Below are 72089 nucleotides of genomic sequence, written 5' to 3'. Positions count from 1 at the left end.
TTTATCTCTATAAGTTATTAAAAAATCATAAAAAGATTGAAATTTAACGACTATTCTATAGAGTTTGTCCATAAGATTAAAAAAATTAACTAAACCTCGAAATAAAAGTCACAATTCTCACAAGTCTAGAAAAAAAAATAGTACAATAATAATGCGTACATAACATAATGTTCAATACCAAATGAAATTACAAAATAATCTAAAGTCAAACAATTACTGTATTCCATGAAAAAAGTAGCCTTAATAAATATAGTGAGCTTCTCGTCAAAAAATATATAAATATATACTACCTCCGTTTTATATTATTTGCAACGATTAGACATTTTTCCTTTTTACTTTATTTTAAATCGTTGCAAATAATATGAAACGGAGGTAGTATATAGAGTTGAATTTAACCCAATGCATTGACCCAAATATGACCCGACCCGAAGTTGACCCGAAGATTGACCCGACCCGAAGCGACTTGACCCGAAAATTGACCCGACCCAAACTTGACCCAACCCGAAATGACCCGACCCGACCCGATTATCAGTTGACCCGAAATCAACCCGAAACCCGAAATGACCCGACCCGAACTTGACCCGATAACTTTTTGACCCGAACTTGACCCGACCCATAACCGACCCGAATGATCCATTTGCCATTTTACCCTGGTTTAAATCTTTACAATTGACAAAAAGGTCACATCACACAGCTACCAAACTAGACGCCACCAACTTTCTTGTTTTGTTATTCGTATGAAGGTCAAAAGATAATTGATACAACTATCAAACCGGCATGAGACTATCCCATTCACCCTGCTCTTTGGAAAACAGCATTGCCCCCTTCAATCTTAGACATTTAGCAATGTGATGGTTGACATTCAACAAAGCTGAATGAGCATCAGTAAACAAAACCTTACAATATACAGTTATCCTTCTTGTTTGTTCTAGATGTAATAGAATTAATTTTATCAGTTTTCATTCACATTAAATCTGCACTGGAAACAGTGTACAGCTAAAAGATCTTCACAATTATACGATTAATGCTCCATTGCTACATACACACCTAAGGTATTGCCCCTTAGGTGAGGCCTAATTAGAGGTATTGGATAGTAGTTTTGTATCACAAAGTATTTTAGGAGTTTAGTAATGCCAAAAATTTGCAGCTTATTGCAATGAAATGAAGACTTGAGTAAGGTGTAGGGTGCCTTGCATTTTTGCAAACACAGGTATAGATACAATAACTAAATCACACAGATAGTCCAGTCATTGTGTACATCACAAGATAACATACCTCATTATTTCACATAACCCAAGGAACCATTTTCTATGTTAACATCCAAGTTCCAGCCTCTGAACACATAGCAACCATTATATAAAAAATTTAGACATAGCTAACCCTTAGAATTTGTAAAAAATGACAAAAATTGCAGTCACTCAATACACAACCTCTCAGCAGCTTCTTTCCTTAATTCTTCAAGATGACTTTCAATTTTCACACAAGCTTCTTGAATTTCAATGTTTTTCAAACAAAGCTCCCTCCATTGTGCAGATAAAACATTTAGCTCATTGCCAGCATTTTGCTGATAAATTATATCATTAGTTAGATTACAACTTTTCACCAAACAAACTGACAAAATTCAAATTTACAAGTACCTAAAAAGAAAAGCAAAATAATCAAAACCAAGTCACCTGTTGAAACTTTCTTTCCCTGTTCACAGTTTCAATCTTCTCACCGTGCTCAGCAGCTAATGCTTGCAATCTATGTCACTCAAAAGGCAAATCCATTAAACACACATATAAAATTGAATGAAAAAGAAGCTTCAAAAGTAGTTGAGTCAGATCAATACACCACCAAAGCAAAGGTCAAAATTTACACCTCATGGCACTCTACAGAGGCAAAGAGTAATTCTATTATATTCTAGGAATCTAGTCATTTAAGAAATAAATTACTTATGAACACCGACAGGATAAGCATTGCCTGATTCTACCCATTCTCCAAATGAAAAGAAAGTTATGAATTGTTTACACATGAACCAATACAAAGGAATAATTTTGGACTATCTAACAAAATTCGGCATTTATTGTTAAATGCCTAGAAGACAAAATTATACGTTAAAGTAAAAGTTTTGAAGTAACACGATCTTAAATCTACCATAATCATATTATGGACAAGGAATAATATACTATGTAGAAAAATAATAAATTCATAGTAAATATATGTCTCTACATACATAAATCATTCTTGTGCTTCTTTCATATTTCACTACCAATAGAGATTACTCCCTCCGTCCCATAATACTTGAGACGTTGGGGTGAACACATAGTTTAAGAAAACTACAAGTGGGTCCATTTAAAACATTTGTTTATTATATAAAGGATTCTCTTTTGTATTTTTATATGGTAAGAAAAAAAAAAGTGGGGAAGGTTGGGTAGTTAGGACTTAGGAGAGAGAAAATGTAGGATTTAATTGGGTTTTGGGGTTTGTGGTCCCAAACAGAGTATAGAAAAATACTCCGTATTTTTTTATTAGGGGTCACGATCAATAATATCAGAATCGGATAAATCGGTCCACACCGACTTACTAACGGGATGCCTCCATATTTAGTAACGTGTGAAGTATTTTGGGACGGATGAAATTAGTAACTCTATCAAGTATTATTATTATGGGACAGAGGGAGTATTATTAAAATATGTATTTGTTTCAATCAAAGCATAGTATTTCTTTTTCTTGTAATTCAAGGTCCAAATAAGAAGAGATAAAAGACAGGCAACATCCATCAACAAGTAAAATTGAGTTTAGGCTCTTTCAAAAGGCCATGAAGCATTGTGTTCAACATACAAAAACATAAAAAATCAAGCAAAGAGACACACACCCTCAATATATAGCAAACCATCCACTTAAGCTCCCATCATTACATTACATGTAGAACAAGCCAAACTGAACCAACATAACAGCCTTTTCAAATCTCTTAACCCAAATGACAGCCTTTTGTAATACGTAACAAATTCAATGGTTAAAATTTTAAAACATTGGCAGGGAATAGAGGCAGTATCATTGCTCAGAGGAACATGCACGACAATAGCAAAACAAGAAGCATTTTTGCTACTGTTTAGAGTAAATGGGCCAATATAAATCAAAGGCTATGCACACAATCAATAAGCATAGAGCCAACACATAACACTAACAAAAATTAATGTCATGAACTAAAGGTCAACTAGCATGAATAATGGTGCAGAACTCTTCCAAGTCGACTTAGTCTTTTGAGGTATTATCAAGCACTCATGCCAATTTTATTAGAACTAAGCATCCTCTACCAATTATGATGCCTGGACTTGGATAAAAGTTCTCATATCTATAAAATCCAAAACTTATCTATGACATTATCCAAACTAGGGGGTGAAAGTTATTCAGATTTAATCCAAAGTTCAATCCATCCCAAATAAAAATACTAATTCGGATTCATTCAATAACCCATGCTGACTTGCTCCATTGGATTGCCGGGAAATGACTAAGGTGAGGGAGGAAAGATCAAAGTGCCGTAAATGGGATGGTTTACTCAACCAACACATCTACAAAAATATGTACAAGCACAGAAAATGATATGGCATCTTCATACACAAATAAATAAATAAAAATAAAATCATCATACGTACTCTTCAAATAAAAAAGTAAATCATATTACATGTAAAAGTTCTTAAGAGCACACCAAAACCATGTCAACAAAGTTATTTTTTTTTTCCCTGGTAATTTACCAAACAAATTTTGTTCTCAAGAGAATGTGAAACCCAAGAAATAAACATATCCGGAGGAGCCATTTAAGAGTTAAGGAGCCACTAAAAGCAAATCAGTCTCCTTCCTTAATTAATGCTTCCTAAATTTCTTTACAAGCAACATTTCGGTTTTTCACATTTGCCAATGCATAACATCAACAATTAAAATTATAAAATTAGATTTTAATGAAATTAAGACGAATCTAACAAGATCCCATACGACTGTTTTTCTTCAAAGTATAAACCAAAATACTTCCTCCGTACTTTTAAAATGCAATGTTGGAGATTTTGCACTATTCACGGAACCTCCTTTAATTGTCTTTTATAATTTATTTGTTAGAAAAATTATATTCATGTGGGATGATCTTGTTAGATTCGTTTGGATACACACTTTCAGAATATGTAATTTTTATAATTTTTAATAAAGTACAATTAAAGATATTAATGGTATAAAAAGTGTGTTGGCAAGTGTGTAGACCCTAACGTTAAAATTAAAAAGGGTATGTAAATAGTGTACACTATTAAAACGCTGCAAATAAAAAATAAACAAAGGAAGTATATTGTTATAAATTTAAACATTAATGTTCCAAGAGTTCTCCTTTCCAAAGTTCTCCAAAATGAGGAACATATGTTTCCATTATGATGTTTACATATGACCCAAAATCCCTAACTATATAGTACTCGCTCCGTCCCTGAATACAAAGCCTTATTTCGTTTTTGGATAAAACAAAATATAATGCCTCTTTCTATTTAAAGGTTGTATTTTTTGACATTATTACCCTCTTTTTGATGAGTTGTCATCTTTATTCCTTTACTTTTTTGTACTTTTAACATCAATTCCCAACACTCTCTCTCTCTCTCTATCTCTTCAATTATTCCCAACTACTTTTTCTTTCTCTCTATCTCTCTAACCCCACATACATATATGTACTTTTAATCATTAGTATTATCGAATTTACAACTTTCTTAATTCCCGCGCAAAAACCAAAAGAGGTTTTGTATTAAGGGACGGAGGGAGTATCATATAATCCGCTAATCTATCAGCCACATAAAGAAATCAATTTTGCATCAGATATTTGATCCGAAAAAGTTGGACATTGATATTATTTTGGATTATTATTATCTGATTTTTGAATTGGATATCACATATTAAACCTGCAATATGAAACTTTGGGGTCATTTGGACCTTTAACAATTATATTTACTTAGATATAAAATCAAAATGAAAGAAAACTCACTTTAAGTTCTCTAATCCACCCATTTCCCCAATTTAATCGTCTTCTACCTCCCCCTCTACTCTCCTTCCTATTCGTACATTTCCTCTCACCAGCCACCACAAATCCTTGGTTACACTATCCATTTCTGATGTGAGTTTTTTCTTGTTCTCCTCCCTTAGTGGTGTTTTTAATGAGCAATGGTAGATCTAGGCAGATTCCAACGCAACCTAAGTAGTGGTAGATGTGGAACATACCTTATCAATGGGAGAGGTGTTGAAGCGGTGGGGTCAAATGGGGGAGAGGTGTTAAAGCGATGGGGTTAAATGGGCTGGGGGAGAGGTGCTGAAGCATTGGGGTCAAATGGGGAATTTAATGAGTCTTAATTGTGACTTAAGGGTCATGGAGGGATTACATAAGACGTGTTGTGTGATGACGGGGCTATAGTGGTGGCTTTGGATGGTGGTGGGGCTCTTATTTGCCAACAAAGAGTAGAAACTGAGAAGAAAGACATTTTGCTTTGTAAAAATTCTATATAAACCCGGTGCACAATAAACAAACCATCTAGTATATCATTTGAAAGGTGATTATATCATACGAAATTTGATTATAATATTCTAAAGGTATAAGTATGTCATCCAAAAACTGATTATATTATTCGCAATGTAAATGTATCATTCAAAAAATGAATGTATCAATAAAAAAAAAGTATCAAACAGTAATTATATCATTCGAAAGACAATTATATCATCGGAAAGATAATTATATCATCTGAATAAATTATTTACAATCTCATACAACTATATCATTCAAAATATGACTCACTAACAACATAATTATATCATCTAAAAAAGTAATTATATCATCTGAAATGTGACTATTATTTGAGAGTGTCAAAGATTGGGTCTACAATAATTTAGTGTAGATCGGGTCCATACAACACCTTCTACTTGCTATGTGTAGACACCTAAAAATGTCTCATCGCCAAAACCCTACCTTTCACGCCATGGACCGTAAAGAGAGCTTCGAGTATATTACAAATGCATAGGAACACTTAATGAAGGAATTGTGATTAATTAAGAATAACTAAAGTTTAGAAGAAGGTGTACGAAAAGGCTCCGATATTAATAACGTGAAGAGATAAAGAAGAGGAAGAATTGTTGAGAAAGCCGCATGACGCGCTGAGAGCAGCGGCAATGCACTAGCTGCAAAACACTGTGGAGGGCTAGGACACTCCCGCGGCTACGATTTAGGAGGAGGTGCAGGCTCCTCAAGAAGGGCATGGGCTCCGCCAACTTGGGAGCTTCACCACATTTCCTACCGTGGTGTCATAATTGACTTGCGAGGACGATGAGAAATGTAATGGTGAGAACATGACAAGGCTCCTAAGTCGGCGGAGCCCATGTCCTTCTTATTAAACTACGAGGAACCTACTCCTCGTCCTCTTCTTCCGGAATAGAAGCTTACATCGTGTCGCGCCGCCGATGCATCGTGGCGCGTCAACTACTTTCCTAACTTTTCTATCTCTTCTTTAGCATTCCACACTATAATTACAGGTTCCAAACACCATTTTCTAATTCTCATACACCCTATTCTAAACTTTACACATTCCTAATTAATCACAATTGTTCCTACGCATTCGTACTATACTCAAAGCTCTTTTTACGTTCCACGACGTGAAAGGTAAAAACAAGAGGGTTTAAACAAGAGATATTTTTAAGTGTCTACACATTTAAGTCGTTTTGACATTGAGGTTTATTCCTCATCTTGCTATATTTCTACAGCTATGCCCTTAATAGGTAAGGATGATTGACAAACTATTACTTCATCGACGATAAGAATAAAATACTGAAGTTAGACCTTGTTTGTTTACCTCAATTTCACTTAAAACCGGATTAAATAAATTTTTAACAAAATGTTAACAAGTTTAAATAATATTTGATAAGATTCATAAGTTCAAATAAGATAAAATAAGTTTTAGAATTCTTTGATAAGTTCTAATAAGGGTTAACAAGGGCTACCTAAGTAAAATTTACAAATAAATTAACTTTCAGTAAAATCAGAAAGTATGGTAATAGATTGCATCCTTAGATCAAGTACTCATGGAATGATTAGTAAAAAAAAGATTTCATGAAAGCCATTGGAATTATTTTATTTATTTTTGTTTTATAAATAAATACTTTCAAAACAGCTTCATTAGAATTTGATTATGGTCCAAAATTTTAGGCTACTTAAGATCTCACAAGATTAATGGAGATTTAATAGGATATTGGATATCAGTCTATCAAAAATACTTTTTATGAGAAATTTTAGATATTCGGGTTTGTATATAATGTTTTCAAATCGGATTAATATCTTATATACTCCTCCTGCCCTAGAAAAGTTCATTCAATTCATATAATCATGTAGCACATTTGTTGTGGGCCATTCTAGAATTTGTTGTGTGAAAAAGTAAATGTGATTAGATATCATTTGTCCATTTTTATTGAGAGAGAAAACATTAGATGTGATTGGGGACAATGGGTATTTTTAGATTGAAATGGGAGAATGTATAATTGTGGTCCCATTCCTTAATTAAAAGTGTTTAAACTAATCGTGACAAAAGATCAAGAACAATGTGTAAACTATACCAAGATAGAAATTATGGAAATTATAGCAAAATTCAATGCTAAGACTTATGTCGGCCTTGAAAAGAAAACTCCCAATTTTATATCATGTACGCTTGGGGTACCAAACAATTGTCACACTTTCGATTGTATGTTCTTTTATGTAAAGAAAGGTTACCTCTTCAACAAAAGAAAAACATAGCTAATCAAGTTTTCTTGTGGTTAAAGGTGTTCCTTCATAAAAGAACGTATTGTTTTGATAGAGGACTTCTTTTGCTCACTTGATTTAGTATTAAAAAAGGATGACAAATTTTTTAACATTCAAGACCCAAGTGATATAGTTTGAGCCAAAAGTGGTTTATAAATCAGTAAATCACATCCTTAGTAAGGTCGGGCATGATTGTAAATTTTTGATACTTAGGTGGATGCACAAAGATTAGCAAGAAGCCGAGAAGGTCAAATCTCACAAAATAAAGAAGTGGTCAAGCAATGGGTGTCAAAGAAAAATGCTAGTTCTAGTTCATAACTTCTCTATTTGCTTCAATTGTCTTCATTTAGAAAGTTATAGTCACAAAGAAAGCAAAGGTCACATTAAACCTTAATTCTTCTCCATCTTCATAGCACTTAGTACACAACACTAGAAATATACAATACCCAATAACAAATAGAAACATTAAATTAAGGAAATAAATGGCCATTTATGTGACCCTATCATCAGAAAAGTAGGTAATACAAGATGACATCAAGACAACCAATAGGAATAGTTTAGTCTCACCAAGCTTGTAATAAATCCAAACCAAATTGAAAGAAAAAGAAACAAGATAATGATATTAATCCAAAAACTCTCCTATCTTTCCCAAGAGGATGTCTTTTATGAAACACCGAATAATGGTAAGTAAATCATAAGGTATGGCTTTAAAAACAATGTTCAATTGAAATTTTTGCTAGTCAAAAGGTCTATACTTCCCACCTAATCCCATGAGATTATAGAATGCATGAAAAGGACGACTCAACCCCATAATTAAGTATAGTAATGTAAGTTGCATAGTATTTTACTGTAAATCACCTTTATAGAAAGCTTTCCTCTATTTATTCACTAAAGTTGGACCCACTTTATTTCTCTCCTTAATTCTATAAAAAATTTAAACATATGCTTAAGTTAAGGACAAGAGGAATACTTTGGCATTCAACACATACACTTACCAGCACAAGAAAAATGTTTCCCGTCTACAATGAATAAAAGAAGCACATTATACCATTATACATAATAGACCACAAATCATGACAACCCCTACCACAATACCTTGTAATATGTAAATCAAAATGAATTTAACAAATTATCAGCATGAAAAGGTTTTATAGCTACAACCAATATGGGAAATGGTAGAAAACTCCCACCCACTCTTCCCTATCCCCATCCCACCCCTATAAAGAGAAAAATGGGATAGAATCTAAAGGAGCACTGCAGCTGTGTAAGAGAAACTAACCGGGTTAAAGACGCCTCAAGCCGTTGGTTGTAGTGCTTCCAGACATCAGGACCACACTTAGACATTAGCTCCAAATTTTCAAGCCTAGGGAGAGCATTCATCATTAAAAAGGAGCTTGTGACAAGAGATAAGAAATAAGCAAGTCTACACAAATTGAAGTTGATTAAATAAGGGCAAAAGGACTTAAATAAGAGAGTACGCCTCTCATAGAACCAAAGGAGGATGTAATTAATGCTGGTGAATTTTGTGACTGCCCTTCAATACAAACCAGCAACCAGACAAGCTATCAATCAGGACATACTAAATTTATTTCCAACAGCACGTATATTCGATCTACTTGATGTACAGCACATAATTTTCATATAAAATTGAAATAATACAATATAGATATCACATCACCTTATCTCCTGATGTTGTAGCAAGCGCTGAGCTTTTTGAAGAGCCTGCTTCCAAGCTGTTTCATCATTCTGTTTATTTAACGGTGGAGCATCTGGTATATACCGAGATGTATCAAGTGGCATTGGAGGCTTCCCAGCCCTGACTCGCTCATATTCTCTAGCAAGCATTGGATGATCCTAAGATAAACAAATGGATTTATAATAATCACACATGAAATTCAACCACATATTGCATGCATAATATTTGGCCCTCATTATCGTTGATAATATTACAGGCCAACAATGTTGGAGTGAATTTTAAGCCCATCTGGACTTATATTGTATCCCTGACCCAAGTACTCCAGCTCTAGACACCGAATTTTTACGTGCAGAGTAGTCTCAATTAATCTCAGACCATGTTCAAAGAGTCATAAGACCCCGAAAATGATCAGCATTCAGCCATCTTCTTATCTATGATCATCTTTTCTATACCTGCTCGACCATTCTTAGTTATAACAACAGTAAAAAGCCACTTTCAACTTCTCAAGCCTTTCCTATATTCATCATCAGCACTACAAATCAACGATAAAGTTCCACACAAAGTAAAAAACGTGTTACGAGAAGCATCCAAAAGGTCTAAAACAACCCAAAAAAACATAAAACAGAACTAGCACATACAATAATCAAAGTCTAAAGCAAGGGTCTACTTTGTTAATTTTCCTAAATTCACAATAGTTTCACCAGCATAATCAATTACGGGGTTCTATGAATGGAAAACAGCAATAGAACAGATTAATTTCACAAAATAGCATCAATTAAAAACAACCCAATTCACAAACATGGTTTAAGCGCATTCCAAAAACCCTAATAGCAAAAAAGTTGGGAAATTTGTAGAGAAAAACCTCAAAATTGAACTTGGGAAGAGGAGGAAGATCCTTAAGAAAATCAGAGGGCTTTTTGGAACTTCGGCGCATCTCTTCCTCGACTAAGCGGTCGACTTCTTGTTTGACGGCAGGGTTACCATAGTCGTCGTCGATGTAAGGCAAGGCATCGATGGTTTCTGCATTGGAAGCGCTTGCCCATGGTCGTGCTGCATCGGGTGAAGCTTCGAGCATCAATACGTCGCCATTTGCAGTTTCAGTCGCCATTTTTGTTCCTACTAGCTATGTCTCTGCGATGCCTCGATTTTGTGAGTGTTCACAGCACTGCAGACTTTTTTTTTTTACTGTGGCATGGGAAGTGAGAACAAATATTAGGAGATTGGCATTTTTGCTATGTAAGGTAGAGTAAATTTGTTAAGGTGAGGGTAAATTTGTCATGTTTTGTTCTCTTCCGCTTATTTTCAGTTCAATTCAGCTCTAATCACTTCATTTCAGCTCATCTCAATTCAGTAGGTTAAGAAAACGATGTTAACATGGGGTAAATGTTGCCACAATCTGAGTTGCGCGAAATGTTAAGATTTGCTCCCAGTGGAATAGGGTAGCAAATTTGAAACTGTCTTTTGAAATCACTGAGAACTAGAGATGGATTTCAACTCGACAATTGAAATCAAATGCAGTTAGCGTTTGACCGTGAATGAACGGCGACAGATTTCAACTCCATTGTCGAAATCAATTGAAGATAGCAAGCGGAGAGGGATTCAAAGTCCATTGAAGAAGCGGCGATACTTGGTTGCAAGAGATACATACAGATAGTTAAGAAATCGTTGTTACAAAAGCGGAGAACCATAGTTTATGTAAGCAACTGCCACCATTGATTTCATGTCAAAGTTGCTAAACTGCGCATTTCAATTCATTTTGAACACTTGTGTTAGTTGTTTAGAAATGTTTTATTGATCCTACGAATGCTATAAAATTTAGTTATTGGGTTTATTGATAGGGGGTTTGCCAAAATTAGGGGTGTTGTTTTGGGTAAAAAAAATACCCATACCAAGTGGCCCAATAAGAGGGTGACACGTGTCACCTTAGGAGAGGTCCAAAATGAACCAATCTCCGTTCGACACATGTCCCTCCAAGAATGTTGGGAAAAAGGCTGTCTTTACGGCCTAAATCTCGAGAAAGCCGTAAACGGCGCAGCCCATTAATCCTGGGTTTCCTGTAACCTAGGCAGGGGCACAATTCTCGATGACCCTATAAATAAGGAGATTTCCCCCTTTTTAGGGGCACATTCAATTATTACAGCATACACACATCTCTTACATTAGAGAATTTACCTGATCTCGGAATCCGAGAGGATCTCACTTTTCACCTTTTTTTGCATATCTTACTCTCTTCAACCGATACTAACTTGATCGTCGGAGGCGGAGTTCCTACAATCCGGAGTCTCCGTGTTTTGTAGGTACAAGCCGCGCGCGGACCAGTCTTGGTGTCGTAACTCTCCCAAGGGACCAGAAAACACCCAAAACATTTGGCGCTGTCTGTGGAGAGAGTATCTCTAAGATACTTCAAGATTATGTACCGCCGCCTGAACCCAACCAGCCTAGAGCCGATGGGGAGGTCTATACAGACCATGATACCGACAACGACTGTGAAGTCGAAACCCATGTGACCCCTGATGGGTCACTTATCTCTACACTACTACATAATTGAGTTTATGTAACATGTCTTGGTAACACTTTTTGAAATGCAAAATTATTGGATTTATAAGTAATACTTTAGTAACATTTATTTAAAATGAAACACTCAATATAACACTGTTAACATAAGTAATATTACATAGTAACACTTTTAAAATAGGTAACATTTTATGGTAACACTAGAAGGTCGGTGTTACCTTATTCTTTGGGGGATTTTAAATTAAAATAAACTTGCAATTAAAAATTCCCAATTTCATTTAATTCATTTATCTAGGTTTATTATTGCTGCCTGCTGCCAAAGGAATATAAAAGTAAAAATTGGGCCAAAATTAATTTTGAAACTGCAAAGAGAAAAAAAAAAAAAAAAAAAAAAAAATCAATCATCCCTGAATTTCCTTCTCCCAGCAGCTACGAAAATCTCTTAGCTAGGTTTATACCACCTCTAATCTTGTTTCTTCTCTCTATCCTCACCCTCTTTCTCTCTACCTTTACAAGGCTAGGGTTTCTTCAAATTGGGCATAAATTGATGAGAATCCAACGCCGACAAGTATACCAGCTACACCGAACTCAGCGGTGGAGTAGGCGGTGAACGTGTAAGATGTCTAGAAATAGAGCTCCACTAAATTCCCTTGATTATCTGATCCAATGTTTCGTATGAATTCACCAAGATTAATCTATACAAGGTTTGATCTCTCTTTCAAGTGTTGTTTTCATGACGGCAAATCGTCGAACACCTAGCGATCAATTATTATTTTGTGTTGCTTTTGTATTGATGTTTGTTGATTTGATTGTTGGGGTTTCTGGGTTTTGATTCTGCAGGATGGTAGGCACGGGAAAGCTTGGGGGCTTGCTTATAGAGATGGTTAGTCTCAAATATTTGCCCAAATTGATTGATTTAAGTTGATTAAATTCATTATATTTGAGTGCTTCAAATTAAATTTTAGGCGTTAGTTGTAAATTGTGTCCATGCTAAGTACTCTATATCTATGTCTCTTTGCATAATCCCAAATTTTAAAGATATTGTTTCAACTCTACAGTACTAAAACTGGCTGTGTCAATTTTGAATGCTCACACACCTACTTCTTGTATGTGTTGCCATTTACTACGTATGGCTTTTCCGTCTTGGACTTGGTGGTTGGAACTTTAACCAAACCGTATCAAATTCTAAGAAAATGGCTGCATAAAATGAAATACTACATCAAAAACTAAACCAAAACAAATGCAGGGGATATGAGCTTTGTACATAGAGTTTTAACTTCAACTAGAAAAGGTTTATTTTAACTCTCAAATATAAATCAATGACCCTAAATCTCAAGGCAACTACCCTTTTGCAATTACCACTCAATTCCCAACAATTTGCTGAAAAAAACTGATAATAGAACTAAAGTCACGCATCAAAATCATTCTTGAAACTGAAGAAAATTCAACTCTCAAAAGCATTGGTTTTTCTTTGGATGCTCTTTTTTCTGCTATCAATTCTTCTTCTACATCCAAGGCAAACCTGGTAAATTCATCAAACCTGATATATATTTTTAGAATTAATATTGATTGGATGCTTTGATATGTTTGATACCCATTTGCAATAACTTTAATATATTTTTTATAACTTGTTTTATGGAAATCAACCCTTGTGAATTTGGATATTATGAAATAGATATGAAATCACTAGTTTTCTTCTGTTTGGGTTTTAATCGATTTATGTTGTATATGGTTTCACACTTTTACCAGTTAGTCACTATACTATGAAATGATATTATTTTACAGATATAGACTTGTGCTAGTATTCTTATATTTATGAAAAAACTGTGAATAACTTCGATGTTTAATAATTGATGTTTTTCAATTGATTTGCTTTTGGTTGATGGCAGATAATAGAAGAAATTGGGTCAGTTTGTGGTACTTTGATTATACTTATAGCAGCAGGTATAAAAACCATTGCAAATGATTAATTCAGCCATTTAGGGAACCGTTTGGAGGATTTAGCATATATAAGAAACTATACTGTACCATGTGGTAAAGTGGTATAGCATTTATGTGTGCTCTGGCAGAAATAATAGCTGCAGGCCTTCCATCAAATATATTAGTAATTAATTCTTGATCTGATAATCTACAACTTTGGAATTAAGATAGTGTGATTAACAAAATGTGAAACACAAGGCTCATAACTTGCTAATTTCAAAAGTGAAATAATTAGTGCAAAGAATTTTAATTTCTAACATTTGCAAGTCAGATATCAAGTTGATGGGTGTAGGCCTGGTAGCTTTTTCAGCGTTTATCTGCATTATTTCTTCAGGGAATGCAAGCATAACATTATCAGGTCAGAAATGTGGGGCCTTGGTGTTGGATCTACACTGCAATCTGTTTGGGCAACTGCTTTATTACAGGTAACCTTCAACTAAAAGAGTGTTCTTATATAATGGATTTCTTTTTATTTTAATTAGAAATGAGGTATAATTGTGTAATTTGCAACGGAAGGCAGAAGGAAGTTTCTATGCTGTCAACTGTGAAGTGCCAATTTTGTTGTGACCTGTGAAGATTGGAGGAGCCTGCTGGGCAATTTTTTTGCATCACTTTGCGTGGTGCTCTTTTCTTTTTAGTTTACATTTGATTTTTTATACATCATTCTCTCTGGTATTCTCATATTTTGTGACTGCCCCATACTTTTTAGTCGATTAGAAGCTAGAAGCTCTAAGCATATTAGACTGATGCTTGTGGAACTTACCAGTCCACCATATTGTATAGCTGCAAAGGTGAAAATTTTTCATTTTTTTACATGTTCTGATTTTGTTTCAGTAATTTGATGAATCAATAATACTCAAATCATAATACTCAAATCAACTCTCTTGGTCTTACAATGAAGGATTTTGGTTCTGTACTATCTCATCTCTCTTAATACTGAGGATAAATGTAGGTTTTCAGAACTGAGATTGTGGTGAATAATCAATGAACTTTCTGTTTAAGTGTGCTTAGCATCTCTATTTTATTTGACGAACCTTGTACTGATGAACTTGTGTCTGCATTTCAGAAGATTTAACTCCAATCCACTTGCAGAAAAAGAGGCGATCATGTTTCAGCAGTACTGCTACTTATGTTATGCTTTACTGCTAGCAAGCCTTAAGCATTGTAATTTTTTTTTTATTGAAATTGTAATATTACAAGCATTTATTAATAAAAATATCTAAGTCTATATATATAATATGGTTTGTTTATTTAAGCGAAAAAAGTAATTTTTTTTGGCATAAAAAGGGCACCGGGTTAAGGGAAAAACCGGTGCCCTTAACTGATGTTAAGGGCACCAGTTTGGCCCTTGAACCGATGCCCATAAAAATAAAAGGGCACCGGTTCATAACTAATGCCCATAACGACATTTACCTCTGTCATGATAATAATAATAATAATAATAATAATAATAATAATAATAATAATAATAATAATAATAAATGTTACCAATTAATTAATAAGGTGTTAAGTTAGTTTGTAAAAAGCCAAAAAGTGATACATAACATCAAATATAGTGATACTATTAGTTAAAAGATGATTGAAAAATGTTACGTAATAATTAACAAGGTGCTACTTCAGTTCACAAAAGTGATATACAATGTTGGATAAAGTGTTATTATATGATTGAAAAGTGTTATTAAAGATAGTTAAGTGTTACATAAGAAATAAAAAGTAACACTTTAAAAATAATATTAATAATATAAAAAGTGTTACATAAGAGGATTTATAGTAGCACTTTTAAAAGGGTTATCATACATTACCCAAAGTGTTACATAGGACCTTAGGGAACATGGGCGGAAGTATCACCCACTAAAGTGTTACATGGCCTATTGTCTATTATAACACCTTTATTACTTATGTAACACTTTTTGGGTGTTACTTAAGGTTAATTATGTACTAGTGCTAAGCGCATCCGTCTCAGAGATAGACTGGAACGGAGCAACAATGAAGCTGGTCCCAGTAAGTCTACTGGACCATCGCTCGAGGAAACCTAGACTGCAAGGGGTCAGGCTCCAGTCACTCGAGACGAACTCATGAAATTCATGACAAGTTTCAAAGGTGAAATCAAGGACCTGATCAACAAAAGGACGGCAGGCTCTAGCAAGGGTCAACCGGCCAAGAAGACTCCTCAAGCTGAGAGGAGAATGCCAACCAGAGACAGGCAGCCTACTCCACAACCAAAGGAGAAGGCCACACCTGTCATTGACTGGTCCATGATCCTTTTGCCTTAGACGGGCAAAAGGAAGGTCATCCGGGCGGTTCAGCCGGATGGCAACAAGAAAACCTTCTCTGATGCTTGACACATCATCGAGCATAACAGGAGCCAGCAGCTATCTGAGGCAACCTCTACATTGAGCTTCCCAGACAGCTTCAAAAATACCTCCGCAAGGAATTCTCAATCCTTGCATGATAGCCATACCGGCGGCAAGTCCGTCTATACTGGCCCTCAGATGATTGGGTCAGTCCCTTATGTGCCTCAGATGCCATATGGGCAATATGTCCAACCATTCATGCAGCCGGCCCTCTTTGAAGGATAGGCGGCACATAATGTCCAGCCCCTGGACTGGCAGCTCCGACTGCTCAGCCTTGGTGAACAAACCTCTGCATTCACTAAGGAAATAACCGAAGCGGCACAGCCGGCCAAGGTTAAGCATGTCTTGGTTGGTGCCTATGATGGTACCACCCTGAGGATCACCTCATGGCCTACACTAACCCTATGCACATGTAAGGGTTAGATGATGCCATGTGGTGTCGATGCTTCCCGACTACCTTGAAGGGCATAGCCCAACAATAGTTTGGCTACTCGCCAGCCACATGTATTAACAGCTTCAACAGGCTTGCCTTCTTATTTGCTTCAAACTTCTCGATGAACATCCCTGCCAAGAAAACAAGTCTCGACTTGAGCACCATACGGTAGGGAGAAAGAGAAGGACTCCGCTCCTACGTCAGGCGGTTCAATCTGGTAAGAATCCAGATTCAAGGACTGTTTGACGAGGTAGCCTACACAGACTTCTTCAAGGGTCTAAAGGACGGGTCAAACTTTAAATTTGACCTCGTCGAGAAGAGGGTCTTCACCTTCCAAGAGGCGTTGATGGAGGCGGAGAGCTTTATTCAAGCTACCGACCTCTGCTCGTCTAGCAATCAGTCAGACTCTAAAAAGTCTGACAAACAAAAGGAGAGCCGGTCTGCTCATTCGGCTCAGAAAGCTGAAGAGAGCAAAAAGAGAAAAGAAGTTTGGGCGGTTGATGAATCTGATCAGCCTACCAAAAAAAAAGAAAGAATTTAAACCGTACATCCCAAGGTACAAGTTTAATAAAGACTGCTACTACATCCTCATGGTGATAAAGGACCGGCTAACCATTGAGAATCCGAATCCAATGAAGAGTTTCGTCCAGTCACGGAACAAAAATAAGTACTGCCACTTCCATGAGGAGGTTGGCCATGACACCAACGACTGCTATAGTTTCAAGCGGATGTTGGGCCATCTGGCTGACAAGGGGGTGCTGAAATCTTACATCTTGAAGTCCAAAGCGACTGTCAAGACGAATTCTGGACAGTCATCAAGACTGCCCAGCCTGCTAGTAGTTCGGATTCGGAGTGGTGGCCCGACTATCCAGGGCACTAAGGATCATCTGAAAAAGATGATTCATGCTGTTGATGAGGGCCAGACGTCTGCCAACAGTACCTTCCCAGACGTCCTCATCACTGAGAAGGACCGTGGCAGCGTCCGCCTGCCACATGATGACCCGGTTGTCATTGAATGTAATGTCGCCAACTAGCTGGTTGGTCGGATCCTTATAGACACGGGTAGCTCCTCTGATCTCATCAGCTACAAGTGCTTGAAGAAACTCAAGTACAAGCCCAACAACATTCACCCGGTCACCCATCCCTTAGTTGGATTTAGAGGTGGAGTGGTGTACCTAGTCGGTAGGATTGACTTACCCATCTGAATGGGGGAGAAAAGGGAAGGACGCCACCTAGTCGTCAAGTTCTTGGTCGTTAAGGAGTTGACCGCCTATAACATTATTTTGGGCCGGCCAACTTTGAACGAATCCAAGACGGTTATTATCCCGTCCCTCATGCTGCTGAAATATGAAAGGGATGATGGTTTTGTTGGCTCCCTAATCGGGGATCAGAAGACAGCTCGAGAGTATTACTTCTTAGACGTCAAGCCTACTGTTGCCGCAGCCGGCCAGGGAGAGGAGCTAATAGACCTAAACAATGTCAAGGATCTTGACCCAGCCCCACCAGCAGCCGGAAAGAAACGAAAAGCTGACCAGCTGGTGGAGGTGAAGAAGAAGAAGAAATAGCAATCACTGACCGGGGAACGGTCGGATGAACTCCGTCCCCAGCCAGCTGGTGATCACATTGATATTCCTCTAGATGACAGCCGTCTAGAGCAAACTATTAAGGTGGGGGTAGTTGCTTTTGAAAAGTTGGGTATAAACTTGCACCTTCTGGTGAAGGAATTCAAAGACATCTTTGCCTTTGAAGTGGAAGAGATGCCAAGCATCAGCTCAAATCTCGCTGTCCACAAACTCACCGTTGATCCTAAAAAGAAGCCTATCCGGCAAAAGAAAAGAAATCACGGCGAGGAGAGAAATCAGGAGGCAGCTGCCGAGGTCAAAAAGTTGTTAGACGCTGGGTTCATTCGGCCATGTAACTTCCCTGATTGGGTTGCAAACGTTGTGCTTGTAAAGAAACCAAATGGTACCTGGTGTATGTGTGTAGATTATACTGACTTGAACAAGGCATGTCCAAAGGACAGTTATCCGCTTCCAAAGATCGACAGCTTGGTCGACTCTACAGCCGGGCATGCCTTGATGAGTTTCATGGATGCCTATTGAGGTTCCCACCAGATACCCCTGTGGAAAAAAGATCAAGAGAAGACGGCTTTCGTCACTAATCAGGGGTTATTCTGTTATATTGTGATGCCGTTTGGCTTGAAGAATGCGCCTGCTACTTTCCAACGGATGATTAATACTGTCTTCATTAATCAGATTGGGAGGAATGTAGAGGCGTACATTGATGACATGATAGTCAAATCCAAGCAACAGACGGATCATCTTGTTGACTTTTGAGAAACTTTCACCACACTCAAGCGGCACCAGGTCATGCTCAATCCCAAGAAGTGTGTCTTCGATGTTGAGTCTGGGAAGTTTCTCGGATTTTTCATTGATCAAAGGGGGATAGAGGCCAATCCGGAGAAGATACAGGCGGTGATTGACATGAAGACACCCCGTACTGTAAGGGAAGTTCAGAAACTTACCGATTGTCTGGCGGCTTTAGGGAGATTCCTCAGTCAATCAGGTGACAAGTGCCTCTGCCCTCTTTCAGAAAGAAGACAGGGTTTAATGGGGGGGGGGTGATGCTGAGGCGGCCTTTTAGAAATTAAAAGAACGTCTACACTCTTTGCCAAGGCTTATTAGCCTTCTGCCCAAAGAGACGCTTTACATGTACTTAGCCGTCTCAAATCATGCCCTCAGTGTTATTCTCCTTGCTGAGAGAGACAACATTCAGCTCCCGGTCTATTTCATTAGCCATGTGCTCATAAATGCTGAACTACGGTACCCCATGGTTGAAAAATTTGGCCTTGTTCTGTACATGGCTGTCAAGAAGTTGAAATCTTACTTCTGATCACATCCGGTTGTGGTCTACACAGACCACCCTCTCAAGCGGCCAATGACAACCTTGGAGTCATCCGGTAGAATGCTCAAATAAGCTATTGAAATGCAAAGTCTTGAAATCACTTTCGAACCAAGAAAGGCAGTGAAGGGTCAGGCGTTTGCCCACTTCATTGTCGAAATGACAAGGCCGGTTGCACCGGACAATACTGATCAAGTTTGGAAAGTGTATGTAGACGGGAGCTCTACCATGAACAGCTGTGGTGCAGGCATAATCTGTCAATCTCCTGAGGAAGACAAGTATGAGTATGCACTACGGTTCAAGTTCCAGGCCTCAAACAACGAGGCAGAATATGAAGCCTTGCTAGCCAGTATCCTCATGTGTAACGTAGCAGGGGCAACCAAAATTGACGCCTGCTTTGATTCATAATTGGTCGTTAGCCAATACCATGATGACTTTGAGGCCACTCATTCGGCTATGATCAAATACCTTTAGGCAGTCAAGGCTGAAGTTGGGACACTTGAAGAATTCCATCTGAGTCAAGTGCTCAGGTCTGAAAACAATCAGGAGGATGTATTTTCAAACCTGGCATCATCCGCCTCCTGTGATACGCCTCGGTCAGTCTTCTGGGAAGTTATGGAAAATTAAGTATTACTGAAGAAGAGCCCATTGGAGTACTTGACCGAAACTCTAACTGGATGGATGGCATCCGGGCATACTTACAAGACGGCACGATGCCTGATTCACCACAGGATGTGACTGTCATGAAATAACAAGCTGTAAACTTCGAGATGAGAAATGGATAACTCTTCAAAGCAGGCTTCCTAAAGCCTCTATTGAAGTGTGTTACCCCAGAAAAGGGGAAAGAGGTTCTCGAAGAATTTCATGCGGGATACTGCGCCTCTCATATAGGCGGCAGATCTCTGGCTGTTAGGGCCAGGCGGCAAGGTTACTTCTGGCCAAACCTGGAGTCAGACGTCATGGATATGGTTAGAAAATGTGACAAGTGATAAAAATTTGGCAGGCTCATCCATCAACCGGCCACTAACCTGACAGCAATCCATAGCCCAATCCCATTTGCTAAATAGGGCATGGAAATCCTAGGTCCGTATAAGCCTGCACCAGGTGGAAAAAGATACATTCTCATAGCTGTGGATTACTTCACCAAGTAGGTGTGGGTGGAGGCGGAGGCGGAGGCAGTAAAAAACATCAAGACAAAGGAAGTCATCTCTTTCATTTGGAAGAACATCATCACCCGGTTCGGGGTGCCTATGTCTATGGTTTCTGACAATGGCCCTCAATTTGAGACGCCTCAGCTCAAAAATTGGTTGGAAGATCAAGGGATCTCACATTGTTTTTCATCAGTCGGCCAACCCCAAGCAAACGACCAAGTTGAAGCCTTCAACAAACTCATCTCAGACTGCATAAAAAAGAAAAAAGAAAGGGCAAGTGGTTTATGGGCTGAATAATTAATTCATGTCCTATGGGCCATCCGGACTATAGAAAAAGGGGCAACCGGTGAAACACCATTTCTCATGGTTTACGGTGCTGAAGCCGTCTTGCCCATCGAGCATTATGAGCCGATTCTTCGAGTCATGCTATACGATGAAGAGGAAAACTAGGAGGCCATGTGGTTAGCATTGGACTCATGCACTCCCGTAACGCAGGGGCAATGCCGCCTTACGTCATGAGATTTACCGTCTGAGAATGACCCGTGCCTACAACAAGAGAGTGTACAAGCGGCCCCTGAAAGTGGGTGACTTTGTGTTACGAAAATGGAGGCAACCGGTAGCATTGGGAAGATCCCTACCGGATATATGAAGAAGTAAGAGGCGGTACCTACTGCCTAGAAACTCCAAACAGTAGGCGACTGCCCAGAATTTGGAATGTAGACAACTTAAAAAAGTACTACTTCTAAGAGTTGTAAATTTTTGTAAATGAAAAGCCTATCAATGAAAAATTACTTTTTGTTTCCAATTTTGTTATTTGCTTTATATGCATACAGAATGTCTGAAATGCCGCCTGTACAATGAACAGACGGTCCACTATCACGTACAAAATATAAACTAAGTTTAAAAACTTAGAGGCTAAATAAACGTCTTGCAAAGACACAAGGCCAAAGGTCGGATGATATTTAAATTTATAAATTCATCTTCTCCAACATGAGTATGGCGTCCGGCGACGCCCATCCGGGTGGAATCGTCGCAGAGAGCATCTCCCATTTGGGTGGCACATTGCTCTACAAATGCCTGCAGACGACCAAAATTGAACGGCCTAATTGGTCAACTCATAGCCGTCTGACAAAAATAATCTAAAACGAACAACCAAGACTACGAGAACCGGATGTCTAAAGACATCAGCCAGTGACCGAGCGCAGTTCTAACTTAGATTATTTTCTGAAATTATGCAAGTCCTCCCAATGGGGCAAACAGACATAGAGTATAACTGGATTGCAAACACCCCAGATGGTGATAAAATACTTCGCTATAACTGCTTAAACCACCTAGGTTAACGGTTATTCCGCATGTACGATTGGACGGTTGTGTACTTGGTTTGGGGCAATCACTACTCTGATTGATTGACTTGGGAACATCTCATACTCTTCAAAGTATCAAAAGTTCCCAAATCAATCAATCAAGTTTTGAAACCAACCACACAGCCGCCCAGGGGCAAGTACAGCTGGCTTACCTATTGCCGCATGCTTTTAATAAGTTAGGCAAAAATTCAAGTATATACGCAAAAAACTAAAAATGCAAAAAATTGAAATGTAATGCAAATTGAACAAAACCGACTCCGTCGGCAATTTTATAAAATCCGACCAAAACGATCGGGAGAGATAATATTAGCCAGATGACCATCTGGGAAAAAAATAAAAATTGTTGATGGAATTACATTCAAATTCTCGGCACACAGGCCGGAAACGCAAACAGCAGGAAACAAAATTAAAAGCTTAAGTTACTGAGGCGCAGTTAGACCATCCCCTTGATTCTCCTCAGGCGGCGGTATAGCAGAGTTCACCTAGGCTTCTCCCTCTTGCTCATGCTCTTTCTCTCATCCGCCTGCTTCTTGAGCTGGCTCTTCCTCGACCTCCCTATTGGCCCAGGCGTCGAACGACCTAGGATCCGGCTTGCCCTCGTCCTTGGCGTTGATAACCTCATCAGCATACTGATAAACCAAGGCCTAGATACCGTACTCCTTCCCTGGGTGTAAGGCCTACCAGGCTATCTTCATACGGTTTGTGCAGTCGGACTCGTTCTCTTCAACGATCTGGTACTGCTCGACTTCCAATGTTACCTTGAAGTTCGCTTGGGCTGGGTCATCTCATTCTTCAGGCGGTTGACGTTTGCTCGGAGATCAGTGTTCTCCTTGTCAACTCCCTCAATAGTTTTGAGGTCCGCATGAGCATTTTTAAGCGCAGCCTCGAAGTCGGAAGCCTTCTTCTTGGCGGTCTCTAGTTCAGTCGTCAAACACCTGATGTTTTCCGCCTGCGTTAGTTCAAACGCTTTAGTCTCAAGATCATTTATTGTAGTTTGGTATTGAGCAACGTCTGCAGAGTCTCTCGCATCTTTATTGGCTCGTTTTACCTCGTTCTGCTTGCAGGTTCATGATCTCTTTAACCCGTCAACCCTCAGCAAAGCCTGCGTACACAAACGGGGTATTAAGAGACGTAAGCGGAAATATACTTAAAGAAATTAAGTGGAACCTTCCTACCTCAGACAGGAGGGCTGAAATCCGTTCAATGTTGAACGTCTCTATGCCAGGGATGGCATCCTTCTCCTTCTTGGGGATGGCCCCAAGCATAGACCTTGCATACTGCTGCACATCCGACCACTAGGGGGAATCTGCATCATAACCAAGATTGGGTGAGTTAGCTATATAGGCGACACCTATCTGCTGACGGCTGCCTAATGAACCTTTAGACGCTTGCTGTGAGTGTGATTTCACCCGCACGGGCCAGGGAAGCTCAAACGGGATTGAAAGGGCTAGCCATACCTTCAACAATCTGCAAGCTCTCGTCATCTACAGCCACTGCAGAGCTGCGAGCCGCCTTGGGTTGCTCACCTCCCTTAGGCACCGATTCAATCCCTAGCTTCTTGCTTAGGTCTAGCCCTAGACCAAAGCCTTTCAAGCTGAGACTCTTCTGAGTGTATTGCCGAGTGTTGCTCACAGAAATTGGGTTGCTCACAGAAATTTTCGAGTGTTTTTAAAACATACGTCTATCAAACATAGAACTAAGACCACAAGCGGACAAGAACGCCTCGTCTTTCAACCATTCGTGCTTGGGAATCCAGTTCTTTGGCACGGAAATGAGTTCCCTGATTAAGATGGGTTCATCGACCAGTTCAAAGAAACCTGGCTCAATGATTTTCTCAAAGTCCTCATCCGAAATCCGGGGGAGGGCACACTTTTGACCCAGCAGGTCGGGCTTCCGGTTGTACCGGCGGTACTCGTGGTTCTCTCGCCGCTTGAGGCAGACACCAGGTAAAAATGCTCCTTCCAATTATATCACTTAGACACTTTGTCTAAGGTCATTTGGTATTTAGGGTATGTGGTCAGGGTGTATCATGCTCGCCAGCCGCCTGGGCTTCGACTAAGGTAATGCATGTGTGCAAAAGCCTCCCAGCCGGGGTGGAGCCCTTGCCATTCGCAAGTGGGGATGTAGCCCAGAATATTGACCCAAGATTTTGGGGTCAACTACCACACGCCTAGGCCATATCCTCTGAGGATGGCCTTTATTGCGTCATGAAGAGGGAAGCGGAGGCCGGCTAAGAATGCCGCCTCATAACAGCCGAAATAGTAGTCGGCGTTTCTTTGTTCATCTTCCCAGGAAATGGTGTCTAATTCAGGCGGCACCCGCATGTTGAATCCGCCACCAAGAGAGCACTTGAGTTTAAAATTGTCCAACCCCTTCTCCATTGCAACTCTATCTTTTGCTGAAACATGGATCTCAGCCGGGTTGCTTATGTCCTTCCATTTTTTGCGTTCTTCCTCCTCGCTGTCCTCAAGCGAAGGAACGTCGCCATCACTACTATCCTCAGAGTTAGACCCGGAGGCGGTGTTACCCTTGCCTCTCTCCTAGGAAGCCTCATTATCAGAACCGGAGGCAGAGGCGGTCTCTTCCTCGTTTAACTCTTCGGGTTCCACCTCTTGGGAGCCAGCATGGGAGACGACCTCTACCCCGTCTCCCCCATTAGAATCAGCTAGAATTTCACTACTTGGAGTCTTGGGAATCCCAAAAGGGAAGTAATTCCTTGTATCAACTAGCATATCCTCCCCTTCAACTGGCATGATTTCATCAGACGGTACCTCCAATGTACCGTCTCTTCTTTGCTGTTTGGTGGCCGTTTGTTTAGTTCGAGCCATTGTGTCCTGCACAGACACAGAGACGGTCAGTTTTGAGGATGTACAAGGCTGCTCCATACACCTAGAGCCAGCACCCTCAGTCTTAAACTCAGCTGTACCAGGAGACCGGCTGACTATTGACCTAGGTTGTGCCGTGTGTGTTGGTGATGAGTCCATTTATAGAATATAAATGCACAAACGGACAAAGAAAGAATGAGCTGAAAGGGGTTGAGACACTACCTTAAGATTTGACTCTGAAAAGAGTCAAGAGTTGACCGGCTGCAAAAAGAGGGCTGGAAGTGTTCTGCTTGTATATAGCACAAGCGGACGATTAACCGGTTGGGCAGATGGGCAAGAAGGGAACTGTTTGTGAATAACACAGACGGGTCTTAGACTCTCTCTCTCTTTCTCTCTCTCTCTCTCTCTCTCTCTCTCTCTCTCTCTCTCTCTCTCTCTCTCTCTCTCTCTCTCTCTCGACTTTTTGGAAACGTCCAAAATAGGGGGGTAAAAGTCATACATATAGAGGGGTAAAATTCAGGGACAACCCTGTAATTTCCCTATAATGTGAACGGTTAAACCTAAATTACTGTTGAAATTTAACTTATTAGTAACAGAGTGACAAATGTCACAGATGCCACATGGCACGCCACGTCATATCTGTGAGGGGCAAATGTTTTGGGTAAAAAATACCCATACCAAGTGGCCCAATAAGAGGGTGACACGTGTCACCTTAGGAGAGGTCCAAAATGGACCAATCTCCGTTCGACACGTGTCCCTCCAAGAATGTTGGGAAAAAGGCGGCCTTTAAGGCCCAAATCCTAAGAAAGTCGCAATGCGGTGCAGCCCATCAGTCCTAGGTTTCCTGTAACCTAGGCAGGGGCACAATTCTCGATGACCCTATAAATAGGGAGGTTTCCCCCTTTTTAGGGGCACGTTCAATTATTACAGCATACACACATCTCTTACATCAGAGAATTTACCTGATCTCGGAATTCGAGAGGATCTCACTTTTCACCTTTTCCGCATTTCTTACTCTCTTCGACCGATACTAACTTGATGGTCGGAGGCGGAGCTCCTACAACCCGGAGTCTCTGTGTTTTGCAGGTATAGACCGCGCCGGACCAGTCTTGGTGTCGTAACTCTCCCGAGGGACCAGAAAACACCCAAAACAGGTGCCATTACTTTTTTTTTGTTACAAAATTTAGGACAATATGCTTCACAGGAGATATTGTAGAATGTTGACGTAATTGATGAAATAGAATGTATGGAAGTTTAGTTATAAGTTTTAGCCTAAGTGGTTTGTAAATCGTAATACAAAAACTCTGGATTGTTTTCTAGTAATATTCTACAGAATTTCAGTAATTTGTTGTACCATAAAAGTTTGTTATGGATGATTAGATTGGGTATAAAGTTCAGTTATGGTTGGATTTATTGGCTAATAGTTCTGGTTATGATATGAAAGTTTACACACTAATATATTCGATCAATAGTTAAGTTTTTGGTAGAATTGATTGTGTAATAGATCTATTTTGATAGGTAAGTTTCCAATTGTATATGTTAATCTTTAAAGTTTGTATATGTAGGGTAGCATTGAAAATCAGTCACTGATGATATTCATTTGTCAGGTGTAGAAAGTTAATCCTGCTTGAATTGAATCCCCATAAGTTTAGATGTGACCGTGGAACTATTATACATAAGTTCCGGATCGATGGGTTTTTAAGGCAGGTGTAATTCTTTATTAGGGGATCAATTTTGATGCTATTGATGTTATATTGATGTTGATTTGTTATTAGGTATTGTTCTAATGATGTCCTGTCCTTTTTTGCTGTATGCATTTTGAGACTCCAGGGAGGAAGGCTCATTTGTAGTGAATAGATTGATGAATGACCATACTTGTTTGAGGAACATGGAGAAGAACATCCTGTTAACTGTTGGATGTGTTTAAGGCTTGGTCTGCAAAGGAAATAATTGAGACAGTTAGGAGTGCATATTGTTAAAAATCGTGCAATCATTGCACAAGATTAACCTACTTAAAAGAATAATAATAATAAAAAATAAAAAAAAATAAATAAAAAAAAAAACCAAAATGGACATGCTAGCCTACACTCATAGTTTGATTGATTTTTCCCACAACAAACCATCCAAATTGAAACAGCAAACATAATTGCAAATTTTATCCTACACCCCCTTGTAGGTATAACTACTTACACCCCCTCCCCACCGTATTCCCCTACACTTCACCTCACTATATCCCTTCCTCAACAATCAAATATATGCCATTCTAAGCTACTTCATTATTTTTTTTCCCCTTTTTTTTTTAAAAAAAATAACGCATTTTGATGGGGTGTAGAAAGAACACCCTACATCCAGTGATGAGTACCTTTCACGTCATTTGATTGTCGAACAAGGTGAAATGTGAAAGAGTCTCGTGATTCCTTTGTTTTTAATAAAAATACTTCTTTCTGTTTTCAAATAAATCCTTCTTTTTGTACCTTATTTATGAAAAATGTCCAATCCAATTTAAATTGGTCCATGATATGGGTCCAATAATAGTGTAGTTGGATGGGGCTCGAAAAGAGCTTTCCGACGATAAATTATAAGCCCAATTTCGATGAATAATGAGGAAGTTATGACCCAAATATTAATTTGGATATTAAATGAGTTTTATGGGTGACCCAATGATCAAGTGGAGGGTCCCTATAATTATCATTCGTAAAGTTATTAGAAATTACTTTAATTTTCTAGAATAATCTAGAAGGTTATTTTAAGTTCTAAAGAGATTAGGATTAATAGTTATATTTTTAGAAAAGATAAAGAATTTTAGTTGGAATAAAACAAGTGTTTTAAAGGATTTAATCTGATTTTGGAAGATAAAGTACGGACTCTAATTGTTACACCCCCAAAATTTGAGTATTTTTAAAACAATAAGAGTAACCTTTTTTTTAACTTTCAAAAACCCAATCATCAAACCCTGGGAGTGTTACTGCTACACTTATTTTCTGTAGAAAATAAATGCAAAGCAAAATGAAATAATATTTAATAAACTAAGTGGTCTAAGTGGTGGCAAAATAAAAGAAATAGTCATTACATCAAAACTGTAAATTATTTGAAATCAGTAGTTAAAAGGAAATAATTAAATTCAAAACTAAATTGTCTTAGCTACGTGATTCTTCTAACGTCTCCTCACACGTAACCGAGTACTCTCTTACCAACCTGCAAAATAAATCAGAAACAAGAAAAGAGAGAAAACTCCCAAAATCAGATAAACTGAGTAATTCCAACTCCATCCCGTAAAATAAATAATTTTAGTTCGACAACATTTTATACATAATATAGTCTCATAGACAATTTAATACTCAACCAAAATCACCTTGTCACATAACATTTTATTACTTTAATTAAGAAAGGGAAAAGAACGCCAGTAAGCCGGGACTAGTCCCTGTCACCACCTACTTTACAATGGGTCGCGCATAACCCCAAATGGCTATGAAATAAAACAGAATGTCCCTAGTGTGCACACCCCTCACTAATACCCAATGATTAGGAGGAAGACTAACAACAATATACAATAATTTAAACCAACCTGTAGCAACCATAACTACTAGTGGGCAACTTGTTCTTCACCCTTTCGGGTTTCATTTCCCTTCTTAGATTGAATTTCACTGTACATTTTATTAGATTAAATCGTCCAATTACACTGTACACAAGTATTGCACAAATCAATTTAATCCCAGTAATAATATTTCAATTCAAGTATTATTAAAACGTAGTCATTCTATATGACATACCAGATACAACTCGTTTCCCAATTACATATAATCGATTTTTAACGAGTTGTATCTCGTTATATAGAATGACTATGTTTTAATAATACTGGAATTGAAATATTGTTACTCGGGATTAAATTGATCAGTGCAATACTTGTGTACAGTGTAATCGGATGATTTAATCTAATAAAATGTATAGTGAAATTTAATCTAAGAAGGAAAATGAAACCCGAAAGAGTGAAGAACAAGTTGCCCACTATTAGTTATGGTTGCTACTAGTTGGTTTAAATTATTGTATATTGCTGTTAGTCTTCCTCCTAATCATTGGGTATTAGTGAGGGGTGTGCACACTAGGGACATTCTGTTTTATTTCATGGCCGTCTGGGGTTACACGCGACCCTTTGTAAAGTAGGTGGTGACAGGGACTAGTCCCGGCTTACTGGCGTTCTCTTTCCCTTTCTTAATTAAAGTAATAAAACGTTATGTGACAAGTTGATTTTGGATGAGTATTAAATTGTCTATGAGACAATATTATGTATAAAATGTTCTCGAACTAAAATTATTTATTTTACGGGATGGAGTTGGAATTACTCAGTTTATCTGATTTTGGGAGTTTTCTCTCTTTTCTTGTTTCTGATTTATTTTGCAGGTAGATAAGAGGGTACTCGATTACGTGTGAGGAGACGTTAGAATAATCACGTAGCTAAGACAATTTAGTTCTGAATTTAATTATTTCCTTTTAACTACTGTTTTCAAATAATTTACAGTTTTTATGTAATGACTATTTCTTTTATTTTGCCACCACTTAGATCACTTAGTTTATTAAATATTATTTCATTTTGCTTTGTATTTATTTTCTACAGAAAATAAGTGTAGCAGTAACACTCCCAGGGTTCGATGATTGGGTTTTTGAAAGTTAAAAAAAAGGTTACTCTTATTGTTTTAAAAATACTCGAATTTTGGGGGTGTTATACTAATTATCGAATTATATTCGATAATGGATTCCGTACGGCTAAAAACTATCCAGCAGCATCATCGCGCCGCGATGGAGTCATCGTGTCGCGTAGCCCTGTCGCGCCGCGATGTAGCCATCGCGTCGTGATGGTCCTGTCGCGCCGCGATGGATGCAGTTTTACTTCGATTAAAATTCGATCTTCTCTGATCATTTCCAGATGTTTTTCTCTATAAATAGGGTCGTATTTCCCCGTTTTCAATCATCAACAATCATCTTTCTATTCTCTCTAAAAGCTAGAAGCTTATTCTTTCTCCCTCTTTCTAAGCCTTACCTTTTCAAACGCCATTCGTCCATCAAGAGATTTAGACACACCTATCCAAGCTCAAAGTTGCCTTCGCCATAAACGTGAAAGGTTGATAATTTCTAAGGGTTTGGTCCCAAATCTTATTTCAACTCTTTGATTAGATTTACTATTTAATATTTTTATTGAAGTTACTAACGTGTGTATTGTTTTGATAGAAAGAGATACGAGGCAACAAAGTGAGTAATTTAATTGCTATATATCTTTAGAAAGCATGCTTAGATTTTATTAATTCCTAGTATCATGTTAGGATGTCTTTATTAATTCCTAGTATCATGTTTAGGGTGTTAACTAATATTTCTAATATCATGTTTAGGTTGCTTCCTATTTCTTCTATCATGTTAGTATGATGTTATGACTAAAGCTTTGATCTTTATTGTTTAATGACATACTAGGATTTGTTATTAATCATGTTAGTACATGCTTAGGATCTTGCTAATATTATTATGCTTTGAGGAGAATATTACTGTTAGTATGATGATGTTTGTTGTATTAATATATTATAATGCTTTGTATTATTGCTATTGCTTGATTACGCCCTCTCTTGCAGGTTTAAAGGGAATCTGTACTTGAAATCATGCTTAATAAGATAATTAATAATTTTATTTTGGCTAATATGATTTTAATTCAAGTGATCTCCAATAATAGATTTTTTTGTGCATTGATAATCAACCAACATAGACTAAACAGGTTTAGGATTAATATATATTGATTGTATGTTAGTCAGAAAGCGAACATGAATATGAGAAGAATAAAGTAGAGGTCTATTTAGGGCAGGTTCAATCTCTTTTAGGTTGGATTTGTACCTTTATCCTCGAATATCCAGTCATGGTTCAGGACCACTATGGAGTTAGCGATCTCATGGATCGTGAAGGGGTGTAACCTTCACCCTGTGAACGGTTTACAAGTTCCTAAAACTTGTTGGCGACTCTTTTGCTCTAGCTTCCTTCCCTTTGGACGCCACCATGCTTAAGTGTGTAATCACAGTGGGGATCAAGTGTGGGATGCTTGAATTATTCCCTACAGTTTTTGGCGACTCCAATGGGGAGGATTTCTATTTTAATTCCTAAAATTTATTTTGGCAATAATTTAGAATGAGTGGATGAGACTGAAACGTTCTAAGTATTCATGTGCGTAATTTTGGTTGACATTATTGGCATATACATAAAAAAAGGTCCGCATTTGGAAAGACCATTCGTAATGTGTCAAAAATATAGGCTTTTTACACGTAGGAAATTTGGGAAATATCTTTCACAACTAGAATCGAAAAAACGCTGCGAAAATCGAAAAATTCTAAGAACACAAAAAATTGTCGAGGCATGTAGGAACCGTTACTGAGAGAACAGAGCCCATCGCAGTGCGATGGCTCTGTCGCGGCGAGACAGGGCCATCTCCTCGTGATGGTGCCCGTTTTCTCACGCCAAGTTCTTCTAAAATCGAGCCAGACTACCGGTTCTAGTATTGTTTGCTTGATTTTACTTCCTGATTGAGTTTTTCCCTATTTTTAGAAACCCATATGTGCTCTACATATGGCCATAACCCTCTGGGAATTCACGCTCCATCTACCCAATCGAACGCTCATTGCAACGAAGGGTACATCCGAGTTTGTGAATTCACCAAACCATGGAAGCAAGTTTAACTTGCGGGGTCCCATCCATACGCACCAACCCTTCCAAAGGTAAGGCTTCTGTGCGATGCATCCAGACTCATAACCATGGACCTATTTTGACTACCATAATCCTTGAACTTTAGAGAACTAGAGCCATGGTTTGGTTGCAAACTCATTGCATCATGTTGTGACTATTTGACTACTTGTGCATTATTTGCTTGTGCATATTTATATGTGATTAAACTAACCGTTTGGTTTGACTTGTGATTATAAATATGCTTAAAATAATCTAACCAATGAATAAAGGACTTTTCTTAATTAATTGATTAATTAATTTAAGTTGATAAATAAGTCTATAATCGAGTCATAGTTCCTTTAAGTCAACCCGGATTTTTATTCTCATATACTGCACAAGCGTCAACTTGTTTTGGTCATAACCAAAGTTCTAGAAATAATTACGAGACGTACAACATATGGGTCTGTAGACCCGAGTTTTATCTTTCATTTGGAGTTGGTTTCGTCCAATTCGGAGTCACGGATAAAAAGTTATAACTGAAATACCACAGCATGTCCATTTTAGTGTATATAGATGAAGTCTTAACTTAGTCTTTGTACGAGTTTAATCACATGTCTAGTTACATGGTCATGACACGAGTCTTGAACATATCACTTTCACTCACTAGTCAAAAGCACACACTTTGTATATGTGTCACCATGACCATATCTTAGGTTAATGCATGAGTCGTCCTTTCTGTCGTTTGAGTTGGGGGTCCACTCTATTTCTAAATTCTTCCACGTCTCTCCATCTACATCATCTTTCCACTCTCCACACATACCATTCCCCTCATTCTTCCATGATCTCTTCCCATCTATGCATGTTGAATCGAGTTTAAATCAAACAATTAACAATAAGTATCCATGACTTCCCTTTCCACAGCACTTGGTCAAGGAAAGAAGGGCGCTTAATCAAGGACAACACCTTCGTTTAAATTCTACTCTTCGATAAGCCCATCAGACACGGGAAAAAGTTCGTACTAATGGCTACCCAACAGGAAGTTGATGAGTTGAAATAAAACATGACTAACTTGACCGAGATGTTTAAAACTCTCGCTCTTCAAGTCAACGACCCTAGTAAGCAACAACAGCTTGAGCATATGGAAGAAAGCTTGAGCAAAATTTCCAATGACTATAAATTTCAGGAAATTAGCTCACAAGGGGTCTCAGTGGACAAAGAACTTCTTCCGCAGAAGTTCAACGCTAATGACATCCCTAAGTTCAAATCAACTGATAACCACTAGTACGGAAATAGGCTTTGGTGGCGCTTTTCTAAGACCTTTTACGATGCTAAATAGCGTCGCAAGTACTTTTACCGGCGCTAAAGAAAGTGTCGGCTAAGCTGGTGCCACTAAGCTCTCTTAGTGCTGTATTTGTTAGCGTTGGTACAACGACAGAAAAGCGTCGCCACTATATAGAAGCGCTTTTAAAGCCATAGTGAGGCACTTTAGAAGCGTTGTAACTGTCTAACTATACTTTCAAAGTGCATTGATTTCTTTCAACCCATTGATCAGAATTAGTACTTCAATTAACTTTGTAATTGTCAAAATTACACCAAATTAAAGTACAACATAATAACACATATTTAATATAAGAAAAAATTATGAAGATATGATTAATATCAAGAAAATTACATTGTTAGATTTATACAAGTGAACATTATATACTGTAAAGAAACTATACTTTATACAAATAATTCAAGTGTCATCCCTAAATTATTTGATATTCCTTTGGCCTTGTATCGAAATCACCTTGTTTATTGTACACTCGTATGGCTATCGGAATCATCTTGTTGATTGTGCACTATCATCTCTTGAATTTTTCAGTAATTTGATATACTTCATATTTGATATTCTTCCATTCTTCCATTAGAGAGCTATTGATAAACCTGCAACAAAAAAACTAGATGTTTCAAGGGAAAAAAAGGCAAAACTCTATTTATTTCGTTTCATAATATACAACTTTGCAATTAAACAAGATATATATATTGTGGTCAAATCTATACTAGTAATACAAAAGAAAGACTAGAAATATCTGATCAATAGTGAATAAATAAATATATAATGTGGTCGAATCTATACTAACAAGACCTTAATACGGAGTAAAATAAATAGTTGAGGTATATAATTCTGAATCCTTACCTTCATCAAATATATGATCAACATTGACCCATTAATCCCAAAACCAAAAATAATTCAATCTAATTAAAAATTAAACTAATAATCAAAATTTGAAGTAGCAAGTACTTCATACAACATAGATCGTCAATTGTAAACTATCATCTAAAGAGAAAATATATATATATATAAAAAACCAGTAAAATCCCAATACATACTTACCAATCCATGGTTGTTCACCGAAATTGATCTTTCATATACTCTTTTCTTCTAGAAGATCTGGAGTTGCCGACGCAACCAACACAACAAAAACCCCTAATTATAGATCAAAAAATAACTTTTATAAAATTTTAATTAAATTTAAGAAGAAAAACATACTTGGAGATAACGGAAAGCAAGATCCCACAATCTAACATTGCATATATGTATTTAAAGTGGTTATACAACGAAATTGAAAATTTAATGCAATCAAAAAGAGAAAAGCTAACACAAAAAATACGAAGTTTATAATAGAGTTAGATTCAGAGATTACCTCAAAACGGTAGTTGAAGAAAGTATAATTAAGATTTAAACCTTACCTGATAATGAGAATTGATTAGATCTAGCAATAATGGAGAAGAGGAGGCGGTTAGGTGGCTAGGATGTGAAAGAGATAAGAGGAAATTGATTTTAGCGAATAAAAGCCAAACTAGTGACTTAGGGGAAGTTCTACAAGAGTAAATTGTAAAGTTGGGCGGGGCTATTAAGCCACGCTTCATATAAGCGCTCCAAATATCTTTATGCGTGTATTGTATTTAGAGGTGTCAATTCGGATAACCGGATGGAGTTTGGGCCGGGTTTATTCGGATCGGATCTGTTCGGGTCGGATATATTCGGGTCAAAGTTATTCTTTTAATTCGGATCGGGTCAGATCGGGTCAAACTCGAGTCAGATCAATTTCGGATCATGGTCTATCGAGTCCGGGTCGGATATGGGTCGAGTCAGCTCCAAGTCGGTTCATGTTTGGTTCGGATAAATTCAGATCGGGTTCAAAACGGATTTAATCGGGTTAATTTTAGGTCGGATGAATTTTGGTCAGGTTAATTTCGGTTCAGATGATTTCAGTTCGGTCAAGTTCGGTGATGTGAATTATTGATCCGAAAACCAACAAACACATGAGATATGTTTAAGCTTAATTCTATACAGGAAATCCACCAAGAATTAAACAAAAACTAAGAGTAATTAACTAAGAATCCACCTAATTAATTAACCCTAAACGAATGTTTTAACTAAAACAAGCAAAACAGCAATTGATCGCAATCAACAAAAACTCAAGTATGCAACTTAAGAAGTAAATCTGAATATTAATTTTTTATGTCCCAAAACTCACGAATTACATGATTATTTATAGACTTAAACTAAGTATTAGAAACCTAATAGGACTAGGAAAAATCCCTAACCTTTAGCTCCAAGTAACCTAAGTGGAATAGGAATACTAAACCGACTTAGATAAGGAAACTAACCAAACCGACCTACCTCCAGCTTTGCGCGGTTTTAGTTTTTGTCTTCGTTGACTGACCAAATGAACTCTGATTCTCATGACACCACCTTCATTGGTTTGCTGACTTCCTGGCGTTTCCAAAAACATATTATACGACATATGTTTTCCTTGAACTTCAAGTCCGTTTCTGCAGTTCTTTGGACCTCTTCAAAACTGCTACGAAACTACTAGAAAACCTAGTTCTAAACAAACTCTAACAAACTAATATCTTTCCTAATAACTAAGGACGTCTAACCAATCTTAAAATAACAGAAAAATAAATCCTAATGTGCTTAAAACAAGAAAAACCCTTTCAAGTGAAAGGTAAAAACTTGTAAGCAAAATCTAAGTAAAGAAAGTATACTAGACTCCAAGAAACGCTACTAAGCAAACTGTAGCTTTGCTTTGATATCCAAGAAAATGTCCATGCAATGCTTGGCTTGAATCAATGTTTAAGGACAAACTATCTTGATGCATGATAAGCAAATCTTCGAAGTTCTCCATGCTTAGACTTGCATCATCCTCCTCTTCTTCAAAAGAATTTGTCCTCAAATCTCGAAGTTCTTCATCAGGGATGTACTTAGCCAAATCACCAACATTGAATGTAGCACTAACTCCATACTCTCCCGGAAGTTCCAACTTATAAGCATTGTCATTGATCTTCTCAACAATCTTGAAAGGACCTTCACCTCTAGGCATCAACTTATTCTTGCGTTTTCCTGGAAATCTTTCCTTTCTTATTCGAATTTGATGATAACCACTCATAAGATCAATCTTAGAAAGCAACTTTGAACCATGTAGTTCATCAAGTAGATCATCTAATCTTGGAATAGGAAATCGGTATTTGATAGTGATGTTATTCACACTCCTACTATCAATACACACGCGCCAACTCCCATCTTTTTTTGGGACAAGTAAAGTAGGCACGGCACAAGGGCTCATACTTTCCCTCACGTATCCTCTAGTCATAAGCTCTTCAATTTGCCTTTGCATCTCCTTTGTTTCTTCCGGATTACTTCTATAGGCTGCCTTATTAGGTAATGGTGCTCCCGGAATCAAGTCAATTTGATGCTCTATCCCACGAATAGGAGGTAGTCCCGGAGGTAATTCCTTAGGAAAGACATCCTTGAATTCTTCTAAAACAGATTCCAATTCATACGGCCTCTTTGCTTGCTTATTTTGATCAATTCGAATCTCATTAGAAACAAGTATATATACCACATTGTTGCTGCAAATCTCTTTTTCTAATTCCCTCTCACTAATCAAATAAGAACTCTTCGAATTAGAGGTAACATTAGAAGGCTTGTTGCTTATCAAAGGTTTTAAAGCAACCGGTCTCTCTTTTTCTCCTTTTCTCACAACATACACATTAGTCCTTCCATCAAACTTCACAAATCTATCATATTGCCAAGGACGGCCTAACAGTATATGACAAGCATCCATAGGACAAACATCACACAAAACTTTATCATGAAATTTACCAATTGAAAAGGAGATTAAGGCTTGTTTAGTTACCTTAACATCACTCGAATTATTAAGCCAATGAAGCTTATAAGGGCTTGGATGTTCAGTAGTTGGCCACTTCAATTTGTCTACCAAAGTAGTAGATACCACATTAGTGCAACTCCCGGTGTCTATGATCATATCACACAACCTATCTTCTACCTTGCACCTTGTAAGAAAGATTTTCTCCCTTTGATTGTTTTCCATAGGTACGGTTTTAGAGTGTAGTGCCCTTCTTAGAACCAAACTTTGACCATGAGTCTCGGGATCAATTTCGTCAATATGCCCCTCCTCTTCTTCAAAGTTTTCCTCTTCGTTCTTTTCTTCATAGTCACTACCTTGCTCACACTTAGCTTGTTCTTGTTCCCACTCTTGAGCAGTCATTACTCTTTTTGATGGACAATTAGTTGCAATGTGACCAACACTACCACACTTGAAGCACTTCCTATCTTCAACAAACTTTTTAGGAGCTTCAAATTTTGATTTAGTCTCCTTGTAGTTCGAACTAGAACCACTTTTCTCCAAGCTATTCTTCTCAAAAGGTTTAGTGAAATCTTTTACAAAGGACTTAGTGTACGTCCCTTTCTTCCCCTTTATCTGTTTTTCAACTTTCAAAGCTACCTTGCAAACATCCTCAAAGGACCAATATTGTTGCAATTCAACTTTTTCAGCAATATTATCAATCAACCCCGAAATAAATCTAGCAATCTTATGCTCAACAATCTCTTCTAAACCACATAGCATGCATAACTTTTCAAATTCAACAATGTAATTCTCAACAGTCATAGAATTTTGTTTAAAAGTTTGCATCTTAAGGTAAATATCTTGAACATAATCACTAGGTACGAACCTTTTTTTCATGTGCTTCTTGAGTTGCTCCCAAGTTGAGATCTTTTCACGCCCCTCCTTATGCCTCTTCTTCTTTAGATTATCATACCAAAGACTAGCATAACCGGTCAGTTTTAATTCAGCCAATTTGCATCTTTTCCTTTCATCATACTCCTTGTAATCAAAGAGTGTCTCGGCCCTTCTAATCCACTCAAAGTATTTTTCAGGTTCATTCATACTCCCATTGAATTCGGGAAGATCTAATCTAAGGTTCCTATCATCTTCCTTTGGTCGGTCTCTTCTCCTAGGCCTTGGTGATTCATCACTTGAAGAATAATTATTTCGTGGCCTCCTTGGGTTCCTCCTTGGTTGTTCTTCCTCACTTGAACCAGAATTAGGGTTAGAATTCCCTTTCCTTGAAGAATCTCCAGCAAGAGTATCAAGCCTTTTTAACATCTCATCCATCCTTGCTGCCAACTCGTCAATTCGCCTATCTCTTCTAAGATTTTGAGCCTGTTCTAAGGTTAATCCCCTTGGAACCTGTGGAACCTCCTCGTCACTCATGATTCCTACACAAAACAAGTCAGTTCATGCAAAAATCTTGATTAAAAGATCGAATCTTGAAGGAAAATTAGGCAACACAAAAACCGGACTCCCAACCGCAAATCAGTGCACAAACACCAAACGTTTGAGGCTGTGTAGAACGCGTTACTCAACTAAAAATTATGAAATTTTATATGGTGATAGAAGGACGTTTTTAGAGTTCAATGCAAAAAGAATCACGTAAAAATTCCCAGCCAATTGTTCCCAGTTTAATTTTTCCCCGAACCTGGCTCTGATACCAAGATGATGTGAATTATTGATCCGAAAACCAACAAACACATGAGATATGTTTAAGCTTAATTCTATACAGGAAATCCACCAAGAATTAAACAAAAACTAAGAGTAATTAACTAAGAATCCACCTAATTAATTAACCCTAAACGAATGTTTTAACTAAAACAAGCAAAACAGCAATTGATCGCAATCAACAAAAACTCAAGTATGCAACTTAAGAAGTAAATCTGAATATTAATTTTTTATGTCCCAAAACTCACGAATTACATGATTATTTATAGACTTAAACTAAGTATTAGAAACCTAATAGGACTAGGAAAAATCCCTAACCTTTAGCTCCAAGTAACCTAAGTGGAATAGGAATACTAAACCGACTTAGATAAGGAAACTAACCAAACCGACCTACCTCCAGCTTTGCGCGGTTTTAGTTTTTGTCTTCGTTGACTGACCAAATGAACTCTGATTCTCATGACACCACCTTCATTGGTTTGCTGACTTCCTGGCGTTTCCAAAAACATATTATACGACATATGTTTTCCTTGAACTTCAAGTCCGTTTCTGCAGTTCTTTGGACCTCTTCAAAACTGCTACGAAACTACTAGAAAACCTAGTTCTAAACAAACTCTAACAAACTAATATCTTTCCTAATAACTAAGGACGTCTAACCAATCTTAAAATAACAGAAAAATAAATCCTAATGTGCTTAAAACAAGAAAAACCCTTTCAAGTGAAAGGTAAAAACTTGTAAGCAAAATCTAAGTAAAGAAAGTATACTAGACTCCAAGAAACGCTACTAAGCAAACTGTAGCTTTGCTTTGATATCCAAGAAAATGTCCATGCAATGCTTGGCTTGAATCAATGTTTAAGGACAAACTATCTTGATGCATGATAAGCAAATCTTCGAAGTTCTCCATGCTTAGACTTGCATCATTCGGTTTGATTAAAATAAGGTTAATCTATTGATTCATTAATTGGTCAATTTCAATTCAATTCCTTTCTGTGTTTGGCTGAATTTTAATCGAATTGACCCAATTCATATTCAAATAAGGTTATTTTTAGACTAGAGTTATTATTGAGTTTTTACCTTATTATTGGGTCAATATGAAGTCATTCATGTATCGTATTTTTTATCGAGTTGAAAGAAGAGGTTTTAATGTTCAAGTATTACACATTATTTGTAGCAATTTTTAGACGAGACGAATCACGAAGATAAAGCTTAGAAAGTAATTTTATATAATTGGTATATACATGAAGTAAACTTGTTACTCCGGATTATTTCTTTGTAGTAAAAAACTTATTAATAATTAGTAAATATAGTAGTATAAGAACTTGAATAAAAAGGTCAATAATTAATTATGGTCGGGTTAAATTCGGATCGGGTAAAAATCAAATCGAGTTAAAATCGGGTCGGGTTAATATAAGTTCGGGTCAAAACAGATCGGATTAGATCGTTTATTTGCCGAGTCAATTTCGGATCGGGTTGAGCTCGGGTCGGACCAAATCGGTTCGGTTTGAGTTCAGGTCGGGTCAAATCGGATTCGGGTTGAGTTCAGTTCGGTTACAGATCGGGTTTGGGTCTTGAATTTCTCGGATCAAATCGGATCAGTTACAGTTCGAAACGGATAATTTTTTTCGGGTCGGTTCGATTTTGACACCTCTAATTGTATTATAAATGGCCAGCACTTTTTATTAAAAGCGCCTCTATCTAAGCCCCCCTAAGAAGTCATTTTTCTAGTAGTGAACCCTTACTTCCATTTAACAGCTTTCAAGACCATAATGAACATTAAGGCAGTTGATAAGGAGGTATTTCCTTCGCTATTCTCACTATCTCTTGAGACCGTTTGTCAACAATGGTTTTTCTCCCTAGATAAGGAGACGATTGCTTTTTGGGAAACCATTACAAACGCTTTCATTAATACAAATGCAACATTCAAGTTGAAACCGACCATAGACAACTTGAGATGCTGAAACAAAAGGAAAACGAAGGATTTACCTCCTTCTTCAACAGGTGGAGGAAAACTTTCGCTAAGATGGTAGAGGTTCATACTGAAAAGGAGTCCACAAGAATGTTCGTCAAGAACCTCCAAGAGAAGTATTCAAAGCATTTGAAATATCAACACAACTTGAATACTTTCAAGGCCGTCTATAACATAGGCATTGACATTGAAGACGGCCTTACAAAACAAAAAGCTACTAACAACAGTAACAACTGTGGCTGGAAAGGAAAGAAGAACGACAATCCTTCTTCTTCTGAAAACACCTACTCTAGTAACAATGTTAGTACTTTTGATCTTAATGATGTCTTAGCCATGGATAATCAAAGACCTAAAAAGCAACCTAAGAGAGAATTCACACCCATCGGAATGACCTATGATGTTGCTTTCGATCGTCTCTATGATTAATCAAACCTATCGGCCCTACTGAAGATCCAACGCCAGAAAAACGATCTTCAAGATGGAATCTTAACTCTTATTGCAAATACCATCGAGGAAATGGTCATACCACGGATGAATGTTACAGATTTCAAAATCTCATTCAAGATCTCATAGATGTAAACAAGATTCCGTTGCCTCTAGCTGGCAAGAAGACTAAGTAATGATAATCCAAAGTTGGAATAAAACAGGTGTTTTAAAGGATTAATCTGATTTTGGAACGTAAAGTACGGACTCTAATTATTGAATTATATTCAATAATGGATTTCGTACGGCTAAAAATTATCCAGCAGCATCATCGCGCCGCGATGGAGTCATCGTGTCTCGTAGCCCTGTCGCGCCGCGATGTAGCCATCGCGTCGTGATGGTCCTGTCGCGCCGCGATGGATGCAGTTTTACTTCGATTAAAATTCGATCTTCTCTGATCATTTCCAGATGTTTTTCTCTATAAATAGGGTCGTATTTCCCCGTTTTCAATCATCAACAATCATCTTTCTATTCTCTCTAAAAGCTAGAAGCTTATTCTTTCTCCCTCTTTCTAAGCCTTACCTTTTCAAACGCCATTCGTCCATCATGAGATTTAGACACACCTATCCAAGCTCAAAGTTGCCTTCGCCATAAACGTGAAAGGTTGATAATTTCTAAGGGTTTGGTCCCAAATCTTATTTCAACTCTTTGATTAGATTTACTATTTAATATTTTTATTGAAGTTACTAACGTGTGTATTGTTTTGATAGAAAGAGATACGAGGCAACAAAGTGAGTAATTTCATTGCTATATATCTTTAGAAAGCATGCTTAGATTTTACTAATTCCTAGTATCATGTTAGGATGTCTTTATTAATTCCTAGTATCATGTTTAGGGTGTTAACTAATATTTCTAATATCATGTTTAGGTTGCTTCCTATTTCTTCTATCATGTTAGTATGATGTTATGACTAAAGCTTTGATCTTTATTGTTTAATGACATACTAGGATTTGTTATTAATCATGTTAGTACATGCATAGGATCTTGCTAATGTTATTATGCTTTGAGGAGAATATTACTGTTAGTATGATGATGTTTGTTGTATTAATATATTATAATGCTTTGTATTATTGTTATTGCTTGATTACGCCCTCTCTTGCAGGTTTAAAGGGAATCTGTACTTGAAATCATGCTTAATAAGATAATTAATAATTTTATTTAGGCTAATATGATTTTAATTCAAGTGATCTCCAATAATAGATTTTTTTGTGCATTGATAATCAACCAACATAGACTAAACAGGTTTAGGATTAATATATATTGATTGTATGTTAGTCAGAAAGCGCACATGAATATGAGAAGAATAAAGTAGAGGCCTATTTAGGGTAGGTTCAATCTCTTTTAGGTTGGATTTGTATCTTTATCTCTGAATATCCAGTCATGGTTCAGGACCACTATGGAGTTAGCGATCTCATGGATCGTGAAGGGGTGTAACCTTCACCCTGTCAACGGTTTACAAGTTCCTAAAACTTATTGGCGACTCTTTTGCTCTAGCTTCCTTCCCTTTGGACGCCACCATGCTTAAGTGTATGATCACAGTGGGGCTCAAGTGTGGGATGGTTGAATTATTCCTTACACACGTCATCCCATACGCAACCCCAAAACAACTCGTTTCTCTCTCTCAACCATGGGAGGATCTAAGTTCAAAGCAACGGGGTCAATTGACCCCACTTGTGTAACACCCCCTAATCTACCTCTATGGAAATACTAGTATAATATGTATATTTATACTGTTGAGTTAGGCTTAGGCGTATTATGGCCGCGTGATTACGCAAGGCTACTCAAAAGTATTTAACTCAATAACAAAACTTGCAGCGGAAAACTCAACTTTCTTTTATTAATGCTTATATAAATAGTAACATTGTTATGTGTACTCAAATAAAGAAAAAACCAACATTCCTAAACTAGGTGAAGCAAATCCCGGGACTCTCATATGCTCATTCATGACTCCACCTGAAAATAGTCAACACTGATTACCATTACGGTAAATAGGGCGAACCAAAACAAATAGGAAATACGGATTAGCAAAATATGCTAAGTACGATAAGTGCAAGATAATGTAAACTCAATTTATTTGCTAACATGCTTTTAAAACCAATTCCAATAATTTATCCAATAAATTCCAAACTCATGATTCAAAACCAATTCTAAATATTTTCTCAAAACGATTCCAATAACTCAATAATAATGATTAATAAAATCAATTATTTTCAAAAACTCAATCTCCTCTCTAACACATTGTTTGGATAGAGGGATTTGGGGGGAAAGGAAGAGAAGGGAAAGTGAGGGATGCAATTTCCTTCATTTGGGTAGTAAATTATGGAGGGGAAAGAAATGGAAGGAAAGGATTTGGGGGAAAAATATTTCAATAATTGCTTAACAATAAAATCTTTCCAAATTTGAAAAGATTTGGAAGGAAAATACATTATACAAAACAGATTTAAAAGAAAAATAAATTATACAAACTGATTTTTTATGAAAAGACAACTTTACCCTTTTTATTTTAAAAAAAAATCCAGAAATTTTCTCTCTCCTCAAATGGCTGGAATTCTACTTATGCATATTTCCACCAATTTTCTAACCCTAATTTCAATTTTCTATACCCAATTTCAATTTTTCCACAAATTTTCCACCAATTCACCATTGTTGTGGTTGTCAATTTCAATGGTTTCCAGTATTCGAGCAAACTTTTTCTCCACCTTTTTCGCTGGGCTCTTTGATTCCCATTCAATAATTGTTCCAAAATTTAATTTTTGCTTGAATTAAGGAATTGCGTAATTCGCCATGATTGAATTGAAGATGAAAAAATCATGTGTTGATCAAGGTAGATCATTAGGAAGAAGAAGAAAATCAAGGTTTTTTTGGTTTGATTGTGAATTGAAATTTGGATGTTGAACGGAACAAAGGAGCACGACGTTGCGGATGGTTGTTTTCCCTCCCACCCCTTTCTTTTCTCCTTTATCCAAAAAGGGAGCTGGATTTCTTCCTCCCTTCCTTCCCCTTCTCTTCTCTTCCCTCCCCTCCCTACCCCTTCCCTCCCCTTCCTTCCTAAATCGGTATCCAAATAAGCTGTAAGTGTGCACACCCCTCAAGCTAGTCTCCTATTATTTCAAGGCTATTCTTGAAGAAAGACTAGGTCATACAAAGTCCATAGTCTTCAATGAATCCGCATAGTGAGATTAATATAAACATCATGCTTGTATAGTTTTTATAAATAATTCAATAATTCTCATGAAATTTCTCTTTGAATAAAATCAACCATTATAATAGAATAACTCAAAAACTCCTTTTTATTTAATTCAAAATGCTTTCAAAATCAACCATACTTGAGAATTAAATCTCATATAAATAACTTTACAAAATCAATAACTTTTCCTTTGAAAAACCTTTTATTTAATTCATCAAACTTTTCAAATCAATTTCTTTATTCAAATATGATAAGTAATTCAAACCATTCAAAACATGATATGAAAATCAAACCTTCAAAAGTACATTTATTAAAACAAATATTAAAATCAATACCTCCAAACATAATTTATTTCATACATCATAATTCAAACCAATATTATTCAATCACCAATAAAATCATATAAAACATGTTATTCAAACCATTCACTTTCAAAGATATCTAGCCACCTAAACGTACCTTGATTCCGAATATCAATCAACACTTCGCACTTTCAAAGTTCAATCACGAATATACCTTGCAATTAACATAACCATAAGGTTATCACAACATCTTTGGACATAAACTCAAATCTAATGTGCATGGACTATAAAAATCTTTTTAAAAAATAATAATTTAATATAAAATTATAACTTTGAAATAGGTATTATATTTTAGAAAACTAACCATGAAGAAAATAAAGGAATAGGATTAAAGAGAATTGAATTTGCGTTGGAAAGAATAGGCAGAAATTGCAGAGGCCATAACTTGTTCAATATAAATTTGAATTGGGTGATTCTTGAGCCTAACCTCAAGGATTTTTTGAGAGGAACAATCTTCTGTGAAACATCAAAACCCCCAAAAACTGATCAGAAGTGCCCGAAAATTGGCTCCAAAGGTATATGGGCTGAATTTCTTTTAGAAAAGAGGAAAAGAAAGTAAGAAAAGGTTGAGGGAAAAGAAGGATAAGAGAGAAGAAGAGAATTGGGTTTTGGTGTAAACAATATGAGAGGTATGAGGGGGTATTTATAGGCTCATGAATGAAAGAATTATGGCAGGAGAATGTAGGAAGAATTATGGTAAACATAATTAAGGAAATTACTTGGAGAAGAGAGATAAAGAATTATGGAAAATTTAATATTAAGGTGACTAAGAATAATTAATTTAAGTAAAGTGTGTTGTCATGAAAAATAATATGGCAAAAGAGATTACTTGGGGAATAATCAAGAAAGATACAAGGTAGGAAAATAAGATGATTAAATATTTAGGAGATGGAAAAATAAAATTAAGGAAAATAAGAGATTTTAAGGTGATAATTAATTACCAAAATAAATCACCCAAAATCCAACCAAAGTGGCCGAAAATTTTGAGCTTCCATAGCTCCAAATTTTCGGACCATATTAGTAGTGTTTAGGAAATTATTTTGCTAGATTTTAGGCTTAAAAATAATTGTGTAAATAATATTTATTGTATAAAATAATTAATTAATATAATACCAATTACTCACTAAATAAAATAGGAAAATTTGGTTTTAATAATCCCAACTTTCGCCCATTTACTTTAAATAATCCCAACTTTGGATTATTATTGAGTAATCCCAACTTTAGGGGGTATTTGCTTTTATTGGTCTCAAGTGATCGGTAACCTGTTAAATAGTATTTTTTTTTTTTTTTTGGGAAATTCACAATGGTAAGACTAAACTTCTTACTTTCTCAATGGTAAAAACTTATTTTTTTAATTATCTTTGGTAAACCTCAATTTGTTGTGTTAAGCTAATGGTAACATTAATGACGTGATTAGGTTATACTCTAACCATGGTTAACGAATTTAAATTAATAAAAAAACACATGAAGTGCCAAAATTGCCCCCATTTAAATTCCTCCAACCACTTATGTCTAATCAAAATTGAAGTCTGGGTATTAAATCGTTCCATCTTCTTCAATTTCTGCAGTTGGAACATCAAAGAGAGAAAGTGAGGAATTCTTCAAGTTTATTGCTTTTCGAAAAAATTAGGGTTGGAAATTTCTGGGTTTTGGGTGTTTTGTGTGTAGTAATTTGTCTATTGTAAAGCGAACAATCGAAGGGGTTTTTTGGGGATTTTTTCTCGAAATTCTGGGAAATAATTGCGAGGAATTACGATTGTTTTGTGGGTGAAATTTCGTCGACGATTGTTTGTTTGTGAACAAAGTTCGATCTTTTGAAGCTTGACACCACTAATATTGCCAATTGAAGTCAGGTATGTTTCGAATTGTGCTTTACATTGTGCTGTGCTCTGTTTTTGGGTTTAATATGCAATGTTTGAATGTTTGATGGTGAATTACAGCATGTTGACAATCTTAATTGTTGGAGTTGATATTGTTACTAGTGTATGTCTTAGAATTGCATGATTTTGTTGTAAAAGTTGTTGGCTTTGTTGTTTGCTATGATATCTGTGTAGGGTATAATTCTTACCCAAGTAGTGATTAGTTCTTGTTTATTTATGTGGTTTTTGCAGAATGGATGAAAATATAGTGCTACAGTTTCATTATAGGGGTAAAGATGGGTCTGTCTTGGTTGATGATGCAGATAAGGTGAATTTGATAGACCTTGTTGTAGAGTAGTGGGAAAAAGCACAGGAAAACAATGTTGAAATACCCCCAAAATCCCACATTTAATTATGTGTATAAAATGAGATATGTGAAGCTTGAGAGTGATAGTGATTTGATGAATATGTTTGTGAACTTGCCTGACAAGAAAGAGATTTATATATGGGTTGGGGATGGTGTTAAGGACACTAAGGTTGTTGCAGTAGCTAGGTTACTTGTTAAGGGAAAGCAGCCAATTATTGAGACTGAAAATGCTAGTGCTAGGAAAAAACTTACCCCTGGGAAGAAGAAAGTGCCTGATTTGATTGAAGCTGAAGTGGTTTTTAAATTTGATAACCATGTTCAGGGGTTGGGTGTAAAACCTCTAGTTGAACCTGAGGTATTAACTTATGATCCAGCTGAAACTTGGCCTGAGATTGAACAAAGACTAGAAGAAGAGATGGAGATAGAGAGATTGAGAGGGACATGAAGGGGTAGAGGGAGAGGGTCTAGTAGAGGAAGGGCTAGAGGGAGAGGGTCTGGTAGAGGAAGAGGTGCTAATAGAGAGGGAGAAACTAGGACAAAAACTGGGACTGAGAGAGGGATAGAGACAGAAACTGGGACCGAGAGAGGGATTGAAATTGGGACAGAAATTGGGATTGAGAGAGGGATTGAAACTGGGAGAGGGAGAGGTTGAGGTAGAGGGAGAGGAGGAAGGAGAGGTATCGGAACAGAAACTGGGAGAGATAGGGAGAGGGAGAGGAAGGGGGAATGCACTAGAGAATTGGTTCAACATCTCCCCTACCCCATGGCAACCTCACCAAACTAACTAAGCTGAAACACAGGTCCCTGAGTACCAAGCCCCAACTGAAGTCATTATCCAAGACTCACAACCCCAACCATCAACTCAGACATTAATACCACCCTTGAAAAATATTGGAGAGTTTGGTATTGGAGTGTTAGGGAGACATGAGTCTTCTAACTCTTCTAGAGCTTCAGCATTTTTTCAAAGAAGACTGCCTAGGATCACTGCAAAAAGGAGAGGAATTGTGGTTAGCACTAGTACTAGTGGAGGGGAGAGTGATCTTAACAATGTGGGTGTTGGTGGGGATAACAGAACTAGATTTCTTAGGAGCACTGTTAGAAGGAGAGGCATTGTGATTAGCACTAGTACTAGTGGAGGGGAGAGTGATCTTAATAATGTGGGTGCTGATGGGGATAACAGTACTAGAGAAATGTCTATTAGTTTAGGAGAGGACACTGAGAATGCTAGTTTGGTATTGTTCAATGATGAAGATAATCAGGGTGATGAGGCAGATGACACATACAATCCAGATATGGGATCTGATGAGTACATGGAAGAGGAGACAGATGATGAAAGTTTGGAAGAAGAAGAGATATCTAAGAAAAAGGACAGTGTGCCTATGATTGAAGATTGTTATGATCCATTTGAGGATCCAGTGTTTGAGTGTGAGAATGAACAAGATAATTACCTCACTAAATTATACAACAATGGTGAAGTGTACAAAGATGAGGGTTTTGGGAAGATTGTGCTCAAGGAGTGGCAACTGTTCACTGACAAGCAACATCTCAGAGATGTTGTCAGAGATTATTGCATCCAGTGTGGGTTTGCTGTTATTGTGGACTATGCTAGCAACTTAAGGTATGGTGTTAGATGCTCAGATGTTCATTGTGGCTGGAGGTTGCATGCATCAGTTCTTGCAGATGGTACAACATGGGCCATTAAAAGCATTTAGCACACAGAACATACATGCCAAGGGCTTGAATCAAGGAATAACATGGTGAATGTTCGATGGGCTAAGAGAGTGTTATTAGATGAAATCATGGCCAATAATGATATCCTTGCCAAATCTCTTAATGATCTGTTATTTCAAAGATATGGAGTTCATATGGCTCAAAGCACCTTGTACAGGGTCAGAACACAAGCACTGATTGAAATTCATGGTGGCCATGATGTCTCCTACAAGGATTTGCCCATGTACTGTGATGTACTTAAAGAATTAAACCCAGGCTCTTTTTCTAACTGTGCCTGGACAAAACCAAGTCCTGAGAGGCCAATACAATTCAACAGCATTTTTATATAAGCTTGCTTAGATGGGTTGACAGCTGGATGTAGAAGCCTAATTGGTGTAGATGGGGCTCATCTTAAGGGTAATTATGGGGGAGTGTTACTCTCAGCAGTTGCTTTAGATGGAAATAATGAGATATTTCCAACTGCATGGGCAATAGTAGGAGCAGAAGACAGTGATAGCTGGAAATTTTTCATTTGGCATTTGAAGAATGCTCTAAAAGACTCTGGCAAGGGTGATGGATGGTGCATAATGTCTGATAGGCAAAAGGTATGGTTTTGTGATTGAATTTATAATCTTAGTTTGTCTTTTATTGCTTACTTATCTGACATTACTAATACTTGTTTATGTGATTGTTAAGGGTATTGATGTTGCCTTGACTGAGTTATGGCCAAAAGTGGGGAGAAGGTATTGTTGTAAGCATTTGGTGAAGAATTTCAAGGTGCAGTTTCCTGGTCTATTAATGTTCCAACTATTTTGGAAAGCAGTTGGGGCATACAACCCATTCACCTTCAGAAAAGCCATGGAAGCTATGAAAAAAGCCAATAGGCAAGCATTAGTGTGGCTGTCAGAGGTTGGAGCACAGTCAACTTGGTCAAAACATGCTTTCAACCCAGCTATAAAGTGTGATACAAACAAGTTTAACTTTGTGGAAAGCTTCAATTCCACTTTAGGGGCTGATAGGTACAAACTAGTATTGACTCTCCTTGAAGGTAATTGTTTGGTTAGAATGCTTTGTTTTTAAACAATGAAGTTCTAAGAGTATATATGCTAATAATGTTAACATTGTAGGGATTAGGAGGTTGACAATGGCCAGGATGGCTACAAGAAGGGAAGTTTGTAAGGGATGGGTGGATGATATCTGTCATAACATCATGAAAAGGATGCAAGTGATAAGCCATGAATCAAGGAGTTGTAAATGCCTATAATCTAGAGATGGTGAATATGAGATTTTGGATGGCAAGTCAGTTCTTCCTGTTAGCCTTAAGGAACTGACTTGTGCTTGTAATGCATGGCAACTTTCTATACTGCCCTACAAACATGCTATGAGGGCCATACTACATGCTAATGATGTCCCAAGAAAGTACATAAGTGAGTGGTACTCAGTTAGGAGGTATAAGCTCACTTATGGCAACTGTGTCAAGGCTGTACCTAATGTGGAACAATGGCCTGATAGTCAGTATCCAAAAATAGGCCCACCAGCTATGAAAAGTGGGATTGGAAGGCCAGCTAGAAACAGAAGAAGAGAAGAAGGTGAGAAAGCTAAATGCAAGAGATCTAGGACTGTTAGATGTGGTAAATGCCAACAGTTTTGTCATAACTCACAAACATGCCAAGGTGGCTTGACTGGGAAAGAGAAGGCTGCATTGGGTGGTAAATCACAATCTCAGGCCAAGAAGTAATAAAAAAGGCAGAAAAAAGGGGTTTCAGCCAGCTAACCAGATCCTACTATTGCTGCAAGTTCCTCAAAACCCATAAGGGTGTCTTTAAGAACTAAGAAGGCTAAAACAGGAGTGTCAGCATCACAACCTGTTTAATTTGACAGTAGTTTGGTTTTTTTTTTTGTACATGTATTAGATGATAGTTACTTGGTTTTTTTGGACATGTATTAACCTAGATAATTGCATTACATGTGCAATCAAGTGTTCATCTGGATGCAATGGTTATTTTGGACAAATTTGTGTGATATTTGAAGTATATGGTCTTTGAAGTATATTGGGGATATTTGCTTTCTTATTATGCCTTCTTTTTTTCTTTACCTATAATCAGATTTAAATTAGATTAAATTTGCTCCCACTTTATGATGCATATTCAACTAATTCCATTAACTAAAAAATAATTAAAAAAATGCATAAAAATTGCATTTTATTCATAGATAAAGGGGTACATTACTGATTAGAATTCCATTATCAAAACAACACCTTATACCCTAATCCTTCAAACTACATTACATTGCAACAACAAAAAATAGAATAAAATACATAATCAGAGCTACTGCCACAATTACTTTGATGAAATTAACCAATTCATCGAGCCTCCCAATAACAGCAAAAGTGCCACCTTGTTCAACCCCAAATTCAACAGCCCCCGGTCTAATTGTGTCCTCTTCCTTCAACCAAGCAAAGAAATCGCAACTTCTACACTTGAAGAAAAATCTTCGAGGATTCTTAGCAGTCTCTGAAATCTTCACAGCAACGATTTTGGGGGGAACACACTTACACCGAACAAGCTTCACCCAACCTATCCTATCTTCCATGGTGACTGGCTTTAAAGAGGAGGAAGAAACGCGAATTTGACATGCTCATTCAATTGGGGATTGCGAGAATTTCACAAAGAATTTGAGATTGAAAAAATTAGGGTTCATATAAAGGGGAAAATTGGGGGAAACGATTTAAGAGGGAAATGGGAATTAAGGTTAAATTAGTCATTAAGTGTATAGTTAACCATGGTCAGAGTATAAATTGCCTAATCACGTCATTAATGTTACCATAGCTTAACATAACAAATTGAGGTTTACCAAAGATAATGAAAAAATTAAGTGTTTACCATTGAGAAAAGTAAGAAGTTTAGTCTTACCATTGAGAATTTCCCTTGTTTTTTTTTTTTTTGGTTTGATAGCCACGTGTTAGAATTTGATTGATCACATATATTTTTTTTAAGCAAAAAAAAAAAAAAAAAAAAAAAAAAAAAAAAAAAAACTAGCAAGCCACCTCTGACGTGGCTGCCCTATCCACGAACTAACCCTCCTCGCCTAACCCACCACTGGAATGACCCGAAAACCGCCGAAAAGGGATGGGATGGGATTGGGTTTCGAGGCTTGGGAAGGGGATGAGATAGGGTTTCTAGGCTAGAGAAAGGGATTTCGAGGATGGGGAAGAGGTGGAGGAAGGAGATGGTTGATTTCGTGGTGGTTGGGGGCGATTTCAAGGGTGGTGGTGGCGGTTTCGGAAGTGGGTTGAGGATGAGAAGTTTATGGTAGTAGATGAATCTTTACGCTCGGTTTTGGTAACCAAGGGGTTGGGGTTAGGGTTGGGGTTGACTATGGTGAGGGTGGTTATTATGTGGGAGAGATGGTAATCTTTGCATCTAAGATGACTAAAATACCCTTGTAAAAGTTGAGTTGTGTGACAACTTCAGATGCTGCTGCTGCTGCGGTGGCGGCAGCGACGACTGTGCTTGTTGTGCGTTTTAGTGGTGAAGAGGGCTGTGACGAAAGCATGCATGACCAATGCGAGAGTGGTCGAGGAGGAAGACACAGTCATCGCTGCCGCCACCGCAGCAGCAGCAGCATCTGAAGTCGTCACACGACTCAACTTTTAGTGGTGAAGAGGGCCGCGACGAAAGCAGGCATGACCGGTGCGAGAGCGGTCGAGGAGGGAGATAACTTTCTTGAACTTATTAACAACAAGATCAGCAACAACCTTGTAATCTGAATCATCTTGATTTTGATTCTGATCCGATGTGGTGGAATCTTCTTGCCTTTGCTGGTGCTGCTATTGTTGGTGCTCGTGTTGAAGATCGAGGGGGTTGGCTGTCGGGTTGGGTGAGGATGGATGTTGACGTGAATGAACTTTTTTTTTAAAGTTTTTTTTTTTAATTTTATAAGTTTTTCTTTTTTCTTTTAAATTTTTTTATTTTCCGACCAATCACATGTTACCACGTGCCCTAGATAACCTGTTATATCAGGTTGAAAACCGGTTGGGATTAATAAAAACGAATATCCCCTAAAGTTGGGATTATTCAATAATAATCCAAAGTTGGGATTATTTAAAGTAAATGAATGAAAGTTGGGATAATTAAAACCAATTTTTCCAATAAAATAACTAAGAAAATAAGATTTTCTATACATAGAAAATCCGAAAATCATAGTCATTAAATTAGGAATTTTCGGCCATCTTAAATAAATAATAAAATATAATTTTATTTAATTAAAATATCCGATATATATATATATATAAATAATTTGGTTTTTAAAATAAAATAAAAGGATAAGAAATCATATCCAAAATCTAAAAATAATAATTAAGTTTCAAAAATACTTTTGGCGATAAAATTCAAATATCATTTTGGCTCCAAAAGTCAAATAGTAATTTAAATTACTAAAATACCCTTTTAAGGAAATAATAATTAATTAATTAGAAAAATACGTATCAAAAAACGGGGTATTACAACTTGTCTTTAACTAAAAATTACATGAGTTAATTATGTAAGATATAATATTTACGCAGTTACACATAATTGGTTATTTTATATTTTCATGTAATTTGTTAATGCATAAATAATTTTAATATTATTTTAATATTTCATATTTTAATAACTAATTTTACTTCAACAATAATACCGATGGATTACACAAGCTTGAATTAGATATATATAATATTATATAAATATATTAGATTACTGTATTAATTGTATAAACATAGAAAACATTTATCTACACCGAAGTAATCATTAATAAAACAAAATTGTGCTCATAATTATTTTCATAACAAAATTCATAGTTGTTTCTCACTGAATTATATTTGTTTTGTAAGTCATTAGAAAAATGCATTAAATGTTTTTTAAAATGATTCATATAATTAAATTTATTTTATTTGAATGAATTTAATTTTTATAATTTGAACCCACTTTAAAAAAGGTGCTAGATTCGCCACTACTCTCAACCCACCTAATTTTGGTTAATATGGATGTTGTGCAAAATCAATTAGCCAATCTAAGCCTAGTTGACATTGGTTTGGGCCGTGATTATTCTGATGAAGTGAAAGAAATTAGCCCTAACAAAATGATAGTCAAGATTAGGGGATTGCTAGGCCACTGTCTTCAAAATTATGGTGTTCAGCTGCCCTACACCACAAAGGAAAGTGGTGGAGTTGTGTTTCTCTAATAAACTAAAATATTTGCATATGTCAAATCCATCACATCTACTATTACACATCGAAAGTGTCGGCCGCCTCGTTATTCAGCTCGATATCTTATTAGAAACCTTAAAGGCTCGTGTAGGGAATATTTCAAGTATCCTACGCCTGAACCCCACTGTGATTATACACTTAAGTATGGTGGCGTCCAAAGGGAAGGAAGTTAGAGTAGAAGAGTCGCCAACAAGTTTTAGGAACTTGTAAACCGTCCACAGGGTGAAGGTTACACCCCTTCACGATCCATGAAATCGCTAACTCTATAGCGGTCCTGAACCATGACTAGATATTCGGGATGAAAATACAAATCCAACCTAAAAGAGATTGAACCTGCCCTAAAAAAACCTCTACTTTATTCTTCTCATATTCTTGTGCACTTTCTGACTAACATACAATCATTAGGTTAACCCTAAACCTGTTTATCTATGTTGGTTGAATATTAATGCACAAACAAAACTTTTATTGGCGATCACTTGAATTATAATCATATTAGCCTAAATAAAATTATTAATTATCTTATTAAGCGTGATTACAAGTACAAATTCCCTTTAAACCTGCAAGAGAGGGCGTGATCAAGAAACAACAATATTATATATCAAGCAACATAATAACAACAATCATCATCATCATAACAATCTCAATCTCAAAGCATAATAATAGCAAGATCTTAGGCATGATACTAACAAGATTAATAACACATCCTAACATGTTACTAAACAATAAAAATCAAAGTTTTATCCCTAACATGATACTAACATGATAGAAGAGATAGGAAGCAACCTAAACATGATACTAGAAAGCAATAAAAACATCCTAACATGATACTAGAAATCATAAAGACATCCTAACATGATACTAGGAATTAAAATAATCTAAGCATGCTTTCTATATCAAAAGAATAATTAAGCAATTAAATTACTCACTTCGATGCCTCGTATCTCTTTCTAATAACAAAATACACACGTTAGTAAATTCAAGGAAAATATCAAACAGTAAATCTAATCTAAGAATTGAAATAAGATTTGGGACCAAACCCTCAGAAATTATCAACCTTTCACATCGAGGGCGAAGGCAACTTCGAACTTCGCTAGGTGTGTCTAGAACTTGTGAATGAGGTATGATGTATTTTGAAAAGGGCTAGGCTTAGAAAAAGAATAGAGAGAGAAGAGAAATGATGTTGATGATCAAGCTTGTTGATGATTGAAAATGGGGAAATACGACCCTATTTATAGAGAAAATAGTCCGAAAACGATAGAAAAGAGTTAGAATTTGAATCGGAATAAAATTGGTTCTGTCGCAGAGCTGTCGCGCGCGACATAGTCTGTCGCAAAACGACAAAAACCCCGCGGCGCGACATAGCTGTCGTTTCGCGCTGAGACAATTTTTTACGGATTTTGTTTTTATCATATCTTTTGATCCAGAAGTTGAAGTAAGTCATATAATATGTCGTTGGATAGCTCTTGAAGTCTACTTTCCAAGACAATTAGAATCAGATTAAAATATGTTTTAGATAAAAAAATATGGCCGAAATAGTGGAAGGGCGTCAGTTTTGGATAGAGTTTCGTAAATCTTTCATATCTTTTTCGTTATAGCTCGAAATTAATATTATAATATATCATTAGAAAGAGAATTTCAAGATCTATCCCAACATATAAGATTTGGATAAATATTATGAAGCACAAAAATAATATCTGATCATCTTTGATTTCGCACAGGACAAGGTCTCTCAAAAAGAGGAGTTTTATTCAATTTCAAATTCTTTGATCTTATCTTTTCAAAAAGGATAATTAAGATCTTTTAGAAATTAATAGAAGCTTCTAATTAATCCTAATTAGTTTAGGAATGGGATTAAACCTTTAGACCCTCCACATGATCATTGGGTCGTAGGTAAAATCCGGTTTAAGCCCAGTTTAGTATTTTGACCATAACTTCCTCATTATTCATCGGAATTGGGCTTATAATATATCGTTGGAAAGCTCTTTTCAAACCCCATCCAACTATACAATTATTGGACCCATATCATGGACCAAACTAAATTAGACTGGACATTTTTTCATAAACAAGGTACGAAAATGAATATTTTCGAAAACAGAAAGAAGTATTTTTATTAAAAATAACCGCATCACTAGACTTTTCACACTTTCACTTCATTCGACAATCAATGACATGAAAGATATTCATCACTAGGTTTGGTTTTTGGGAGACACAATTAGGTGTCTACAGCTCGGTTACTCGGAGACCACATGCTTCCTAGATCTATGAGGGATGTCTACTACCAATTTAACAGTGAAAATGACCAATTCAATCTTACTATTTGCATGCGCAAACTAGTTAAAAGGGTCGATGAATTGACCTGCTATTTCTCTTGCACTCGCTCTTCCTTGAGTGTTACTACCGAATCCGGCAACTTGGGGTTCATCAGGCATGTAATTGTGGTAAGAATTTCTCTTACCTAGATCAAGAGGTTAGGGAAGATGCTAGCATCCTTGATCAGATTCATACTATTAATCTTTCAAACATCGTTCGAGTCGAACCACAAGCTGATGTTTCCCCTGATTTTATTTTGGTTGTTGAAAAATTGGCGGTATTTCAAAATTTAATATCTGCCGGATTCCACCGCTCATACCCCTGCATTATTGTCACCGGCGGTGGAGAGCCGTCGATCGAATGTCGGCTATTTCTAAGGTTACTGGTTGATACTCTCACAGTTCCTGCTCTGTTTTTAGGCGACTGCCACCCGTATGGGTACGAGATTTTTCGAACCTTCAAGTATGGGTCGATCAATTTCGCCCATATGTCGAGGAATTTAGTAACCCCGTCCCTGCAATTCCTTGGACTGTCCTGTAATGATATAGCTCTGCTTTGCGAGGAAACGATGATGCTAATGACTGGAAGAGATGTTAAGAAGGCACATAATCTCCTCTGCGAAGCGTGGGTTGGTTTTGAGCCTTAAATCAAACGCTCGCTGTCACTTAATCTTAAGAAAAGTAGGGAAGCTGATATTGAATCGATGATAGCTATGGGCTTTGGATATGTAGCAAGAGATTACCTACCTAGGAAAATTGAGGAGGTAAATATGCTTATACTAACACTAATTAATACGCATAGTAGATAGGCTATTTTTATGATTGACTCTATTTAATTGCACCCTGTTATGTTGTGGTGAATAATGTCTTGGTTAAATGATTGGAATTTTGAGTATCTTCTTACATTGGATATTTGAAATATTGACTTCTTAATTAGGTGTAATTTATGTTAATATATAATATAATTTGGCTAAGACTAGGTTGTTTAATGTTTATTTTATAATACTGGTTAACTCTAGAAAAGTGATTGACGTAGGACCAAGTGCCCATTCTAGTGAAGAAAGTAATTCCAATGAGTCTGAAGTAGGGAGAGACATTGTTCTTTTGCCTGATTAAGGTGATTCTGAGTTTGAGCTTGAAGATAAAACATGAGTTCTGTTTTATTCTTTGTCTTCTGCTGTGTGTGCAATTAGGAAGTTGGATTAAGTGTGTAATTGCGTGATATATTAGTATTGTGTTGGAATTTCTTTTGAGTAATTGGGGATTTAATATCATAAAATAGCTTTTGAATGTTAGTGCATACTACCTTAGGACTAAAGATTGGTCCATTTTTCTGTTGCCTTGGCTTGTATACCTATGTTTGACACGAAAGTGTACAACTTGGCAACTTGGCTATTTTGTGAAAAAATTACAATGATTTTGGCCCAAGAGAATGACGGCCTTCATGACCCAATTCCCGAGAAAGCTGCAAAACGGCGCAACCCATCAAATCTAGGTCAGAGTGATTTAAAAGAGGGCACATTTTTCAACGACCCTATAAATAGGGAGATTTCTCCCATTTTTGGGGCACGTTCATTTATTACAAACACTGAATCCTCTCATATCAGAAAAAACACCTTATCTCGAAATCCGTGAAGATCTCATTTTACCTTTTCCGCACCTTTTTACTTTCTCTGTACACGTTCTAACTTGATTGTCGGAGGCGGAACTCCAACCACCTGGAGTCTCCTTTGTTTTGCAGGTACAGACAACAGGACTCCAGTCTTGGTGACGTAACTCTCCCGAGGGACACTGAAAACCCCGAAACTGTAGTTATGCATATACATTTTTTTTTTATTTATGAACATATTTTACAATTTGTTATTTTTGTTGTGTTAGAATTATGTTCACTTATATAATGATAAATAATCATTTATATATATACATACATACATACATGTGTGTGTGTGTGTGTTTTTAATATATTTTTTGTTGATCAAATGTATTTTTGTAATTTAACATTTTTATTTTGTTTTTGTTCATTTATAACATCGTTCATTTGTATGTTATGCAGTGGAAAAAACTGATGATTGCTTTTGAAGAAGCAAGTCAGGCTAAGTCAGTGGGGAAATAGTTTAAATTTGAAGCAAAAGCTTATGAAATGTATAATTTATATGTATTTAAGAAAAGGATTTTGAATTAGAGTTGGGAAGAGTAAGAGACGAAAAAATTATTCAATATAGATGAAAAGATTTGTTTGTTCTAATGAGGGTAATAAAAATTGTTTATTGATGCTTAAACAATTTTTTTCAGGAATCATTAGTCGTTAATCGTACATATGTGTTACTATTTATGAATACATATTTATCTATATTAAAAATGAATATGTATCATGATAAAAATGAACAAATTGATTTTTATTAAGTAATGAACAAAATGTCACATGTAAAAATTATTTAAAGATGATGAGAGCTTAATTGCGATTTCTTTTCCAATCTGCTGAAGATTTAAAATTGACAATTATTTTAAAATGGCAATGCTCAATCACAAATTTAAGTTATTATGAACATTTATTATTAGCTTTTTGTTAATGAACAAATTGCATTTTTGGTATGACCATTGTATATATAATAGGCACTAGCTAGATCACTAGATATTTATTTTGAAGGATTTGGTTATATAGTATGTAGTGCTCAAGGAAAAAGAAAAGGAAATTTTGTCAAGAAATACTAATTAAAGTGCGTGTTTTGAAAACAAGTACCTATTAATTTATTTTTTTTAAAGAACTACCACAAAGTTGTAAAAAGTTTAAGTAGCACTACCACTCTAATAATTCCAACTTGAATATTCGGCATGTAGGTTCCACTTTTTACCTTTACTTCATAAAATAACCATCTAAATTGACTAAATTACCCTTCATAAAGGTAAAAAGTGGTAAAAATTGAAACCCAAATGCCGGAGATTCTAGCCAAAATTGTTATAGTGGTAGTGCTATTTAAACTTTTTACAACTTTGTGATAGTTCTTTTATAAAAAAAAAAAAATGAATAAATAAAATAAAAAAATAAATAAAATAAAAAATTAATAGATAGTTGTTTTCAAAACTCGTGCTTTAATTGGTAGTTGTTGACAAAATTTCCAAAAGAAAAAGTATTGTTTCCTTCTTAATAAAATCAAAGGTAAGTGAATTTGTATCACATCAAAAATTGAAATATTGAATATCAAAATATAGAATATAACTCCACACATAAAATCAAAGCTTCTTGATCCATATTCGAAAAATTCAAGCTTGTGGATGTTATTGTTTCATGTTGTTTGGCGACTCCATGCCTTCTTGATTTCCCTTTTTCTATCTTCTTCAGTTTTTTCTTGCTATTGCATTATATCTACGATTTATTTATTACCTAATAGATAAAATTTATAAGCTATTGGATTTAAACAAGAATTAGTATTAAAATGAACCAATTTTCATGTGTAAAATGAACACGGATGAGTATGACAATCAACATGATGATGATTAAAGTTATTCAATATAAAAATGATCATCTATTATTATATAAATGAACATATATTATATTGCAAATGAACATGAAAGATATTAATCGTCGAACATGAAATATATACGTGAATAAACTTTTGAAGCTATCAATATGCATGTGATTGATCATTCATCCATATGAGAAAAGACGACTATTGGTATTCAAAACTGAAATCAATATCTATTATTTACTATTTACATTTCAAAATCTAGAATATTTTAATAATATAAGAGCACGTCACAAACTCATATATCTCAATTGCAATTGTAAGAATCACTTCCATGACAAGAACAAGAAATCACACTCTTATTGAAATTCCTTATTAAATCTGTGGCAAATATTTGAAAAAGATACAAAAATATTTTTATCATATATCTAAATTCTAATAACTGTATCTTAATATGTATATGATCATATACTATTATGTGATTGAACATCTACCAATATAAAAATGAACATTTATCAAAAGAATTTTCCACTTCAAAATATAAAAAAGAACGAATATTAATATGTGAATGATCGTGTACTAATATATAAAATGGACATTAATTATATTAATAATGTATTAACATGTGAATAACATCACACTAATTTATAAATGAACATTTACCAAATTGAAAATGAATTCATAAGTAGAAATTTCAACTACGAACTGAATTTACAAATCTATATTCATACGAAATAGATTAAATTATCCAAAATATTGCGACAATTATACTCTGTTTTTAATTTTTTTTTATTTTTAATTTTTTTTTGTTTTTTTTTGTATCCAATAATTTTATAAACTAATAACACACCACAAATTCACTTTTTTTTTTATTTAATTTTTTTTACAAAAATAAGTAAAGTTACATCATCATATTTACGTTGTTACATTAGCTTGATGTTTCTTTTATTTTCATGAAAACACAATTGCAAGAAAAACCAGTAAAAAAAACTAGGATATTATGCTTTTTTTTCATTTCAAAAATCAACAAAAAAACACTTATAATTTTGATTTTCGACTATGTTTTGGTAATTTTTCCAGCGATTGAGCAAATTTTTCTCTTGTATTAGACATTATGCTTGATTATTGTAGAGAATTGTAACATTTTACTGAAATTTATTTACAAATATAGAAGATTTTGATGAGAGAAAAAATGGGGAGATAAAATAAAAAGGATGAAGAGAGAGAATTTAAAAATGGTGGTTCATTTTTTTTTTTTTTTTTTGATTTAGTATGTGGGGTATAGATTGTTACTATAGCAAGTGGGTAATGTATGGGAAGTGAGGAGTTAGTGGGAGTAAAGCTAAACGACATCGTTTTATATGGGGGTGTAGGTAGAAGACCCTACTCTAGGGTGCATGGCATATACTTAGCTGCATGCTTGTGCAGCTAGAATGGTTGCAACAACATTTAAATGCAGCTCAAAGCAGCCCACTTAACATTCTTCCAAATTTAGTTCAACGTTTTTTGCGAGTAACTACTTTCCTTTTTTAAATTTTTTGTTTCCTTCTTCCATATTCTCTCTCCTCTTTTCTTTCTTATAATACTTTAGATCCAAATTATCATTAGAATTTCAATAAAAATTTTCATTATCACTTTCTTCTCCTCTGTTTTTTCTCCTTAGTTTTTCACTTTCTATCTCCTTAGGGATTTTTTATTTTTTTTTATTGATTTTCCTCCTTTTTTTTTTTCACTTTTTTGACTAACTTATATGAATTGATTTTCATTTGATTTTTGGTTATGTTCGATTCATTTGATCTATGTGTGAATTTCAATTTCTTATGTGGTATCTTTGTGATTAATTAGGTTATTTACGATTTTCTTATTTCTAACGAATTGATTTTTATCTGATTTGCTGTATTTTTTTTTTATCAATGAACATAATCATGCAAAATATGAACATATGCATAGGTTCCCTTAAATGTGAACATTAGCTTTTCAGAAAGTGAACATAGGCATAAAAATATATGAACATATGCATATTAGAAAGTGAACATAATAATTCAATATATGAACGTAAGCATTGGTTTCCTTAAAGTGAATAAAAGCATTTAAAAGGTGAACATATACATAAAAAATATAAACATATGCATTTAAGAAAGAGAACATATGCATAAACAGACTTAATGAGAATATTTCATGAACAACACATATTTACATCATGAATTTTGAAATTATTATTATGAATATAAGACATTTAATTATGAACATAAAAATTGAAGAAATAAAAAATAATATGATTATGAAACATATGCATTATAAGTATTAAAAATATGTACATATTCAAAAAAAAAAAAAGTACGAATATATAAATTCCAGAAAAAGAACATAATCGTGCAAAATATGAACATATTCATAGGTTCTCTTAAATGTGAACATTAGCTTTTCATAGAGTGAACATAGCCATAAAAAATATGAACATATGCATTTTAGAAGTGAACATAATCATTCAAAATATGAACATAAACATTGGTTTCCTAATATGATTATGAAACAAAAAAGTCGAACAAAGTATCGAAAAATTCGGACAAAAATTAGAGAAAATTTACCTTTTTTTTAAGGACAATCTTTTTGATTTTGCATCTCTTCTCGTGTATCCATCGTTGATTTTTTCAGTTTTTAGTGAAGTAAAATCATGTAGAGGAGAAAGAATAATGTTTGGAGAGAGAAAATCAGAGAATTTAATTGTAGAATTTATTTTTGAAAAATTAATGAGAAGTAACGGGGGTTTTTTTTTTTAAAAAAAATAAATAAATTGAAAACCAAAATATGGATTTGGAGTGGGTCGCGTTTGGGAAGTGAAGGTTTGGAAGGGTCGCGTTTTCGTTTTGGGGCATTTGGACGTGTTTAGTAACTGGGCTGCTTCTTTTATTGGGTTGGTGTTGCATGTATCCTAGTTGCATAAGGACGCATGTATCCTAGTTGCAAATAGGTGCACCACGCCTATACTTAGGGGTGAAAGTTCGGTATTCGGTTTGGATTTTGGCCTAAATCGAATCCAAACCGAATTAATTCGGTTTTGAAATTTCCAAACCGAATTCATATTCAATCCAATCCAATCCAATCCAAACCGATTTAATTCAGTTTTGGAAATTGAATCCAATCCAAACTGAAATTTTACTGGGCCTATCATTTGGGCCTGATTTTTGAAATTATTGTTTTGGGCCTGATTTTTGGAACAAAAGTAACAACCTAAATTAAAAGGCTAAACATCTTAAGTCCTTACAATTTCTGAAGTCCATAGAGTCTTCACCACAAATATTGACCCAATTTTGCAATTAGCATAATAAAAGCCTAAATTACAGATTTACATCCATAAAAAATTAAAGTCCTAAAATACAATAAAAGCAACACATAGCAGCATTGAAAATAACCCAACAATTCAACACTTCAGTTGTTTAGCAGCAAAGAGCAGCAAGACATCATTAATCGATCTCTATCTCCGAATCCATTTTCACGAACATTTTGCTGACAATTTTGATTCAAAGAAAAAAAAATATATTAATAAGAATTTCAGCATTTGTATATCAAAAGAAAGTCATAGAGCCTAAATACAACTTAAACCCAGAAACTAAATCATTCCATGAAACTTTAATACTAACACAGCAACAATGCAAAAAAGTAGAATAACATCAATACATAAAATGCAAAGACTAAACAAATCAAGACACTTAACACTACTTGCAAAACAGCAGCAGAACAACAACATCACAACATATCAAAGTATCAAACTAAAACATAGAAACTAAAAGATCAAAGATCAGTAGATCGCGCAAAAAAATGCCAAAAATTAACACGCAAAAATTGCCAAAAATAACAGAATAAAAACAATTAAACTTGCAAAATCTGAGAAAAAACGTTTAAACCCATTACACCCCACGATTTTTCTTCAACAATAAAAATTATACAACAGATAAAAATTATTCAACAATAAAAATTAAAAACACATTAAAATGACCGAAAAATCGAAGAGTCTTACCTTCTAGAAGGAAGACGATGGCCGGTGAAGTTGGAGCGGAGGAGAGGTGGTCAGTGATTAGGGGATGAGCGCCTGAGCGATGGTCGCAAGGGAAGTGAGAAAGGGAGCGAAAACACAAGCGGCGGTGGTGAGAAACCGTGATTGAGGGGGTGATGGAGGTGGTGACCGTGATTGAGGCCTGAGGGAGGTGGTGAGGGAGGAAAGGGGAAAATTTGGAGAACTAGGGTTGCTGCTTGAAAGTCAGATCTCAATCTCAGAAAATATGAAAGAGGCATTTAGGGTTTTGGTTTATATTTCCTCCGTTTTCTTTTACTTGCAACACAGCCTTGTGACACGTGTTTTGAGCTCTCGTTTATGTAATGTAAATGGACAAATTTTTCATTATAATTTTTACAAATGATACTTAACTATATTCTAATTTTCGTGTAAAAATTATATTGATAAAATCGCTCGTTTACCCTCACTAATCATCTCCTAAAACTGTGTGCTTAAAAGGTGTGTTGCAAGTAAAAGAAAACGGAGGAAGTATATGGCTGGGATTCTTTGGGCTTATAAACTTCGGTTTGGATTTTGATTTTCGGTTTTTGGGAGCCGGTTTTGATTTTTTGGAACCGATCCAAACCGAAAACCAAAAAAAACGAACTAAATCTCTAATTCGGTTTGGATTGGATCAATTTTCGGTTTTTGACCTTATTACTTTCACCCCTACCTATACTTTTAAACATTTAGTAAAAAAATCATAATGAACATAATACCAATCGGAGGGTGCAAGGCTCAACAACTAAAACATAATGGACATAAACACACCATCACCAGCCCGATAAATTTACAAAACCAAGCCCGTGAAACACCTCAACCCAAACCCACTCAATCAAAACCCTAGCTACAAATTCTCACCCTAAATATAAAACCCACACTTTCCTTCATTCCGGCCTCCCCACTTCCATCAAATTCTCTCTCCTCCCAAAAACCAGAGCCCCCCTCTTCCCCAAAAAACCTCCATCATCCGCCATGGGAGAGCAGCTACAACTCCGCGGCACCATGCGTGCTCACACCGACATGGTCACCGCCATCGCAACCCCAATCGACAACAGCGACATGATTGTCACTGCTTCAAGGGACAAATCCATCATCCTCTGGAAAATCACTAAGGAAGACAAGGTCTATGGTGTTCCTAGTCGCCGTCTTACTGGACATTCTCACTTTGTTGAGGATGTTGTTCTTTCTTCTGATGGTCAGTTCGCTCTTTCTGGCAGTTGGGATGGTGAGCTTCGTCTTTGGGACCTTGCTGCTGGTACCACTGCTCGTCGCTTTGTTGGTCACACCAAGGATGTGCTTTCCGTCGCTTTCTCGATTGATAATCGTCAGATTGTTTCGGCTTCTAGGGATCGTACCATCAAGCTTTGGAACACTCTTGGTATGCTATTTTCTCTCTCCTCATTTTCATTTATTTCGCAGATTTTTTCTTCATTTTGTCGAATTTTGGTATTTTATATTTGAAATTTGTTTTGGAATATATTGTTCAAGTTATCGAGTTTTGCTCTTAGAATATTGTGACAGTTTTATTATCATCTTTTGCTGTATTATGCTTTAGAAATATGTCTTATTGTTGTAATTTGTGTTTGGTTAGTATTAATTATATGGTTTGCAATGAAAGAGACTGTATTTTATTGTATGCGATTTGGTTTGGCTAACTTAAATTGCTTCCGCAATGTAAATCAGGCAAATTTATCGGAAATGTATCTGGGTTAGGTTAGGTTTATGCATTGTTTCTTTTAAAGTATTGTTGAAGTTTGATGTTTTGTTCAGTGATTTATACAATGTGAATATTAGATAGAGTGGACTCGAAATCGATATTTGTTCAGGAGTTTCATTGTTTGGTGTGGAAATGTAGATTGATATATTATTGAACCTTGCTTGTGTATTGTTTTGTGGTGTTTATAGTAGTCCAGTTACACAGTTTAAGGTTTTGACTATTGTTTCAAGTTTTTGGGATCAATCAAATTATTCCGATTATTGCGTTATTGTGTATGTACATATCGTTTTTCACAGTTTGTTTGGAAGAGCAATGGTCGGTATTTGTTTATGTGGTTTGCTAAGTTTATATTGCTCTGTTTTGAAATTGCCTAATGAATTGTGGCGATGTTAAATAACTATGTAGGTGAGTGCAAGTACACTATCCAAGATGGTGATGGTCACTCAGACTGGGTTAGCTGTGTGAGGTTCAGCCCTAATACTTTGCAGCCAACCATTGTCTCATCCTCATGGGATAAGACCGTCAAGATTTGGAATTTGACCAACTGCAAGTTGAGGGCAACCTTGGCTGGTCACAGTGGTTATGTGAACACTGTTGCTGTATCCCCTGATGGTTCCTTGTGCGCTAGTGGTGGCAAAGACAGTACCATTTTGTTGTGGGATTTGGCCGAGGGCAAGAGGCTATACTCTCTTGATGCTGGTACTATTATCCATGCCCTTTGCTTTAGCCCTAACAGGTATTGGCTCTGTGCTGCTACTGAGGGTGGTATTAAGATTTGGGATTTGGAGAGCAAGAGTATTGTTGAGGACTTGAAGGTTGACCTTAAGACCGAAGCCGAACATGATGTCGAGGGTGCAGGCACCACTGCATCTAAGAAGAAGGTAAGTCATGTCATCTGCTTTGTTTTTAAAGGTTGTTTAGAAGTAATTTGTTTCTGTTTTGTGCTTTAGCTACTGTTGGGCATATTACTACATGGTGACCTTTGCTCTTTGTCGCAACGGTTTAGCTTTATTAACCTTTTCTTTTCCGTTCTTAATTGTGGTACTATATGGGAGTTTATGCAATCTTATATATAGAAGCTTTAACATAAGCTAACTCATTTTTGTTTTTCTAGGTTATTTACTGCACTAGTTTGAGCTGGAGCGCCGATGGCCAAACACTGTTCAGTGGATACACAGATGGTGTTATTAGAGTTTACGGAATCGCCCGTTACTAGAATGTAGGCTTCTGTGTGGCAATTGGCATGGACATTTTTCGAATGTAGTTTCTTCTATAATCTAGGGTACTCTCTGCGGGTCTTGTTTTCAGATTTTTGATACATGTGTTTATGGCATTTTAAGGCCTTTTTTGATTGTCATTCCTAAGTAAGAGGTTGATATTTAAACTTAAATCATGCTATTTACTTTCATATCTGATTTTGGATGTTACAGCAGTTTGAATTTCAACTCGTCACTTGCTTAAATTTGCTTGACCAGTGATTATTAAAACTGTGCCTGATAAAATGCCTTGTACGATTTTTATACTCAAAAGTGCATGATTAGTCCCGTAAATGAAGTTTAGGTAAAAAGCTTATGGCATGTTTTGTTCAATGAGGAAAAAGGTTTGTTGGATAGTTTGATTTGATAGTAAAATTCGTACTTGTACTATTCTGTTGGGTAAACTATGGAGAGCTTTTGTTTGTTCTAAAGAACTCTTGACAGGTCATGTTCTATAAATGCATTAGATTATGGTCTTTTGCTGTCCTTCACAGTTCAGCTTTTGATGTGGTAATGATATTTTTTTTTGGCTTACTTAACGCTGTAACCAGTTGAATTTAATTGTAAGTTTGGTGCAAGTTCATTGTAGTTCATTACTAGACTAGAGGAGTCGTAAGAATTTGTAGGCTTTCATTCGATGAAGCAGTGTATATTTGGAAGTCTGATACCCCAATTCTCGCTGTTAACCATTGGTCATGCGGAATCTGTTTGATAGGTTTGGAGACTCTAGCAGCATCAATATAAGTTTCAAGTTTCAAAACCTCTCAACTGGCAATACTATGGGTTTGCTTACATTGCTATAATACTGCAATTGCGAGAGCTAGCTTGAACAAAAACGCTAAAGCTCCCTAAACAAATAAGCATAACTCAAATAGTATCACCATCGAATGGATCGATACAATAATGTCCAATCCGGCCCAATTCGGAGCACTCTTTTATTCCTACCATGTGTGTCAAAGAGGCTAAACACTACTATCCCTGTTTATAATGCGGTTACTTTGTAACAATAATCGTTCGCAGGCCACAAGAACTAAAACAAAGGAGTGTAAATCGATGAGTGACTAGAGAAAAAAATGGATAAATTAAGAGAGAAGGTGGTAATAGTGGGTGTTTATAAAAAAAAAAAAAAAAAAAAAGCGAATAAAGAGGGTGGTGAATATATTTGTGATTTTAACTTTTTAAGTCATGAGTTAATAGTTTGAAACCCTCTCAATGTATATAGTAATACTTATAAAATATCAAGTTTATATGATTTTATTGAAAATCAGACATATTTTTTTTTTTTTTTTTTTTTTGACAAAAAATATCAGATATATTGTTTATTGAATTTATGTGTTGGCAAAAGTGAAAAAAGACATTTTAATAAAAGAAAATATATATCGTATTCCATATCGACTAAATATTAGGGGCCAGGAGCCCAGGAGAAGTAATTTTAAAACTTTTTACGGAATAATACATGATCAAGCAATTTCAGATTAAAATTTAAAACCCAAAGTTGAACACAGTGTTGCCAATCAAATGACAGAGATCACATCAAACATGAGAACAAAAACCATAATAAATAAAAAACACGAATATACACACTTTAAAAATTTCAATGACAAGAAGTGAAGGGAAAAATAAAAAAGCACTTTTTTTTTTTTTTTTTTTTTTTTTTTTTAACAAGGCCCTGTTCAAATTGATGTTTAATGAAAAATTTGTTTTTATGGAAAATATTTTCAAGGAAAATCACACTTATAAGATAGTTTTTCAATGTTTGGTTCTTACAAAAACAGTTAAAGAGAGATTAAAATATGAGTGTAAATGTGGGGGATGGATGAGAGGAAAGTAAAAAGAAGATAAGGAGAAGGGATGAAAATTTGGCTTCCCGCGTTTTGAAAAGGAAAATGTTTTCCATCACTATGGATATAATTTTCCATGCACTATTGGAAAAATTATTTTCCACCCTTTTACTAATCAAACAAGAAAATGGAAAATAATGGGATAATCATTTTCCATGAAAACATAATTTTCATCAAACCAAATGGAGCCTAAGTGTTCCATTACATTTTTACATTATTTACTTGAGCTAGTTTGATTTATGTTTGTGATTATATAAGAAAAAATATAGACTTGTGGCTACTTTGTTGGAATCGCCACAACGAATAGATTATTGATTTTCAATTGTTACAATTTATAGGTATTGATAATTAAATATATAATTGATTAAAAAATTACATCGATATATGTGCCTAGAAAAATTAAACACTTATTATAATATAGAAGGAGTAACTAGAGCGGTTAATTTCTAACCCAAATTGTTAAATCCGATTGTTCCGAACTAAATCAAAAGGGAATCGAACAACTTAAAAAACCTGTCTTTATAAAACTAACCCGACCCAATTTTTCCCAAACCGAAAGTGAACTAAGCCGAATTTGTGCAAACCGTTAATGATCCAACCCGCAATCAAGCCAAACCATTACAACCCAAAACCAAATACAACCCTAAACGATTACATCAAAACCCGATAGTAATTGGACCCATTCTTAACCGAAATCGTTTAAACTCAGCGAAACTTCATAAAACGTGAATCGTTCTTAACCGTTACTCGTTGTGACCAAACCATTTACAATCCATAATCAGTTGAGGCTAAATCATTTACAATCTGTAACCCATTGTGTTTATAACCCTTAACCTGTTGAGAACGAGTCGTTTGCAACCCATGACCCAATATATTTATGACCCGACTCGTTTCAACCCACTACTCGATTAACCTAATTTATTTAGGACTAAACTTGATTATATAATGATTATTTGATCCTAACCATCATCTGGTTAACATGACTTGATAATGATCTGACCCGATTTCGAACTCAATATGATTTGAACTCGATAAACCTGTTTTCAAACCGATTCAGTTTAACCCAAACCGATTATGACCTGTACCGATTTCACCCTATCTGTTTTGAACCAAAATATGTTTTCAAACCGACCAGTCCAACCCAAACTGATTGTGACCCAAACCGATTACTACCCAAGTCGTACCGATTTCGCCTATCTGTTTTGAACCGAAATATGTTTTCAAACCGACCTAGTCCAACCCAAACTAATTATGACCCGAACCGATTACAACCCAAGCCGAATATGATCCGAATTGTTTTGAACTGAAACCTACTTTAAATTGTTTAAACCCGTTTCAAACTCAGCCAATTCAACCCAAACTGCTTATGATACGAACCGATTATAACCCGTCTGATTCGGATCCAACCCGAATAGAAACTGCAATAAAAAAAATCCACATTTTCTAAATCGTCCTAAACTGACCCACTAATTATTTCAACCCGTTATAAATCTATCCGTCATACTCCGAAATCAATTAACCCAACCCGAAACCAAATAGTTTACTCAAATTGACACCCCTAGAAGTAACACATTGTAAATAAGGTGATCAATCACTACTAGAAAATCCGTGTTTTATGGACGCTTTTAAAGCCTATTTTCGATGCTAAAAAGCGTCGAAAATTTCTTTCTCGACGCTTTAAAAGAGTGTCGAGAATAAGTGAGTCGAGAAATTTAGGCGTCATAAAAAAGCGTCGTGAATCTCAACCCTATATTTTGTCCAGATTTTTATACAAAGCGTCGAAAATTTTGAGAATTGGCGCACTTTCTTTATTTTAGCGGCGCTTTTAGTTGCCTAGAATCTTAAAATTGGAACGCTTTTCAATGTCCAGAGTTTTGTTTATTTGATGTCTAATATTTTCGTGATGCTTTTTTCTATCTATATTTTTATTAGTTACGGACGCTTTTCTTGTCCATTTTCATTAAAATATATATATACAATACATTTACCCATATAAACATTTCATTCACTACAAAATTATATTAGTACACTAGTATTACCAAAATATTAATATACAACAACTTAAAATTATGCCAAAAATTTTTATTGCACATATTTAAATATATTATAGTATATGTACAATATCTCATACAGTAATGAGTTTTCTATTACAACGTATATAATTCCAGCTTGCGCTTAATTCGTGACTAGTAGTGGAACAAATTTGAGGCACCAATAGTTTATCTTTACATAGCTTAAAAATATCTTTCTTCCATCCTTGTTATCTTGCACTGCTAATTTTATGATTGTGGGTACAACTTCTGGACACATAAAGGAAAGATACAAAATGCAAAGACCTGCAATCCAGAGAGAGAAAAAAAATTAACAGGTTAGCCATTAAACTTTAGTTCATATAGATCCACAAAAAAAAATTTAACTCGAATGATAGCTATACCATTTCTTCTACTATATATGATATAAAGAATCATTAACATGAGACGAAATTTGAGTGAAGAACAACAATCTTCTCATATAAGACGAAAAAAACGATTAAATTAGCCTTTCATATAAATATTCACCAAAATCTAATAATAGCACCCACAATCACGTCAAGAAATTACATAGTATTGGACACTTCAGACTAAATAAAAGGAAGACTACTCTATTTGATAACCAATATTGGAGATTAAAGTTTCAAAAATCAACGCTACCTAATTATTAGAAATCAATGAGACAAGCCAGGATGATATCAGGTGTAAAACAATAATCTATCTCGTAATAGTGGATCTATTGCATGCCGATTCTAGATACACAGTTTATAGCTGCTCCTAATCCAATACCAATAGTTGCTGTTCTGTACTAAAATCTAAGCCAACATTATAGAATTTTAAATCAAGATCAATTGTAAACAAAGAAACTCAATCATGAATATTGTTAGTGTAGACACCAAATTGTGTCTCCCCAAAACCAAACCCAGTGATGAATGCCTGTCACGTCGAACCATAATCGAATAAGGTGAAAGTGTGAAAAGTCAAGTGTTGCGGTTAGTTTTTATTAAAATCCTTCTTTCTGTTTTCGAAAACCCACTCCATTATATGAAAACGTCCAATCCAGTTTAGTTTGGTCCATGATAAGGGTCCAATAATGGTGTAATTGGATGGGGATTTAAAAGACCTTTCCAACGATATATTATAAGCCCAATTCCGATGAATAATGAGGAAGTTAGGGCCAAAATACTAAACTGGGCCCAAACCGGATTTTACCTACGACCCAATGATCATGAGGAGGGTCCAAAGGTTTAATCCTATTCCTAAACTAATTAGGATTGATTAGAATCTTCTATAAGTTTCTAAAATATCTTAATTATCCTTTTTTGAAAAGATAAGATTATGGAATTTGATTTGAATATAAACTTTCCTTTTTTAAAACTTTCCTAATTCTATTCGAATTTAAACATGTTCAAAGATAGTCAGATATTATTTTCGTGCCTCATATATTTTATCCAAATTTTATATGGTTGGATAGATCTTGAAATTATCTTTCTAATGATATATTATAATATTAAATCCGAGCTATAACGAAAAAGATATTAAAGATATACGAAACTCTATCCAAAACTGACACCCTTTCACTATTTCGGCTATATCTTTTTATCTACAAAATATTTTAATCTGATTCTAATTGCATTAGAAAGTAGACTTCAAGAGCTTTCCAACGACATATTATATGACTTATTTGGACTTC

The 72089-nt window shown here is 36.0% G+C and overlaps 4 protein-coding genes and 2 long non-coding RNA genes across 12 annotated transcripts in view; 3 read left to right on the top strand and 3 right to left on the bottom strand.

The window, feature by feature from the left end:
* The window catches only part of LOC145568774 (pre-mRNA-splicing factor SPF27 homolog), an 11588-nt gene extending 931 nt beyond the window's left edge, over positions 1 to 10657 (bottom strand). Inside the window, exons 1-6 of the mRNA XM_081628182.1 lie at positions 10342 to 10657; positions 9462 to 9637; positions 9063 to 9146; positions 1674 to 1743; positions 1431 to 1564; positions 1276 to 1334 (exon numbers count right to left, since the gene is read on the bottom strand). Of these exons, the coding sequence (XP_081484308.1) occupies positions 1280 to 1334; positions 1431 to 1564; positions 1674 to 1743; positions 9063 to 9146; positions 9462 to 9637; positions 10342 to 10587 (765 nt within the window). The 5' untranslated portion in view covers positions 10588 to 10657 and the 3' untranslated portion in view covers positions 1276 to 1279. The remainder of the gene's footprint in view (positions 1 to 1275; positions 1335 to 1430; positions 1565 to 1673; positions 1744 to 9062; positions 9147 to 9461; positions 9638 to 10341) is intronic.
* Positions 10658 to 12368: 1711 nt separating this feature from the next.
* On the top strand, positions 12369 to 15204 carry LOC145568772 (uncharacterized). Of its 6 annotated transcripts, XR_014095943.1 has the most exons (6): positions 12369 to 12697; positions 12834 to 12876; positions 13883 to 13937; positions 14308 to 14398; positions 14490 to 14921; positions 15040 to 15204. XR_014095943.1 is itself a non-coding variant. In XM_081628180.1 (5 exons), exons 1-5 carry the CDS (start codon positions 12660 to 12662, stop codon positions 15194 to 15196), a joined length of 384 nt encoding a protein of 127 aa, XP_081484306.1. In that variant the 5' UTR covers positions 12369 to 12659; the 3' UTR covers positions 15197 to 15204. The 6 variants fall into 6 exon arrangements, 2 of the variants coding, with proteins under 2 accessions (XP_081484306.1, XP_081484307.1); XM_081628180.1 differs by lacking the exon at positions 14490 to 14921; XM_081628181.1 differs by having other exon boundaries at positions 14490 to 15204.
* An 18116-nt stretch (positions 15205 to 33320) lies between these two features.
* On the bottom strand, positions 33321 to 34579 carry LOC145568771 (uncharacterized). 2 transcript variants are annotated; one of them, XR_014095942.1, is made up of 3 exons: positions 34425 to 34579; positions 34069 to 34161; positions 33321 to 33617 (listed from the first exon to the last, which is right to left on the bottom strand). It is a non-coding gene; the product is annotated as an uncharacterized LOC145568771 (long non-coding RNA). The 2 variants fall into 2 exon arrangements; XR_014095941.1 differs by having other exon boundaries at positions 34069 to 34579.
* A 13942-nt stretch (positions 34580 to 48521) lies between these two features.
* LOC145566495 (uncharacterized) lies at positions 48522 to 50215 on the top strand. The gene is made up of 4 exons (XM_081625899.1): positions 48522 to 48768; positions 48850 to 49082; positions 49174 to 49496; positions 49747 to 50215. Exons 1-4 carry the CDS (start codon positions 48522 to 48524, stop codon positions 50213 to 50215), a joined length of 1272 nt encoding a protein of 423 aa, XP_081482025.1.
* Positions 50216 to 62731: 12516 nt separating this feature from the next.
* On the bottom strand, positions 62732 to 63759 carry LOC145568770 (uncharacterized). Its single transcript, XR_014095940.1, has 2 exons — positions 63514 to 63759; positions 62732 to 63002 (listed from the first exon to the last, which is right to left on the bottom strand). It is a non-coding gene; the product is annotated as an uncharacterized LOC145568770 (long non-coding RNA).
* Positions 63760 to 64439: 680 nt separating this feature from the next.
* LOC145567508 (small ribosomal subunit protein RACK1-like) lies at positions 64440 to 66677 on the top strand. Its single transcript, XM_081626807.1, has 3 exons — positions 64440 to 64930; positions 65675 to 66150; positions 66384 to 66677. The coding sequence occupies exons 1-3, from the start codon at positions 64525 to 64527 to the stop codon at positions 66483 to 66485; spliced, it is 984 nt and encodes a 327-aa protein (XP_081482933.1). The 5' UTR covers positions 64440 to 64524; the 3' UTR covers positions 66486 to 66677.
* The last annotated feature ends 5412 nt before the right edge of the window (positions 66678 to 72089 follow it).

This window comes from Chenopodium album, chromosome 11, assembly GCF_948465745.1.
Source record: "Chenopodium album chromosome 11, dcCheAlbu1.1, whole genome shotgun sequence".
Taxonomy (NCBI): domain Eukaryota; kingdom Viridiplantae; phylum Streptophyta; class Magnoliopsida; order Caryophyllales; family Amaranthaceae; genus Chenopodium; species Chenopodium album.
The sequence above is the reverse complement of the archived record's forward strand: the minus strand, read 5'-3'. Positions and strand labels throughout refer to the sequence as shown.

Bases quoted from the DNA above. Each gene is read 5' to 3' on its own strand.
- LOC145568772 (XM_081628180.1), top strand. From the start codon at position 12,660: ATGTTTCGTATGAATTCACCAAGATTAATCTATACAAG. The intron at 12,877-13,882 runs GTTAGTCTCAAA...GGTTGATGGCAG, and splicing joins GGGGCTTGCTTATAGAGATG to ATAATAGAAGAAATTGGGTC. The intron at 14,399-15,039 runs GTAACCTTCAAC...TCTGCATTTCAG, and splicing joins GGGCAACTGCTTTATTACAG to AAGATTTAACTCCAATCCAC.
- LOC145567508 (XM_081626807.1), top strand. From the start codon at position 64,525: ATGGGAGAGCAGCTACAACTCCGCGGCACCATGCGTGCTCACACCGAC. The intron at 64,931-65,674 runs GTATGCTATTTT...ATAACTATGTAG, and splicing joins CAAGCTTTGGAACACTCTTG to GTGAGTGCAAGTACACTATC. The intron at 66,151-66,383 runs GTAAGTCATGTC...TTGTTTTTCTAG, and splicing joins CCACTGCATCTAAGAAGAAG to GTTATTTACTGCACTAGTTT.
- LOC145566495 (XM_081625899.1), top strand. From the start codon at position 48,522: ATGGTGAATGTTCGATGGGCTAAGAGAGTGTTATTAGATGAAATCATG. The intron at 48,769-48,849 runs GTGCCTGGACAA...ATGGGTTGACAG, and splicing joins CCCAGGCTCTTTTTCTAACT to CTGGATGTAGAAGCCTAATT. The intron at 49,497-49,746 runs GTACAAACTAGT...CCTATAATCTAG, and splicing joins TCCACTTTAGGGGCTGATAG to AGATGGTGAATATGAGATTT.